Source organism: Mus musculus, chromosome 12 (assembly GCF_000001635.26).
Source record: "Mus musculus strain C57BL/6J chromosome 12, GRCm38.p6 C57BL/6J".
Classification (NCBI taxonomy): Eukaryota; Metazoa; Chordata; class Mammalia; order Rodentia; family Muridae; genus Mus; species Mus musculus.
Genome location: NC_000078.6, coordinates 92124823 through 92196911, shown reverse-complemented (window position 1 = coordinate 92196911; position 72089 = coordinate 92124823). Strand labels below are relative to the sequence as shown.

General features: G+C 40.1%; 1 pseudogene; it reads left to right on the top strand.

Annotated features, from left to right (window-relative positions):
• Nucleotides 1-14404: 14404 nt before the first annotated feature.
• Gm40598 lies at nt 14405-36076 on the top strand (annotated as a pseudogene).
• Nucleotides 36077-72089: the final 36013 nt, after the last annotated feature.

Sequence of the window (72089 nt, the reverse complement as noted above, 5' to 3'; positions counted from 1 at the left end):
GAAAAAAAAATCTGTAAAAATCTAAGTCACCTACTTTGCTTAGATGCATAAGGCTTCAAGGTGAAACTGCTCCCCTAAAATATTAAGAAGCAAAATTGTCCAGAAATATACCCACCTCAATATATGAAGCCCACATGAATCTGAAACCATCACAGATGTAAAATAGAAGTCAAAGGAGTCAGATTTTATTGTGATGCCCAAAATTACAAAGAAAATCAAGTGGAGGGAAGAGTTGCTTATCTGGGTTTGTGGTTTGAAGAAGCTCAGTCGATAGGCCTTGATTCTGTGGAGTCTGGGTCTTGGTGAGGGAGAACATCATATCTTTAGGAATACATAGCAGCCACTCAATTCTTGGTGGACAAGAATCAGAGAAAAAGAAAGATAGGCATAATCTTCAAAGGTACACTCACTGATCTACTTATTCCAGCATCCCTAAAATTTCTACCACATCACAGATTTCTAACTATTGTTCCAGCAAGAATAAGAAATCGACTTAGTATTATATCATATTGCTTGGGGCGGGGGGTAAAGCTGCATTATAGTCAAGGCATAACGCTAGTAATTGCAATGGATACAAGAAGAAATATACTGTTCATGGCCTAACAATAATAGACAAATAAATAAATGTACTTGCTAAGCATATCATCCAGGGAGGGAGTTACAAAAAAGAGATTCATCTTTAATCCCTGTCTATTTGAGGAATTTGACAAGTAGCTATTCTACTTGCTTAGGGAGCACAGTGCAAGGCAGAGTGAAGAATAAGAAATGATTCATAATTTACTTCCTTTAATAAATATATTTTCACACATGAACCAAGTCAATTAAAACAAACTTAACTGCAGTCCTCCTCAACAACAAAAGTAGATTTTCTAGTCCTGTTATAAATTTGTGTAAGGTTTACACAATTAAAAATATTTAAATGAGAAAATAAGCAGATGAGAAATTTTCCACAGTCTAAAACCATTTATTTCTGGCCATATTTTAGTTCAGAAATAGGCAGCTTTTTTTTTTTTAATCTTTCACTCCATTCGTGCATCTGTTTGTATGTGCTATCTCATTTCATCCTCAAAATATCTAAAAATAAAAACATTAGTATCTACAGCATAAATATGAAAACCAGCACAACATGAGTTAGTAACCCTAACCCACCTCCTTCCCCTCCCACAAAATCTTTATTGTCCAGACGACAGAGAACCAGTAAGGTTGGGGTGGAATGCCATGTCAGATCACCTTGGGAATCTCAGTTTATTATTCTTTTTAGGACTCATGCTGAATAGAGGTTAGACTTAACTGTTCTCTTCACCCTTGGAATTGCCCAGTCTTCTTTTCTTTGTCTTGTTGTTTTCTGTTAGTGTTAGGCAGCCATCTCCCTCCAAATCACATCCCCAGCTTTTTTTTTTTTTTCTTTTTGCTTTACATTTTTTCAGGATAAACTCTCACTATGTTTCCCAGGATGACGTTGAACTAAGTCTGTAACCCAAGCAAATCTTGAATTCTAGATGTTCCTGCCTCATCCTCCCGAGTCACTACTGTAATTTCAAGTCTGTACTCCTATGCCTGGCTTAGACTTCACTTCTCGCCATAGAACATTATTGATAAGTATTGATAGTCTCTAGTTCACAGGGATTCAGTTCGGCATTGTACTTTATTTTACGTAGCAGTAGAAAAGTCCATATGTATAATCAGCATCCAAACGCTGACACCATTGCATACACTAGCAAGATTTTATTGAAAGGACCCAGATATAGCTGTCTCTTGTGAGACTATGCCGGGGCCTAGCAAACACAGAAGTGGATGCTCACAGTCAGCTATTGAATGGATCACAGGGCTCCCAATGGAGGAGCTAGAGAAAGTACCTAAGGAGCTAAAGGGAACTGCAACCCTATAGGTGGAACAACATTATGAACTAACCAGTACCCCGGAGCTCTTGACTCTAGCTGCATATGTATCAAAAGATGGCCTAGTCAGCCATCACTGGAAAGAGAGGCCCATTGGACACGCAAACTTTATATGCCCCAGTACAGGGGAATGCCAAGGCCAAAAAGGGGGAGTGGGTCGGTAGGGGAGTGGGGGTGGGTGGGTATGGGGTACTTTTGGTATAGCATTGGAAATGTAAATGAGCTAAATACCTAATAAAAAATGGAAAAGAAAAAAAATAAAAAATAAAATTAAAAAATTTAAAAAATTAAAAAAAAGAAAAATCCATATGTGTTCTGTGAAAACCATAATTAGTATTTGAAATTTAAATTTCTTCCTACGGTAGCAATAGCCAATTGTTGTATCGAAGTTTGAAACATTCTTTTCTACAAGGTATCACCTTTAGCCAGAAGGCAAACAACTCAAAATAGCTTCAGAAAGTCCTTGAAACTGACAAAGTTCACTAGCTCCCTCCCAGTGTAAGCAATAAAGGGTACTGAAAGCTCCTCTCAGACAAGTCAAGTTGCAAAAACACTCTGAGACCAGTCCAGCAGCCTGGAAGAAACGGTAATCTGTCCAGCTGCCTGGAAAAGGTTTAGACCAACTGAGTTACTTACAAACGACGCTCTCCAAACTGTTGTGCTGCCTGTAATCTATGCAGTGCACTAGAAATTCCCAGCCTTTGTGGGCTGTCACCATGCTGGAGTGATCTTTGTGTCTTTGAGTCATTTCTACTCCTGTAAATAATTCCTCACACATACCCCTAGAAGCAATCCCATTAAAACCTACTGGTTCAGCAGCATGGATTGTGGTGTTACCCATGCTTTTGGTCTGGCCTGGGATCCCTACATGGGAGGAGTAGACATGTCTGTTGTGTCTTTACAGGAAGTCTTGTCACATGCCAGCAATATAATAATGTCTCGTGATATGGGTCAGTAATGAGCACAATGCTGAAGAAAGGAAAACCTGCAGTACTCTACAGAGTGTATTATTACTAAGAAATGATGTCCAGTAGGGGAGGGTATAAAATGCATCTTTCTCTTTACAGTATTTCTATCTATGATTGATTTATCAAGATAAATCATTACAGCGTAAGTCGAGGAGCACCTTTGTAGTAAACAATTGCTTCCCAACAAAAAGTCACAGGCCTTTGAAGACACAAAGCTTACGTCATAGTATTAGAGAGTAAAAGGAAGGCAATTTACCTGCCCACCCCTAATCCACAAAAGACAAACCTTTGTTGTCACTGAGAATATGATCTTGATGCATGGTTGAAACTGAGTATGAACATCACCAGAGTCTGGAAGTTTTAAAACAAATGTCAGGTCCCTGAATTAAATTGGTGCTCTAAGTTTATAGATATTCTTAATGAATATTACTCATTTTACCCCTGAGTTTTAAGTTCTTTTGAAACTTTGTTTCAATCCACATGAAAGAATAAACGTCGGTATTTAAATGATCATTTAAGTCATAAACCTTGAGAAATGGTTATCAGAGGCAGCTAATGACCTAACTCCTCAGCTAATGGAGGTTAACAGTCTAATAAACCATTTGTGAACTGCAGCAATTGACTGATTGCAAGAGAATTATAGCTATTGTAACTCGGTTTTATGAGTGATGGGGCAAGAAAGATCCAGTTGGATGGGGACAGAGTGAACAAGCACACCAAGAGGTGACTGTGAGGAATATGATTGTCAGGAAAAGGTCCTGTCACAAGGAATGAGATAGAGAGGGGAGCCGCCATGACGCACATGCATAGTAACTAAAACCATGGGAAATGTTAGTCCAGTGATAAAAGTAGAAATTCACATAAACAGAGCATACCTAAAGCAGTCAAATGATGAAAACTTAGAGACACTCAGACTGAACACAGAACTTTTGGTTTCACAAAGAACCATCTTTCCAAATGCAACTAAAATACTTCTCACAAAAAAAAAAAAAAGAAAGAAAGAAAATATGTGGATCTTGAGGTTGAAAATTGGAATCATGTATCTCATACAATTAGTGAGGGTTTTAAAAATAAGCACACTTTTAAAGCAAGCGTGTAGGCATTATCTTTCTAATTTGGGATGTCAAGAACATGCAGTTTCAGTTCGGATTATATTTAATGATTGCAAAGAACAAACAGTCAAATGGCTTAAGTAAGATAAATTTCCATTTCTCACTTGTATAAAATAGTCTTTGCTGGTGGGTGACTTCTGCAATATGAAACCAACAACGATTGATGCAGGTTCCTACTCAAACCATTCCAACAACTCTTGGATGTGGATATTTTTTCCCCTAGAGGATGACTCTAAGAGCTTCACCTCTATAAACTGGCCTAGGTAGGATGAGAAAGAAGCAAAGAAATCCATGAGTCTCCACAGTGAAGAATTCAACTTACAAAGAAATGTTTGGTCTTTGTCTTCAGCTACAGGGAGGATGTCCCTCAGTCTCTGGAGTCCTCTATGTGATAGGTCTGTCTTTGAGTGGAAGCTACAGCCACTTGTGGTAGTTTGAGTGAGAATAACACCCATATGCTTGAAAGCTTGGTCCACAGTTGGTGGAAATGTTTGGGAAGGATTGGGAGGCATGTGTGTGGCCTTGTTCAAAGAGATGCCTGACTCGGGGTGGGCTTTGAGATTTCAAAACTCCACATCACGCCAGTTAGCTCTCTCTGCTTCATGGTTGTCTCTCTGTTCTGTGTTATCTTCCTGCTAATCCCTCTGCTATTGTTCCAGCTCCAAATCTGTATTTTCTTGCCTGCTGCCACACTCCCCATCATGATGGTCATGGGCTCACCCTCATAAAATATAAGCTCCAGGTAAACTCTTCTATAAGTTTCCTGGGTCATGGTTTCTTAGCATGGCCACAGAATAGTAACTAAGACATTAATGAAAGAGCTAACGATGTAATTCAAGGTGAAGACCACAGGATGTGTCAGCTATGATTTCCATGTGAAATAAGGCTATAGGTATTAGCTCAAATTACAAGAGAGACTGGAAACTACTGGTCAGTCACTTGGCAAATACATGATGAGGCTCCAGTAAAAATTCTAGACAGCTGATGTGCCAGGGTTGGGGGACATGGTGCAGACCTCCCTCCCAGAAGAGAAGGGGAGGGGCAATAGGAGGAGAGATTGTGTGAGGAGAGACATGGAGGCAGAGGTAGCAATAGGGATATAAAATGGATAAATTAATTAATGGAGAAAAAAATTCTAAACAAGGTTCAAGTGACCCTCCCTAGTGGCTAGCACTCCATGTGACTATCACATATCAAAACCAGACTGTGTTGACGTGGCCCACAGCTTTATGGGAAGTGACTATACAGAAGTTGCGTGCATGTGGATCCCCTGTACCTCTCACCTGATCTACTGTGAGAGCAACCGCGTAACCCTACAAGTTTTATGAATCCTTCTCATCAATCATAAAATTCCACTTTTAGGAAACTAACTTCACGTTAGACCAACAAAAGTACAGACTCCAAACTACAACTTGCTAAAACTTCTACGTTTTCCCTTTACAGGGATATTTCTCGAAGTAACGTACCACCTTATGCTTACCTTGTCAGCCATAACTTAGTCAAATGATGTGACTACTTACAAAAGAGATTACTAACTCACTAAAACATAGACTTTGGGCTGGGTATGTTGCTTCTCTTAGTAAACTTAAAGTCCAGTGGTTTGGGAAGAAAATAGGGATTTCCACACTGTGACACATCCACTTCCTCAAGGAGGCTGAAAAAATTCATTCTTAAAAGTTTACATACTAGATGGACAAAACTACAAATTTGAATTTATTGTTTTAGAAAAAGTCAAAATGTTTCCATATAATGAAAAGTTCTTATCATCTATTATCACTTTTCCATCTGAATTATTTTGCAGTTCTCAAGCATGAAGACTTGATTTTTTGGCACCGTGACAAATTATTCCTGGTCATTTGTAGAGGGGGAAAAGGTAACAGACACACGAAATGTGGTATGTTTGCTGTGATGGTATTAACATTTTATAGGGAAGAACACTATAGGGATGCCAGGGCCAATGTTTGCTTTATATATTTGAAACCCTATGGGCGTTTTTAGGTTTCTACCCAGGCTCCAAGTGACTCCTTCCCTGAAGGTCAAGGTGGATGCTTTCATCCAGGTAGTTCCTTCCCATTACCTTGCTCCTCTGCACTGATAACCCTGGAATTCCCTTTGCTTCCCAAGGAAAGAAAGTCTGAATCCCAGACAAATTGCATCTATAAACCCTTCCACAGCCACATTTGTCCTTTCTGTCTCCTTTCTGTCACCTATTTTATTTCTGCCTTGTAAATTTAAAGCATGCGGTTGCTCTATTTCAAACTAACTTCCTTTACAGTCCAGAAGCGGTCTTTCCAAATTCTACAATGACTTCTGTCAACACCCATCTTTTAGGAGGGTCACCTCTATAAGACTCATTGATGGTTTGGCTTTAAACCTACCCCTGGGTCTCTTCATCAGTGTGTGCGACACAGATGTCCCCTGCAGCAGCATTCTCTAAATTACTATACAGCAATCAATTTGTGGTACAAATGGATTTCCCCCCCAAACTCACAAACAAGAAATAACAAGCTGGTTATATAAGCCCTCAAGATACTGGGTGTAAGTCACCCACCCCCTTACTCTAAGAAAGCCTTTACATTTCAGAAGAGGGGTGTTGTGGCTCTTAGTGAAAGGGAGAAGTGGCCAAGGATAGGCACACAGCAACCATGAGACATTCTTATCTCTCTAATTGTTTTAGCCACCAGTTCATGCATTGCAGCCCTGACCAGCCTTTTTCCAGGTCTATTCTCATTAAGACAATTGCTTTCTTCCAGCCATATCCTGGTCCAAAGTGTTGAAAAGATTTTTCAGAGTGGAAAGATTTTTTTTCTTACTTTGGCCTCTTGCTGAGGTTCTGAAATGATGTCTGTTCTGTCTACAGAGATGATCTCTGCAGTCTCTCCTGAAGCAAGCTAAGCAACAAGAATTCTGGGGCCTTGCAGCTCCTGTGGCCACCGCCTGACAGTAAATGCAAGTCTTATGTGTTCAAACCTAGAAAGACTGTTTTGCATAAACAGTGTTCCCTCTAAGCAGTATTATTGATTAAAATTGTCACACTTTTTGTGGAGCACTGGAAAAGAGCCCTGCAACCCTTCCACTCACCTCATTGGCCAGAGAGTAGCCAAATGCAAATACTGGTCTGCTCAGGAGCTTGGACCCTCTGCCTCTCCTAAGGAGGAGTGCAGAAATGTCAGGTTCATCTCAGAAACCTGTGTCTGCTATAAATTGTTCCATCCCTTCTACCTCGAAAAGTTTTTCCTTGTCTGTGGCAGGCTTCAGTGGTGCCAGGCAGGGGTGAGTGCATCCTTTCTACAGTCCTCCATGGCTTCACTTTCGGAACCTTTGCAATGTAAAACACTAAAAGGCTTCACTGGTTTTCTGCCATCAAAATCCTTTTTCTGGGTGGTGGGTTTTACAGAGGCATAGCAATACATACCACAGCCTCAGGATCACTTGGGAACTTGTTAAACTGTAAAAATTTCAGGCCCTACTACAGATCTTACTGACTCAAAGCTATTAAGATAATTAAGCTGGACTATACTGAAACAAGCTTAGCATCTGGAGCCAGAGAAGTACTTTGTGCCTCTGTTACCTTGGCTCTCAAGTAGGAGTATTGTTAGTATTTGCTTGAAACTGAGGGTTTTTAGTGGTAACATGCATGATCATCTAAAGTTCCTAGAATAGAGCCTGTACCAAGCACTCTAAACATAGGTACAATGTTCATTACAATATCTTCTAACTAAAACTCAAGTTGTGAAAGCTGGGGGCAACAGGGAATGTCAGTGAAGAGACAGCAGTTACTATTTCAAAGATGCTAATCCTCAAAGATGGAGAAACAGGAAACTGTTTCTATCAACTCTTTTAAGCTCATTTCATAGTCCACAGTTTGAAGGAGCTGTTTCTTACATTTTACTTCAAATTAAGGATTGTGAAGAAGCCTGTAAAACAGATTTCCTAAAATAAATGGATCAGTATTTGTATGTGATCTAATTTTGCTATACTGTCAAACACTGCCTGGCCCTCCCCCAAGGGCTGACCTTAGCACTTATATGCTGATTTATGTATTGAAATGCTGTGTTAAAGAAGCCCAAGGCTGGCTGATAAGTTGGAGTTTTAAAATCCTACTTCTTCCCCCATCAGAAACGTTTGAAGTGTGTTATTGTAGATGGGCTGAGTTTAGGATTAAGGAAATGACCTGTGGAAAGAAAATTGCTCACTCGGTCACAGAAGGTAAATTTAATTCTTCAAAAATGCCAGTGCCCATTTAGTAATTTAGGTAATTTACAAAACACAGGCTATTTACACTATTTTTCAGAAATCACTCTCCCAAACCTGATGCAGCGGTGGACCTCTGAAGAGAAGGTCGGGCACAGATTTGAAAATTAATGTCTTCCACAAATGCAGAAGCTATCGTGTTATAAGTGGCAGTCATCCATGTTTTATTTAAAAGAAGGTGTTATGTTGACACAAAATTCTCTTTGAATTTTCCCCATAAAGGTCAGCATCACTGCTAAAAACTGAGCATAGTTGATACTATCTAGTAAGATTTCTCTATGATACTTTTAAGAAAAAATGAAGGTGGCTTGAAGCAAGGGGAAAGATGTTTACTGGAGATTAGTTGCATCTTCCAAGTCTTCAACTGTTTGCTTCATTTGAGTTTTCTTACAACATAGATTAGTATAGATTAGTCTGCTGTCGAGAATTATATTGAAACAGAAAAAAAGTTGGGGAAATAAGTGTTCTCCCCCTATTTGAGTACCTGAAAACATAGTTTATTTTGTTGATGTTTTGATTATCATGTTAATGATTTTTGTATCATGAAAACACACAGCACTGAGATTAAAATAGGACGAATAAAACAAAAACATTATTAAATAGGAATCACACTAATGAGTTATCTCAGCAAATTCTTTCATTTTATGCCCAGGATACATAGGGTCGTGCTGGTAGCAAACTTGGTGAGTTTCAATACTTTGTTATGGTTTGCATATGATATATTCCTCAAGAAGATTTCCTGTATGTGAGTCTTGGTCTTCAGCTGATGGATCATGAGACTGCTAACTTGATCAATGTATTACTGTCACTGAAGTTCATAGCTACATGGCATCTTAGGAAGTGAGGCCTAGTGGAAGGAAGTTGGTCACTGGTGGTGAGCTTTTAAAGGGTCTGATGATGAGATAATGAGTTCTGTCCTATTTTGCTCTCCCAATGTGTTGCGTAGACATCTATGATGGGACCAAATGACCATGGGCTGAAGCCATGAGCCAAAATAAATCCTCCCTTAAATTGTTCACAGTAAATTAGGATTGAAGAACATGGAGATTTGCTGTGACTAAAGCTGACCATGTGCTGTGGACCCCACTGTCAACAGAGTCAAGGTTGATTTTCATCCCAGGTCCACAGGCTGTGTCACACCTCTTCTTCTCACCCTCTCAATGATCCTGACGGAGGTCCTATCATTACATCTTTATAAATAAAAGGAAGGAAAGCAGAGATTAGTGCATTGCCCAAAGCCAAACAGGATAAATGGGAAAAAATTAAGATGCACACAAACTCTTTGACTCCAAGGTCTATGTGCCTCTGTTTATTCTTTGGCAAGGGGATCACACGACTAGGCATTTCTTTCAGAAGATTAATCTGGCTGTGCACAGAGCATGCGTTACCATTTCCTGGTCCCTAGCCCAGGTGGGTATGCTTCACAGCTCCTTTTGCTTATTTAGAGATTTGTGAGAGAGTAGCTTCATGTTTCTTATACTTAAAGGCTCTTTGCACACTTATTTTTTCCTCTGCTTTTTCAGAAATTTAATTCCTGAGCTGTGATTTGACCATTTCCCCCCTCTCTCAGGCTCTCCCAATTACTTCTCCATTTTCTCTTACTGGAGCTAATTTCTCTTTCAGTGACCCATGAAGGCTTTTCTAAGGCCTTTGGCAAAGATACTGTCTTCTCAACATCCAGGCTAATGGCCCAAGTAAACACAGAGAGCTTAGAGGGACAGAAGGAATGTGCTGGATATAATTACAAACGCTAGTAAACAAACCTTCCTCGCACTTAACTCTGCAATGCATCCCTAAGACTAATTAGTTCTGGGGACCCACTAATAAATTGTAATATTTCTCAAAGAGAAATGGCTTACAATTTAATTTATATTAAGCTGTGACTGGAGTTTACGCTAATTAAATCTCGGCCACAATAACAATTAATCCCTGGAACAATCCAAAAATGTAAATAATGTAATAAAGTAAACAACTCTGCAAGTCACAGGGGAGGCACAGGGGAGGGGCAGGGGTCTGGTGTGCAAACCGCCAACAGGGGAACTGTTTCTGACCCTCTCAGAAAAGAGCATTTGCTTTTTAATAAGCAGAGCTGTGCTCTATTCTACATGTATCTCTCCCAGAGAGTAGATTTCCATTGTAAATACTGAAGGTTGACTCTGGAGGTGTCTTCCATGAACAATGACTTGTCAGGGATCGCAGTAGGAGGAAGATGAACTGTACAACATGGAGGCTCAAGGGAATCTCCAAGGACAGTGGCAGGCCTGAAATTGCATTCAAGGCATTGTACGCTGCCCTCTTTCTTTTGTATGTCAAACAGCTTCTAGTCTTAAACACTCATTCATTTTGCCTTTCTCTTCCATGCACCTCCACCCCGACCCTGGGCAAGAAGGGTCTCTGGGTGGCATCCTTCACTTACAGATGATCTTTGCTCTACAACACGTATTTTTAAAAATAAAAATTGCATTCTTCTGGGTAGAATTTCATGCAGTTATAGAAGTTTAAACAGACTGCTTTGTGGAATCAAATGTACTTCCCAAAAAAGTTATCCATTGTGTCCTGTCTTTGGAATGCTTTATCCAATGAATACTAAAGACTTCACGGGCGTGACTTTTGTGATGCCATAGCTCTTAGATGCACAGTGATCCAGCTATGAAGGGGACAAACAACTATTCACACTCTTCTCTAGCTGCTGTGGGCAATGCTGGAGTCTGCCAGATGCTTCAGTCTCTCTAGGATCCTACACTGTAGCTAGCTTCTGTTGAACACATGTCTACTGTGTGGTATTATAAGAGTAAGATGAGGAGACATTCTTGCCAGTGGCTCTGAATGTGCTTGCTGTTATCTTTGCAATATAATGGAATCAGACCCACTTCTTTCCAGTAGGATTCTGCAAATAACCAATGGGAGTATGAGGAGAAAGGAAAGTGTTGAAGACACAAAATAAGCACTAGACAAGCTCATAATGATTTGCAGTGTCTGGTGGGTATTTTCGCACTGAATAGCTCTGGATTTGACTCTCAACAACTTCTTACAAAGTATTACTGTTTCTGTTTGAAACATAAGTTTTAATTGTTACTAGAGGGTTTCCAATTCAATATCTCACAACTAATTGACAGTCAAACTATGCATTTGGGTCCCAAGTTCACCACGTTTCAACAAAGGCCCGTTTTTCCACTTTTGGATTCATCATTGCGATGAACTACATGTGTTCCCTTCTAAATGTATACACTGAGACTCTATGAAGATTAATTTCAGGAGTCACCTCACTTGAGTTAAAGGATACCCAAATAACTGGAAACATACTACTTCTGGTTACATTTGAGGGCATTTGATCCCAGAGACTAGCAATTGATCCAGTAGCCTAAGGCAAATTTGCCTTCTTACTGCTCTATTGCTGTGAAGAGACAACATTACCAAAGCAAATATTGTAAAAGAAAGCATTTAATTGGAGCTTGTTTACTGTTTTAGAGGGAGTCCATGACTATCATGGTGAAAAACAGACAAGTATGACTCTGAAGCAGTAGTTGAGAACTTTTCATCCTGATCCATAGACAGTAGGAATAGTGTGACTCTGGGCCTGGCATGGACTTTTGATACTTCAAAGCCCATCCACTGCCTGTGACGTACCTCCTCCAACAAGACCACACCTACTGCAATAAGACTACACCCCCTAACCCTTCCCAAATAGTTCCACTACATAGGGACTGAGATTTTAAATACATGTGCCTATGGGGCCATTCTTATTTAAACAACCACACTGCCTTTGCACAATTCACCTGAGCAGCACCCACTCTGCTAATTTAGGTTTAAAAAAAAAAAAAGCATAGGATAAATTGATTTCCTCTTCTAAAACTGGAATGCCCAATTTTCCCTGCCCTTAGATATCAGATCTCCAAGTTTTTCATTCTTCACATTTCTAAATGTTCTCAAGCACCCACAAAGGTCTCTGGACTTTGAGCTGTGACACTAACATCACTGATTCTCTAGACTACACCATCAATATAAGATTTCTCAGATGTCATAAGTCTATTCCCATTTTGAAAAAAAAATGGTTGCCAGCATTCTTGCTGTGCAAGCAAAAAGACCAAAGATCAGTCCCCAGTACCCATGTAGAAGCTGGGTGTGACAATGCACTCCTGTAATCCCAGCATCGAAGAAACAGAGTCAAGGGATCCCTGGGGCTCTCTCATCTGCTATTCTGGCAGAATTAATGAATTTCATGGTCAATGAGAGACTGTCCCAAAAAACATAATATGTAAAGCTATTGAAGAAAACATCTAGAAATCAATGTTTGACCTCTAGAGCATGCACATCTATGTTCATGTACTCACAGAAACATGTACACATTCATACGAACATAAAAAAAAAACTGACATATATCTGTATTGATGTAACTTGTTGATTCTATTTCTCTGGACAACCCTGAGTAATATAAGCCTTAATATTCATTGTAACTAAATTTTCAAACAAGACCATTAAAAAGGGAGTTCTGGGTAAGTCAAGTTGTGAGAGTAAACTCTAAACCCAGCAAGACTGGAGTCCTTATGAGAAACACCAAGAAGATACAGAGAAAAGGCCATATGAGAACAATGGGAAGAAATAAACTTCTTTAAACCGAGATAAAGGCCTCAGAAAAAAAGCATTACTACCAAGCACCTTAATCTTGGACTTCTCAAATTCCAGCACTGTGGAAAAACAAATTTCTGTTGTGTAAGATATTTTGTCTGTAGTGTTTTGTTTTAGTATCGCTAAATAACCAGTGTATCAAGATGTTGGAACATGGTCTAGTTACAATACTCTTACAAGCTAAACAGACTATCTAATTCCCACTTTTCCATCCTTAGCACCCCCGCTCCTCCCTGTCTATTAAATTCTGTGAGGACCAGTTCAATTATGACTCTCAAGAAATTCTTCCATATGATTCCATCACCTCATGAGTAGTCCTTCTTTAGATACCTTCATTTATCCCAATTGACTGAATCTTGAGGACTTTAGGAAACATTCATGAAGTTAATCCTTGGTTTGATTTGGTTTGGATTGGTTTGGTTTGGTTTGGTTTGGTTTGGTTTGGTTTGGTTTGGTTTTTTTTTCAGAAATATCATAAACAACATAGCAAACTTTCTAGAGTTTTGCATTGCCCTAACAGACATTCTCATAGTGTTTAATAGCATTTACTAGGTGTCTACATTGAGTTATGCACTACAGTGAGTACCTTGAATGCTCTAAGCATGATGTATGCTTTAGTTTTGGGGGCTTACCCACTAGAGGTGAAATCTTTTTCCCCATTTTAAAGAGAAAGTTGAACTCGGAGAAAATAAGCAGGCTTCCTAATGTTACTCAGCTGGTGAGAAGAAGGAGCACAGCTGGGCTTGAAAACCCGTTGGTCTGACCCTATGACTGATTCTTCATTCATTGGCTGGGATTGTACTGCATGGCATAGGCACTTGACATTAGTCTTAATAAACTCTGAACCCGGGGTCTTGGGAAAAGTACAAGATTGTACAAGAAAATCTTTTACTTTAAGTGTGGTTCCAATTCCAAACTATGTCTGTGGAGTTGAACGTATCATGTCTCTTTTAAGCATTTAATCACTCCGACAGAGGGTTTTGCTATAACAAGATGGCAGAACGTATGGCGATTTCTCCTGCTCACATTTGGCACCATTAGGTTTTATGGTCTCAACAAGTTCTACATTATGAAATTTTGAATCTGATATTAGTGAACATTATAGTCTCCTCTCATTAGAGCTGAAGCTAGCAACAGCCATGCCAAGACTCTGCAGAATCTATATGATGAGAAAAACATTTGTTAGCATTGACCCATCAATAGAGGCTCTTTCATCAGACTTCAGCTTGTAGACAAGCATTAGGTGTGTCTCACCCAAGGCAGGATTCTTGAGCCTGGTGAATATGTCATAGCCATGCATGCCAGTCAGAGAATATACAGTTATTATATTACCCAAGCATACTATATTGTTATATTTATACTACCCTTTTCAAAGGTATACTAACAATTTAAATGTAGAAGAATGGAAAAAATGGGCTATGTGAAAATACACACACACACACACACACACACACACACACTCACTCACACCTACACATCAACCAGCAGAAAGAATAAAAACAAGTGACCATAGACTCTGCCAACATTGTGAAAATTAGTGTCAGAAATGGGAAATATAAAACTTTACATCATCGTAATTCCTGACAACTATGAGGCTCGAGTGGTTCTTGGAGAGGTAGCAAAAGCAGCCAGATGTAGCGTATATTCGGGGTCAGTTCTAAAATACCCCATTTTCCTTTCTCATATTTCTCATTTCTCCAAAATAATTATACAAACTATACTGCAAAGCCCAGAAGGGAAATTCAGTTTTTTATGAAGAAAACATGAAAAACCTTACGCAAGAAAAATAGTGTCAAAATGTCTTTCTCTTCTGTTTCCCTGGTTGCTCATTTATTTTAATTAAACCTGTCCACTTAGGAGACAAATGATTTCATATCCTAAAAAGCAAACAGAAATTTGCTCTTCCACTACAGTCACTGGTCATCGTTGAATTATTTCTCATGAGTTAAGACGTAAACCCTTCTGCCAAAATCACAAAATTAAAATGCAGCAAACTGAATCGTTCTACAGTGTCTTTCACTCTTGAAATGATCCCCCAACCCCCACCCCATGATAGGAGATTGAACATTGTCTGAGTCCTTTCATTTTATACATGTGCATAAACACATGCAAGTGCATACACATGATGGATGATTGCTATCTCTTAGTCACTAGCTTGTTATTGGTAACTTGTAATATCGAGAAGAACTGACTGTGTGGAGCCTCTGTCTTTCATTAACGTAATCTTTAACACATTGTTTTATATATGTTTATATAAAGTATTCATAAAATATTTCAACTTCCTTAACTGTTTTAGGATTTGAATAAGTAACAAAAGAGAGAAAGAACTATACTCATCAAAACAGTATTGTTTTAAGCAATTCATGTGTGGGTAAACAGCAGGGCCACTAAAAGACAAGGCATTCCAGGCAGAGAGTTTTCTAATTATATTGTTCATATATGATATAGGTTACCATGCTCAATGATACAACTGAGCATATATATATGTGTGTGTGAATCCACTTACAAAGTATGTTTTCTGCATAATTATGGAGAGAAATTATATGTCACATGCAGCACTTTTAGGATATTATTAAAATTTAGCAAAAATGCATAGAAATTTATTAATACACATTATATATACACATATCTTATATATCCACATATATTTGTAAATTTATACACTCTGCTTAGTCTGTATAATGTTACTTGTATGTATGCTTTCAGGGCTGACCATTTTGTTATTGGATAACCTACTGATGCACTTTTCTGTGGGTATCTTTATCTTTAGCAAGCATTTTAAAAAACTCAATGTATCTTGGTATTTGTATAGCAATTCCATTACAGACGAGGAAATAATCATTGCTCCCATTTGTAAGATGAGAAGACTCAGATGGATACATCTTTGCTTATGGTCAGAGCTGTACTGGGTTCCTTTCAGAACTTGTACAGTGATCTTTCTACTGCACCATAAAAATACATTTTACTTTCCTGTCATTGTTAAAGGATGTCTGCTTATTACAAGGTTCATCATGAAGAGAATGTGGACCTCAGTCCTGCAGACGACTAACAACACAAAGGCTGTCATACCTCCAAAAGTCGAAGCCCTTGTGATATCTATAGCCATTATATGGGGCGTTTATATTCTAATCACTGAGTGCATAGCCCATAGAGGGAAATTTAGAAAAGTGTAGAACACAGGCCACATCTCCTCTGCCTTCTTGGTTGTTTTTAATAGGTTTGTTTCACCTTACTAACTTTGTCTTTAGTAACCTAAGTAGTTACAATGGGTTTAGTTTAAGTTGTTGAAAATAGCACCTAAGAAACAGACTATTTCATCAACACAAATGAATATTGCATAAAGTTCAATTTTGGTGCCCATAAGGTTTACTGGAACATCACCATGCTCACTCATTACATAGACTTTCCCACTTTGCTACCTATTTAAGTAGTTAAAACCGACACCACTAAACTTTTCATTATTTGACCTATTACCCAAAGGTCCCTTAGTCCATGTACCTTTTGAGTATACTCTTACACTATATAACTCTTCCTATTTCAAAACTTGAAAATGTCAACTCTGGTTACGGAAGAAGGTGTCCAGGACACCCTCACATGTTATGTATAGTAGTTGTGTACTCAGAAAGTATACTAAGAATCATGGGAATTCTAGGGTGCAATAGTCACACATGTGGTAGTTTTGAAGATTTTAGAACTAGCCAACTTTAGTATAGAGAGAAAACTAGAGAATGAAGGTATAAAGATGTTATTCGACATCACAGTTGCTTGTATTGTATTTCAGTTCATTTACTGTACACTGTCTCTTGGGGAAAAGTCTCCCTTCGTGATGTCTAGCTTGAGTTTTGAGATTCGGCTTGGTAAACACATGCAGGAACTATGTTATTTTGTAATTTTCATTATGGTATTTTGTTTCTGAACTCAGCATTTGGCTTATTTTGCTTCTGTTTATGCAGTGGTTAGCAGAGGCTGGGAAGGATCAAGGTGTGGAAGATAGAGAGATAGTGGTTAAGTAAGAAAGACAACTAGAGGAGAAGAAGAACAGCTTCCAATGCCCTAGAAAGTGGCATTGCCCTATAGGTGACAACAACTAGTTATGTTTCAAAGGAGCTAATGGAAAGGATTCTGGATGCTCCTAAAACGAAACTCTGATTAAGGTAGGAAGGTGACTGTGCCATTATCTCTGATCCAGTATTCCATGTCACTTATGTGTGTAAGAACATCACTATAGCCTACGAAAGTATAATTATTACATCCCAATTATAATGTTTAACACAACAAAGTTTAATAGTCTCTTCCAAAGAGCTTCTACCAAGGCATTCAGAGAAGTAGCATGGAAGTACTTTCCCAAAGTAAAGACATTTCCTAGTTCCTTTAGAGAGAATTTCTTTGGGAACTGAAATTCCCAATTCCCTTTTCCCAAACCTATTAAAACTACAAAACATCCAAGCAAATCCACAGACCACTGGGTCCAATTACCTTTGGACATGGGCCCACTGCAAGTCACGGCACATAAGAAAATTGAAATTTCGGGCCATAGCCTCAAACTTCTGACCCAGGCTGTTAAAGGAGCCGACACACCTGTGAAATATTGAATGGCAAGCTGCCATGTTTGCAGTCGTCAGAAAGTTCAGTGTCATGTAAAAGACTTTTGTCCCTGGTGCTGAGATAATGAGCTTGTTCCTTCCTGATGATTTATGGGAGGCAGATGAGAAACTGGCTGATTGAGGCTTTGCAAGATGAAAGTTTTCCGCTCTTGGCAGGAATACCTATACCCTGGAGAACATGGTCTAACTGTGCCACTTCCATTATTGCTACCAGAAAAAATCAGAATAACAAATTATGCCAGGTGAATATAAATAATACTCACTTCTCTCAACTTGCTTGCTACCTGTGACAAAGCTGGGAAAACACACTGAACTTCTCTACAAAATCAAACTATGCCATTCTGATACAGCCTAATGAGGTTCAGCATCTTGTTTGTGCTGGGCAAACAGCTGGTCCCCTGGTTACTATCAATTACTTTATTCTTTGTCTTATGTGTTCCCTATTAACAATAAGCCTTTTTCTCTTGTCTGCCTAATGTCCTTCAATAAGCAACTAAATTTTGCTAGAATGTAAGAGAATTCTCAGATACTTTTATACAATTAATATTAGTATCATATAGTGTGGATTTTGTTTCATATGACTGTTACATAAATATTTTGTTCAATAGAGGAACCATGAGGCATTAAATTAATTTTTAAGTGTATTAGCACTTCAAGGCCTCAGTGTCCACATGTGGCTGTCAGTTTCCATATTAGAACATATCAACATGGAATGTATCTGTCATTGAAGTCTCTATTGGGCTGTGGTGCTCAATACCTTAACAGACAACAGTAAAATGATCCTTTAATCTTGTTTTCACTATTTATATTCATGTTCATAGTACAAAGCGAGGCTGTTAACTTTTGAAGATAAAGTAATGAACAATAAAAAGAAATTAGGTTTTTACTATATGCCCCTGGCTAGGCATGACTGCTTAGTTGACTCACCTAATTCCATGTAATTCTCCCCTCAATACTGTAAGAAGTGTATCATTCCCATGTCCTCTCTCTTTCTCTCTCTCTCTCTCTCTCTCTCTCTCTCTCTCTCTCTCTCTCTCTCTCTCTCTCTCTCTCTCCCTCTCTCTCTCTCTGTCTCTCTCTGAGGCCCCTAATCAAGAACACATCTTCTGTCATCTCCACTAGTTATTTCTCTATTAAATAGACACTGGCATTTATAGAAAACTTAGGATTGTTATAGAAGTTTCTACCTCCTGTTCTGCCCATGGGAGTCCTATTTTCTTGAGCCTCAATCACTTTTTACTTTCGCAGGACTTTCTACTGACCTTACAGTTGGAATGGCTCTTGCCCCCTTTCCATTTTCCTGTAAGAATTCACAGTGATTCCCAAACTGTCTCCTTCCCAACCTAATACTTAATTACTGTCATTACAAAGTGTCCAGAGATATCTCAATAATCACCACTACTTTCTATAATCCCATTTGGAAAGTAACAGCTTTTATGTGTGTTTTAAAACTCAATACACAGCTCTGAAAACATGCACTTGTCTTATTTGAACACAAAGACATATTGAAAATAATCAAAACGGGCAATATTTTCTTAGAAATACACTGAAACCTTCTTGTAAGATCAATGCAAAGAAAGCTGGGTGGAACCTAGCTGGAATTCTTTAATATTTCTTTAATATTTAATATTCTTTAATATTTTTGTATCCAGGATTGTCATTTGTTCTTCTTTTCTATGGATTGGGCTGGCCTGTCAATCTTTTCACCGATGGCAAACAGTGCTGGGCTACTATAAGCTTAGTCTGTAAGGAAGCTGGCACTTCAAATCCATCCTCCCCTAGAAGTTGCTCATTTCTCCATTTCTCCCCATCTTCAATCTCTGTTAGATCCTCTGGCTTCTGAAACATATTTATCCTTTCCACGGCTTTGGGAAACTGGGTTGTGGGACCAGGGCAGGAATTAAAAATTCTGATAACATGGAAGAGTCTATAGACTCCGTGGAGAGGGAGTTCAGCCTTCCATGTCCTACCAAGAGCCAAGCATATAAAGTGAGATCATCGTAGGTGCTCTCAAAAACTTCAGCCATGCACTCTCTACCACCCACAGACTGAGCCTTAGCCATATAGTAGAGCCCATTCCCATTGTATTCCTGTCTCCAGTATCAAGGCAGAAAGAGGAATGAAAAGGAAAGACTTTTAAATTCCTTGAATGTCTTTCTTACTACTTCATCTATATGCTAACCAATTTTGGAAAATATCAATATCCTATTATGTTTCTGATCTATTCCAGTTGGCTGTAAGTTTTAGATGTCAGGAATCTCTTGTCTATATGTGTTCTAAGCAACTAGAGAAATGACTTGAAAGAGTTTTATTGAGGATCAAGTCTAATCCTGCTCTGCTACTCCCTGGTTATATATATATATATATCCTTGAACTCCCTGGGCCTGTTTTGTTGTATATGAGATGGGGGTGCTAATATAGCATGTATCACCTTATTGAGTACTAATTATTGAATGACAAAATACTGTTTGATAAGCAAATAAAAGTATTTACTATCTGATAATCTTTCCTTAGGCCTACACTGGGTGACTGTTTATATACCTACTCACACCCTAAAGAGTCATTATAAGAATGAGAGCTATTTCAGACATATTTCTCAGGCAGGGGACTCAAACACCAGGATTTGGAGGATAAAATGTTGTGGTGCTAATTGGAGATGTCCCATCCAATTCTCTTTCAGGTACACCCATTTTTAATAACACATAGGTTGTGATGAAAGAGATGTCAGGAAATGGTCCTTGCACATCAGGCTGGAGAGCAATATTCAGAATTAAAGTATTATCCCTGAACTGGGTCCAGAGCCTTGTTTCCAAAAGCCATGGAAAGGGTAGACATGTTTTAGAAGATCTAAAAGAACTTAAGGACATGGAGAAATAGATAAACAGATGCTGAGTCCCCAAGGCTGTACAGATGGCATTTTGCTGTATTAGAGATGGCATCTAGTAAACAGATGGTGGTGGGTAATGTTCATTCCTTTTAGGGGACTTTGTAGATTAGTCTGAGCTGGTCCTGTGGAGAAAAATGTCACTGTCTCCAGTTCAGTGGGTTCTATGGAGTGTGCAACAGGACCTGGGAGATAAAATTGCCAAACTGTGGGTTCAAAGAAAGGCATGAGCAGGAGACTGAAGCTGTTGGAAAATGAGAGCAGCATCATGATGGGATGCAACCAAGTCATCCAAGTTGGTACACATGTTACATTACCCAATGCCTTTTTTAAATTTTGCTTCAGGCTCATTTGTTAAGCAACACAAAGACACAAACCCTATGGAAATGGAATCTCAGTGGCTCTACAAGTCCAGCTATTTTCACATTGGCATACAGAGACCTTTATTATTCATGAATATAGGAAACTTTGGGACCTTGAAGCTGAAAGTGTTTGAATCTGTTCCATTTGAGCTTAGCCTTTAGCAGGGAGGGGTTTTGCCCTTTGGCAATAGGAAATAACCATGTTTGCTGATCATGGTGTTAATGGGCTATGTAGGCAAGATGTTTGAATCTGCAGTTGGCACCCTCTAGGATCTTGGTTTTAATCTCCTTATGATAAGTTCCCTGGTGTCATCTGCCAGGATCTCCAGCAGACCCTTCTTGTGCATATTGGCAAAGTGGACAGCCTTCACAAACTTGAACTCTATTCCCTTGAGAGGTTTATGTGCTTGCAACTGAAGTTCCTTTTCTTCAATTTAATTTGCTTTTCTGTATGGCAATTTTGTCAGCATGAATATCTATGCCTGAGGAAGCCAGAAGAAGGTGTCAGATCCCCTAGAAGTAGAGTTATAGATAATTGTGACCCATCATGTAGGTAGGTATTGAACCCAGGTCTTCTAGAAGAGCAGCCAGTGCTTCTAACAACTGAGCCATCTCTCCTGCCCCTAAAGTTTCTTGATGCCATTTTTTTATATTGGCTGTGAATAATATAATTCTAGGACTTAGTCACATCTGCATCAGAAACAATTCCTAAGAAACTCCTATTGTCAGAGGAAGACTCCATTACCTTCTAGAACAAAGTAGCTAGTCACTCTAAATTAGTTTTCCTGTAAAAAAGAGGACACTGAAATAGCAGGCACCTCCTAAGAACTCAGATACTGTAGAGTAGATTCAAATGAAAAGGTTCAGTCAATCCTAACTCAAGGTTGCTGCATTTAATTACCTATTGCACCTTTCAAGTTTTATTCTTTTATTTATAGTACATTCCATGCCTTTAAAAAGAAAAAAAAACCGTGTGAACATGTGTGCTTTGTGTACAAAGTACATATCGATAATTTTTTTTTCCTTCCTGCTTCTCTGACTCTTCTAGAATGCAAGATTCCAAAAGGCTGGTATATTTATCTATTTTATTTTATTTTATTTTTTAGTGGCCCTACATACTGGGAAAAGTATAAGAGTAGCTGCTACTCAGTGAATATTTTATGAATGGGTAAATAGGTGGAGGAAGAACAGTTGACTGAAAGTACACACTCAGTAGGTGCTCATATTGTATGCTAATTATTGGGGCTTAAATCCTGTCTAGATTGCATTCTCCATTAATGCCGATGATCTCATTCCTTTTGTGCACCATTTATCCCATTTTGTCTTATAAATTCAGTATTTATGTGTCTTATTGCCTTTATGAGAATAAAAGTGGAACAATTAGATTACTAGGTTCACTCATTAAAGACCAAAACTGTGCATTGGTTAAGGGAATTGGCTTCTGCATCAGGCCTCAGATCTGCCATTTCTAGTGTGTCCTTAGGCAAGTTATTGTCACTAGGCTTAATTATCTTCATCAGTTTAGTGGGGATAATAATTGTTCTGTCCCCTCAAAACTGTTTTGAGAATAAAGTGAGATCCTGCTTGCAATATGCTCAGTCCTGTGTCTGACACATAACAAACTGGAAATCAATGTCAGCTTGGATGATTCATAGCTGCCTCCCTCTTGGTATTTTATATTGTGTCCTAGGTAGAGCATCCTGTATAGCAAGGAGTCACTGAATTCATGCATCACATAGTTAGACTGAAAACAGCCGGAAGCTTCACAGGTTTCTCTTTAATTTTCTCAGTTCCTACTCCCTGCTCACCCTCGCTCCAGGTCAGCTGAACTCCAGTTTCTCCTGTGAACTGACCACAGTACCCATCATGTTGTCCCAGCTCAGAGAGGCAAAGCTCTCATTATCCATCTTTCAGGTGGAGCCTGAAGATGACTTTTCAGAGTGAGTCTTTAGCCTGTTAGGGTCAGACCAGGCAACAAAGGGGGAGAGTAGATGCCAAAGATTTGCTTCATATAATGTTTGCCTCCTGACACATGTTTACAGTAAGAGACAATAATTACAACAATATCACCCTGCATAATAAATGGATGTGTCAAGCTTGCCAAGTTGTTTACAAAAGTTAAGCTTAACTTGTGGGTTTTTAGCATGTACCACTGATATATATATATATATACACTAGCATATAATAACTTCTTGGCAAAAATAAAAGGAAAACATTCATTCATTCCTTCATTTATTCATCTGTTAGTCTGACAATCGTTCACTAAGGACTAACCTGAATCTGATGAATAAAACATGGTTTGTGCTTGGCAGGAACTTATAACTACAGAAGTGAAGGTACAGAAATGTCAATGTTGAAGGTAAAAGAGCCTTACCTCAAATCTTCACGTTCATTCTGGAGAGATGAAATGGTAACCACAAAGAAAAAAAATTGGAAAAAATATAGAATTGTATATGTTTCCCTCCCTCAACTAGGTAATTCTTGGGTTTCAATTCTCTCGTCAAAAAACTTTGAAGAGTTGTGTGTATAAAAGAGGGGACATGTTTAATTGTTGCTGTCTTTTATGGAAGAAAATTCAGTATATTATTTTTCCATTATTGCTGTAACAAAGTACTATGATTTTAATATTTTTACTATTTCATAATACCACCTATTCAGTATCTTACAATTAAAAATGGTGGAAAACCATAATGGGTCCTGATGGGTTGAATGAAAGGATTGTGTAGAGCTGTTTCTTTCAGATATTGTGATAGGGCAAGATAGTGCAGTGGTTTCTCCTTCTTCAATTATGACTAAGACCATTTTACGTTTGACCACAATTTTGGCATCCTTGATGGAAAAATCCCATGGAAATTTACACAACTCTATTCTTGGTACCTGAAGTCAAGATGTTCCAACTAATTTTTATTGGCTTCTGTTAAAATGCCTGCTTGTGCAAACCTCGCCTTCCAGCTGCTTATTTTAGCTCCTATTAAACTGCTAGCTTGCATAAAACCTCCCCCTGCACATGCTGAGCACGATGTAGTTTTTTTCCTTTAAAAGCCCCTTGCTCTAAATACTTGGGTCTACATTTGGGTGACAAATACCTGAGGGTAGTCCCAGCTAACTGGAATAAAGACTTTAAATTGGCTACAGACTGTCTGAATAGTCTTGGATACCCCAGAGCAATGCCTCTAGATGTCTGCTTTCTTGTTTCCAAGAATTCCTTGACTTTGCTTCTTTCCATCTCAAAGGTGATAACAGCAAGTAGAAACTTTCTCACATTGTATCTCTCAGGTTCTAATTTGTCTGCTTCCTTCTGCATATGAAGCATCAGTATGAGTATACTGACTTATCCAGTAATGTGGACAAAGCTTTTTAGGTTGAGATCAGAAAACTAGCACCACCAATCTCCTTTACCAGGAAATGTATCCATTTCAAAAATGCTGGGGCCCCTTCCGCTCGACTCGAGACTCGAGCCCCGGGCTACCTTGCCAGCAGAATCTTGCCCAACACCCGCAAGGGTCCACACGGGACTCCCCACGGGATCCTAAGACCTCTGGTGAGTGGATCACAGTGCCTGCCCCAATCCAATCGCGCGGAACTTGAGACTGCGGTACATAGGGAAGCAGGCTACCCGAGCCTGATCTGGGGCACAAGTCCCTTCCGCTCGACTCGAGACTCGAGCCCCGGGCTACCTTGCCAGCAGAGTCTTGCCCAACACCCGCAAGGGTCCACACGGGACTCCCCACGGGACCCTAAGACCTCTGGTGAGTGGATCACAGTGCCTGCCCCAATCCAATCGCGCGGAACTTGAGACTGCGGTACATAGGGAAGCAGGCTACCCGGGCCTGATCTGGGGCACAAGTCCCTTCCGCTCGACTCGTGACTCGAACCCCGGGCTACCTTGCCAGCAGAGTCTTGCCCAACACCCGCAAGGGTCCACACAGGACTCCCCACGGGACCCTAAGACCTCTGGTGAGTGGATCACAGTGCCTGCCCCAATCCAATCGCGCGGAACTCGAGACTGCGGTACATAGGGAAGCAGGCTACCCGGGCCTGATCTGGGGCACAAGTCCCTTCCGCTCGACTCGTGACTCGAGCCCCGGGCTACCTTGCCAGCAGAGTCTTGCCCAACACCCGCAAGGGTCCACACGGGACTCCCCACGGGACCCTAAGACCTCTGGTGAGTGGATCACAGTGCCTGCCCCAATCCAATCGCGCGGAACTTGAGACTGCGGTACATAGGGAAGCAGGCTACCCGGGCCTGATCTGGGGCACAAGTCCCTTCCGCTCGAATCGAGACTCGAGCCCCGGGCTACCTTGACAGCAGAGTCTTGCCCAACACCCGCAAGGGCCCACACGGGACTCCCCACGGGACCCTAAGACCTCTGGTGAGTGGAACACAGCGCCTACCCCAATCCAATCGCGTGGAACTTGAGACTGCGGTACATAGGGAAGCAGGCTACCCGGGCTTGATCTGGGGCACAAACCCCTTCCGCTCGAATCGAGACTCGAGCCCCGGGCTACCTTGACAGCAGAGTCTTGCCCAACACCCGCAAGGGCCCACACGGGACTCCCCACGGGACCCTAAGACCTCTGGTGAGTGGAACACAGCGCCTACCCCAATCCAATCGCGTGGAACTTGAGACTGCGGTACATAGGGAAGCAGGCTACCCGGGCTTGATCTGGGGCACAAACCCCTTCCACTCCACTCGAGCCCCGGCTACCTTGCCAGCTGAGTCGCCTGACACCCGCAAGGGCCCACACAGGATTCCACACGTGATCCTAAGACCTCTAGTGAGTGGAACACAACTTCTGCCAGGAGTCTGGTTCGAACACCAGATATCTGGGTACCTGCCTTGCAAGAAGAGAGCTTGCCTGCAGAGAATACTCTGCCCACTGAAACTAAGGAGAGTGCTACCCTCCAGGTCTGCTCATAGAGGCTAACAGAGTCACCTGAAGAACAAGCTCTTAACAGTGACAACTAAAACAGCTAGCTTCAGAGATTACCAGATGGCGAAAGGCAAACGTAAGAATCCTACTAACAGAAATCAAGACCACTCACCATCATCAGAACGCAGCACTCCCACCCCACCTAGTCCTGGGCACCCCAACACAACCGAAAATCTAGACCCAGATTTAAAAACATTTCTCATGATGATGATAGAGGACATCAAGAAGGACTTTCATAAGTCACTTAAAGATTTACAGGAGAGCACTGCTAAAGAGTTACAGGCTCTTAAAGAAAAGCAGGAAAACACAGCCAAACAGGTGATGGAAATGAACAAAACCATACTAGAACTAAAAGGGGAAGTAGACACAATAAAGAAAACCCAAAGAGAGGCAACGCTGGAGATAGAAACCCTAGGAAAGAGATCTGGAACCATAGATGCGAGCATCAGCAACAGAATACAAGAAATGGAAGAGAGAATCTCAGGTGCAGAAGATTCCATAGAGAACATCGACACAACAAAGAAAATACAAAATGCAAAAGGATCCTAACTCAAAACATCCAGGTAATCCAGGACACAATGAGAAGACCAAACCTACGGATAATAGGAATTGATGAGAATGAAGATTTTCAACTTAAAGGGCCAGCTAATATCTTCAACAAAATAATAGAAGAAAACTTCCCAAACATAAAAAAAGAGATGCCCATGATCATACAAGAAGCATACAGAACTCCAAATAGACTGGACCAGAAAAGAAATTCCTCCCGACACATAATAATCAGAACAACAAATGCACTAAATAAAGATAGAATATTAAAAGCAGTAAGGGAGAAAGGTCAAGTAACATATAAAGGAAGGCCTATCAGAATTACACCAGACTTTTCACCAGAGACTATGAAAGCCAGAAGAGCCTGGACAGATGTTATACAGACACTAAGAGAACACAAATGCCAGCCCAGGCTACTATACCCGGCCAAACTCTCAATTACCATAGATGGAGAAACCAAAGTATTCCACGACAAAACCAAGTTCACACAATATCTTTCCACGAATCCAGCCCTTCAAAGGATAATAACAGAAAAGAAGCAATACAAGGACGGAAATCACGCCCTAGAACAACCAAGAAAGTAATCATTCAACAAACCAAAAAGAAGACAGCCACAAGAACAGAATGCCAACTCTAACAACAAAAATAAAAGGGAGCAACAATTACTTTTCCTTAATATCTCTTAATATCAATGGACTCAATTCCCCAATAAAAAGACATAGACTAACAGACTGGCTACACAAACAGGACCCAACATTCTGCTGCTTACAGGAAACCCATCTCAGGGAAAAAGACAGACACTACCTCAGAGTGAAAGGCTGGAAAACAATTTTCCAAGCAAATGGACTGAAGAAACAAGCTGGAGTAGCCATTTTAATATCGGATAAAATCGACTTCCAACCCAAAGTTATCAAAAAAGACAAGGAGGGACACTTCATACTCATCAAAGGTAAAATCCTCCAAGAGGAACTCTCAATTCTGAATATCTACGCACCAAATGCAAGGGCAGCCACATTCATTAGAGACACTTTAGTAAAGCTCAAAGCATACATTGCACCTCACACAATAATAGTGGGAGACTTCAACACACCACTTTCTTCAAAGGACAGATCGTGGAAACAGAAACTAAACAGGGACACAGTGAAACTAACAGAAGTTATGAAACAAATGGACCTGACAGATATCTACAGAACATTTTATCCTAAAACAAAAGGATATACCTTCTTCTCAGCACCTCACGGGACCTTCTCCAAAATTGACCATATAATTGGTCACAAAACAGGCCTCAATAGATACAAAAATATTGAAATTGTCCCATGTATCCTATCAGACCACCATGGCCTAAGACTGATCTTCAATAACAACATAAATAATGGAAAGCCAACATTCACGTGGAAACTGAATAACACTCTTCTCAATGATACCTTGGTCAAGGAAGGAATAAAGAAAGAAATTAAAGACTTTTTAGAGTTTAATGAAAATGAAGCCACAACGTACCCAAACCTATGGGACACAATGAAAGCATTTCTAAGAGGGAAACTCATAGCGCTGAGTGCCTCCAAGAAGAAACGGGAGACAGCACATACTAGCAGCTTGACAACACATCTAAAAGCCCTAGAAAAAAAGGAAGCAAATTCACCCAAGAGGAGTAGACGGCAGGAAATAATCAAACTCAGGGGTGAAATCAACCAAGTGGAAACAAGAAGAACTATTCAAAGAATTAACCAAACGAGGAGTTGGTTCTTTGAGAAAATCAACAAGATAGATAAACCCTTAGCTAGACTCACTAAAGGGCACAGGGACAAAATCCTAATTAACAAAATCAGAAATGAAAAGGGAGACATAACAACAGATCCTGAAGAAATCCAAAACACCATCAGATCCTTCTACAAAAGGCTATACTCAACAAAACTGGAAAACCTGGACGAAATGGACAAATTTCTGGACAGATACCAGGTACCAAAGTTGAATCAGGATCAAGTTGACCATCTAAACAGTCCCATATCACCTAAAGAAATAGAAGCAGTTATTAATATTCTCCCAACCAAAAAAAGCCCAGGACCAGATGGGTTTAGTGCAGAGTTCTATCAGACCTTCAAAGAAGATCTAATTCCAATTCTGCACAAACTATTTCACAAAATAGAAGTAGAAGGTACTCTACCCAACTCATTTTATGAAGCCACTATTACTCTGATACCTAAACCACAGAAAGATCCAACAAAGATAGAGAACTTCAGACCAATTTCTCTTATGAATATCGATGCAAAAATCCTCAATAAAATTCTCGCTAACCGAATCCAAGAACACATTAAAGCAATCATCCATCCTGACCAAGTAGGTTTTATTCCAGGGATGCAGGGATGGTTTAATATACGAAAATCCATCAATGTAATCCATTATATAAACAAACTCAAAGACAAAAACCACATGATCATCTCGTTAGATGCAGAAAAAGCATTTGACAAGATCCAACACCCATTCATGATAAAAGTTTTGGAAAGATCAGGAATTCAAGGCCCATACCTAAACATGATAAAAGCAATCTACAGCAAACCAGTAGCCAACATCAAAGTAAATGGAGAGAAGCTGGAAGCAATCCCACTAAAATCAGGGACTAGACAAGGCTGCCCACTTTCTCCCTACCTTTTCAACATAGTACTTGAAGTATTAGCCAGAGCAATTCGACAACAAAAGGAGATCAAGGGGATACAAATTGGAAAAGAGGAAGTCAAAATATCACTTTTTGCAGATGATATGATAGTATATATAAGTGACCCTAAAAATTCTACCAGAGAACTCCTAAACCTGATAAACAGCTTCGGTGAAGTAGCTGGATATAAAATAAACTCAAACAAGTCAATGGCCTTTCTCTATACAAAGAATAAACAGGCTGAGAAAGAAATTAGGGAAACAACACCCTTCTCAATAGTCACAAATAATATAAAATATCTTGGCGTGACTCTAACTAAGGAGGTGAAAGATCTGTATGATAAAAACTTCAAATCTCTGAAGAAAGAAATTAAAGAAGATCTCAGAAGATGGAAAGATCTCCCATGCTCATGGATTGGCAGGATCAACATTGTAAAAATGGCTATCTTGCCAAAAGCAATCTACAGATTCAATGCAATCCCCATCAAAATTCCAACTCAATTCTTCAACGAATTGGAAGGAGCAATTTGCAAATTTGTCTGGAATAACAAAAAACCTAGGATAGCAAAAAGTCTTCTCAAGGATAAAAGAACTTCTGGCGGAATCACCATGCCAGACCTAAAGCTTTACTACAGAGCAATTGTGATAAAAACTGCATGGTACTGGTATAGAGACAGACAAGTAGACCAATGGAATAGAATTGAAGATCCAGAAATGAACCCACACACCTATGGTCACTTGATCTTCGACAAGGGAGCTAAAACCATCCAGTGGAAGAAAGACAGCATTTTCAACAATTGGTGCTGGCACAACTGGTTGTTATCGTGTAGAAGAATGCGAATCGATCCATACTTATCTCCTTGTACTAAGGTCAAATCTAAGTGGATCAAGGAACTTCACATAAAACCAGAGACACTGAAACTTATAGAGGAGAAAGTGGGGAAAAGCCTTGAAGATATGGGCACAGGGGAAAAATTCCTGAACAGAACAGCAATGGCTTGTGCTGTAAGATCGAGAATCGACAAATGGGACCTAATGAAACTCCAAAGTTTCTGCAAGGCAAAAGACACCGTCAATAAGACAAAAAGACCACCAACAGATTGGGAAAGGATCTTTACCTATCCTAAATCAGATAGGGGACTAATATCCAACATATATAAAGAACTCAAGAAGGTGGACTTCAGAAAATCAAATAACCCCATTAAAAAATGGGGCTCAGAACTGAACAAAGAATTCTCACCTGAGGAATACCGAATGGCAGAGAAGCACTTGAAAAAATGTTCAACATCCTTAATCATCAGGGAAATGCAAATCAAAACAACCCTGAGATTCCACCTCACACCAGTCAGAATGGCTAAGATCAAAAATTCAGGTGACAGCAGATGCTGGCGAGGATGTGGAGAAAGAGGAACACTCCTCCATTGTTGGTGGGAGTGCAGGCTTGTACAACCACTCTGGAAATCAGTCTGGCGGTTCCTCAGAAAACTGGACATAGTACTACCGGAGGATCCAGCAATACCTCTCCTGGGCATATATCCAGAAGATGCCCCAACAGGTAAGAAGGACACATGCTCCACTATGTTCATAGCAGCCTTATTTATAATAGCCAGAAGCTGGAAAGAACCTAGATGCCCCTCAACAGAGGAATGGATACAGAAAATGTGGTACATCTACACAATGGAGTACTACTCAGCTATTAAAAAGAATGAATTTATGAAATTCCTAGCCAAATGGATGGACCTGGAGGGCATCATCCTGAGTGAGGTAACACATTCACATAGAAACTCACACAATATGTATTCACTGATAAGTGGATATTAGCCCCAAACCTAGGATACCCAAGATATAAGATATAATTTGCTAAACACATGAAACTCAAGGAGAATGAAGACTGAAGTGTGGACACTATGCCCCTCCTTAGATTTGGGAACAAAACACCCATGGAAGGAGTTACAGAGACAAAGTTTGGAGCTGAGATGAAAGGATGGACCATGTAGAGACTGCCATAGCCAGGGATCCACCCCATAATCAGCATCCAAACGCTGACACCATTGCATACACTAGCAAGATTTTATTGAAAGGACGCAGATGTAGCTGTCTCTTGTGAGACTATGCCGGGGCCCAGCAAACACAGAAGTGGATGCTCACAGTCAGCTAATGGATGGATCATAGGGCTCCCAATGGAGGAGCTAGAGAAAGTAGCCAAGGAGCTAAAGGGATCTGCAACCCTATAGGTGGAACAACATTATGAGCTAACCAGTACCCCGGAGCTCTTGACTCTAGCTGCATATATATCAAAAGATGGCCTAGTCGGCCATCACTGGAAAGAGAGGCCCATTGGACTTGCAAACTTTATATGCCCCAGTACAGGGGAATACCAGGGCCAAAAAGGGGGAGTGGGTGGGCAGGGGAGTGGGGGTGGGTGGATATGGGGGACTTTTGGTATAGCATTGGAAATGTAAATGAGTTAAATACCTAATAAAAAATGGAAAAAAAAATGCTGGGGATTCCAATGTAGACATCTTTGAGGCACTGTTATTCTGCCTGTTCCCAGGAAGAAGGCTTACCCTTCACTTTGTCCTTATCATTCTTTCAAGTTCCATAGAGGAAAAGAAACACTTTGAGTATTCCAAATCACTAGATATAGATGATTTTTCCATATGCGGCAAGTTGAATACAGAATTAAGTCTCTGAGCTCAAGTCTTAGTAAATATCTATTATCAATGATGCTCTCTGAGAGAGCCACAGAGAGACAAATATAACTACAACACTACTTAGAATGCTAGAGACTCCATAAGGTTTGTATCTTTCAAATTGATACTCCTCCTTGTCTTTCTTAAGTTCTGGTCTAAATACCCCTTCTCTGTGTCTGTATCTGTGTCTGTCTCTCTCTCTCTCTCTCTCTCTCTCTCTCTCTGTCTCTCTCTCTGTTTCTGTGTGTGCTTGTCTGTCTGTCTGTCTGTCTGTCTGTCTGTCTGCCTGTCTTTGGTCCATGTATGATATGGCCCACAATGAGGAAGACAAAAGACAAACTGGACTATCTCCCTTCAACTTCTACCTTGTTTGAGGCAGGGTCTCTTGTTTTTGGATGTTGATAACTGTGCAGGAAATGTGTCTCTTGTCATCAGACTTTTCATGGGTTCTGGGAACATGGAATCAGTTCCTCATGCATGTGTAGAAAGTACTTTAACAACTTAGGTGTCTCCTCAGGCCCCCTTTTACAGGTCTCTCCATCCTATCTTATATCAGACTTAAAGCCAGGACAACTTTGCAAATTTGAATGTAAAAAAAGTCTCCTTTCTGGCTACATTAGGGCCTTTTAAATGTTAACTTGTGCACAATACCTTGATATCATTGGGTCCTTTTCTTGGCATCCCATGAGCAGTCCTCTAAAAATTGTTGTTGGCTCTATGTTTAAAATAATTCCCAAGTCTGAGTGTTTCGCATCCCTTCCATAATGCCCACCTTCTTCAAACCAGGGACATTATAATAACCACCATCTCCACTGACTGTTTTCAACTCTGAAAGAAAAGTAGTATTCTTTTGAACAAACAAACTGATCAAGATATTTTCACCAAACATTTCTATGGATTCTCATCACACTTAAGATAAAACTCACAGTCTACTGTGTACATTACAAATACCTGTACTGTCTGGTACAAGCACAACACTCAGTCAGACATTAGTTCCTCACTTAAGGCAATTCAAACACATGAATCTCCTGCCCAACTTTTTCTCCAGGCTCTCCATGATCACCTTCTTTACACTGTTCAAAATGTGATTCAAGTGCAAGCTTTTAAGGAAAAGTAGATGTCTAATTGAATATGACTTTTAGATTAAAGATGTACTTCTTTTATATACATGTCCCATGGACATAAAGAGGTCATTGTGTGTTCAAATTTGCTAATTAGAGCAATTCTCTGTAAATGAATTTGTTCAGTGATGTATCTAAGCATTTTCACCTTTTCCACCTTCCTTTTAGATTGCTTTTATTAATATTTGAACATTATTAACTGTTTGTTCATTTTGTTTATTATGTGTCTGCCCAGGAGGATATAAACTCTGTGAGGCAGAGACCTTGCTTGCCTTGGTTTAACCACAATGTAGTGCTGAGACTCCTAGAATGACTTCAAGTATTTATCAAAGAAATAAACAAATGAATAATTAAGTTTCTTTGACCTCTCTGCTGATTATATAGTGACCTCCATCTTTCCCTTAAAGCCAATGTGTGGCTAGCTATCTGGGCTGAAGGGAGAACACTCAGAATTTAATTATTACAGAGTAGAGTATAGTTTAAAAGGGGAAAGAAACAGCAATCAACGTTCCAAAATAGGTTCACATTACATGCGTTTATGCAGATTAGTTCTGGACAAACACTGTAGGGGGTTTAGTGAGTGTCAGACTCTCTGCCCTAAGATGACAAGGTGAAAGGCATTTCTTTCGCATTTGAGAGACTTGAGGAACAGTTAGCATGGGACACCCCAGAAAACCATTTGCATTTAATTATGTGGACACTTAAGGAAGAGCTGGGGTCACTTTTCTAGTTTTAGATTACTGTTCATTTAAATGCACACATTTAAATCAATTCTTCTTCCTGCTTGGATGACAATTACCATATTTGACATTTGTTAGTCCTCAGCAATGCCTGGGACTTGTGAATAATTTAGGAATGTTAGATTGTTCCCTAATCAAGGCAACTGAACAGAAGCAAGAGCTCAATTTGTAGCTTCAGCATCTTTCCACAGAAAAGTGACGGTATTGAAATAAGACCATTTACAAGATGCACTGACTTACCTTGTGCTGAGTGCTCATTTTTTCATATAAAATCTCCCTCTGGTACCCATATCATAATACCTACAAATACTGAATCCATTCATGTTGATAAAGATAAAGAGGAAACTCACCATTCCAACACTTTGAATTTGATGAAGTCTGGTCCATATAGGTTGGGCCTTCATCGCCCATATAAAAGCCTCACACCATGGGATTTAGATTAAAGTTATGGTTACCATTTGCTTAATTATCAAAAATGTATAAGATGACTATTAAGTGCTAAGTATTGTTTCAGATATCAGTAATCTTTCCTTCAAAATAATAACTTGAAAGAAGAGATACAACAAATGTATAAAATTTATTCTCATGAAAACTACACACTAGAATTTTCAAACAGATGAGGTTCAGGGTGTATTACTCTAAAACATAATTACTGTTGTGTGTGTGTGTGTGTGTGTGTGTGTGTGTGTGTGTGTGTGTGTGTGTATACTCTTGATCTTCCTGCCTTTGTCTCCTGAAGTGGGTCAAAATATGTTGTTAGGTAGCTAGTTTAATACTAGAAATTACCTAGGGAGCTGAAGGGGTTTGCACCCCCCAGAGGAGGAATAACAATATGAACTAACCATTATCTACAGAGTTCCCTGAGACTAAACCACCAGCCAAAGAAAACACATGGTGGGACTCATAGCTCTAGCTGCATATGTAGCCAAGAATGGGCTAGTCAGTTATCAATGGTAGGAGAGGTACTTGGTCCTGTGAAGGTTCTATGCCCCAGTATAGAGGAATGCCAGGGCCAGGAAGTGGGAGTGGGTGGGTTGGTGAGCAGGGGAACAGGGAAGGGATAGGGGGTTTTCAGAAGGGAAACTAGGAAAGGGGATGACATTTGAAATGTAAATAAAGAAAATATCTAATAAAAAAATAAAAGTTAAAAAAAAAGTACTAGCAGACTTGGAGATCATTGGGAGGGACCATACACATTCACAGTTAATAATCTGTAAAACCAAATTTGAAAGAGCAGGGCTCTGATTTCTTGTCAACAGAATGGGCTCTGCTTCATGCCTCAGGCTTAGCTAGAGATATCATTAATAGATAAGTGTCTAAAACTTATAAGTTTATTACCAAACAGACTTTCCAGTAAGAACAAGGTCATAACATTGTCCCACTTAATAACAATCAATCGAATTGGGCTTGCCAAAGCTATGGATAGGGAAATACAACTCAGGAATAAATATCTGCTCGAGAGACTTTTGGACTAGAATACAGTCTGATGAAAATACAGATGAGTATATGGTCCCTTTGGCCACTGTCCACTCTTGTCTGCTGAAAGTTCTCCACTTTATAACAAAATCTACCTGACTTCTGTACTCAGTTGTGTGTGTGTCATCTGAATTCTTTAGTGGTGAGCATAAGGATGAAGGAGCAAAGGAGCATTTAAAGCAAAATCTCAGTAACAATGTGAGCATGCCCTTCTTATAGCCAAAAAGAAAGAAGATCACATCTCCAAAGACAAGGGATGCTAAGAGGAACTTGTGTGAGCAAGCATTCAGAAGTTTCCTCCAGTTTATGACCTTCAGTTCATATACTTTGTCCTTTGTTTCTCCATAGTTTTCTTTGTACACTTCATCAAACATAGCATAACACACACACACACACATACACACACAAATACAACAAATAAAAGTCCAACAAAGATTACTACAGAAGAGAAAGGACTTAGCAGGAACAGTAAGGAAACATGAGAGAATAATGGAAAACTGTGAAGTTTTTAGATCTTCATTTCATCATGAAACTTCTGTGTCTTATAAAAACTAATACTAGCTCCTATTCTTGTAAGCAGCCAGAGGTCACCTGCCAAGAAGGTTCGCTACTCTCTTGACCCAGAAAACCCCACAAAATCATGCAAATCAAGAGGTTCAAACCTTCGTGTTCACTTTAAGAACACCTGAGAAACTGCCCAGGCCGTCAAGGTTATGCATATCCGCAAAGCCACCAAGTATCTGAAGGACGTCCCTTTAAAGAAGCAATGTGTGCCATTCCGGCGTTATAATGGTGGAGTCGGTAGATGCGCCCAGGCCAAACAGTGGGGCTGGACACAGGGTCGGTGGCCAAAAAAGAGTGCTGAATTTTTGCTGCATATGCTTAAAAATGCAGAGAGTAATGCTGAACTTAAGGGTTTAGATGTAGATTCTCTAATCATTGAACACATCCAGGTGAACAAGGCACCTAAAATGCGCCGACGAACCTACAGAGCTCATGGCCAGATTAACCCATACATGATCTCCCCCTGCCATAGTGAGATGATCCTCACTGAGAAGGAACAGATCGGTCCAAAGCCAGGAGAGGAGGCTGCACAGAAGAAAAAGATATCCCAGAAGAAACTGAAGAAACAAAAACTCATGGCCCGGGAATCAATTCAGCATAAAATAAATGCAGATAAAGTTAAAAAAAATAATAATACTAAGTAAACTTGCATACATTTCCTCCTCTACAAAGCTAACCTACAGAAAAGCTCAGCAACATGTTTTTAGTGCTTAGGAAAACAAATAAAGTCTAATTTGGCAAGAATCCAGCAATCATGGACTAGAGGATCAAAGAGCAACAAAAGAAGGACATGGGGCAAATATAAGCAGGTCAGGGGAGCCAAGGATTGGATGCAATGATAGAACATAATTATCAGTTAAGGTGAACCACATAACGACTCATAAGCAAGCAGATGAGTAATAAGATCAGACTAGCATCTCAGAAAGTCTGCCCCCAGCATGGGATGAAATCTCCATGATATGCTAAGAATGAAATATGAGAATAATGAGATTTTAAGTTTAAATTCCCACTCCTGTGTATGTTTCATCACACATATGTATGGTGTTTTGAATGAGAATGCCTTCTATAGGCTCATATGTTTGAAGAATACAAGCTTGGGCCCCAGTTGGTAGAACTGTTTGAGAAGGATTAGAGGGTGTGGTTTGTTGGGGAAATTGTATTACTGCGAGGTAGGCTTCGAGGTTTCAAAAGCCCAGATCATTCCCAATGAACTCTAACTCCTCTCTCTCTCTCTCTCTCTCTCTCTCTCTCTCTCTCTCTCTCTCTCTCTGCTTATCTCTCTGCTTATACTTAATGATTGGAGTTTTAACACGTGAGCTTTCAGCTCCATTTTTTAGCACCATGCCTGCTTTCCTACATCCATGCTTCCCACTATGAAGGCCATGAACTCACCATTTAAAACTGTCACTGAGGCCACAAAAAACTCTTTCTTCTATAAGTTACCTTGTTCACAATGTCTTAGCAAAGCAATAGAAAAGTAACTAAGACAATGTGAAATATTAACGTAGCACTACAAGTATATTCTTTATAAATAGGTATACACTGAGGAGGTATTCTAGGTTCTTATTTGGTGCTGTGATAATAGGTTCTTACCAAAGGCAAATTCATGGAGGGAAGCATTTATCCTCTCTTACATTTCTAGGCTACAATCTAACAGTGAGAGAAGTAAGGACAGAATTTCAACATAGGAACCCAAAAACGAAATTATTGAAGAATATTGCTCTCTGGCTTGCTCATAGGCTCCTATTTAGCTAGCTTTCTTATACAGCGGAAGACAACTTGCCTAGGGATGTTAATGATCACAGTGAGCAGAGTTCTCCTACACTAATTAGCCATCAGGACAGTGTCCTATGGGGCATTCTGATCTAGGCAATTCTTCAATTAAGCTTTCCTCTGACCAGGTGATATTAGGTCAGAAAAGATTAACAATAAAAACTAATCAGTGTGACAAGTATGCTTAGTGATGCAAAAATAAGAATATAGAATTAGGATAGGATGGGGAAAGGGACTGAGAATGGGCCAGGCACATGACTTGTTGGTAGGGTGCTTTCCTAGCTTGTATAGAGCTCTGGTTTTGATATCTAGTACTACATAAAGTCAAGCATAGTGGTGCATACATGTAATTCCAGTACATAGAAAGAAAAACAGAAGGATCATGAGTCTAAGGTCATTCTCAGATATATAGAAAGCTCATCCTACTTGTATGAAATCCTTTCTTAGAAGAAAGAAAGAAAGAAAGAAAGAAAGAAAGAAAGAAAGAAAGAAAGAAAGAAAGGGAGGAAGGAAGGAAGGAAGGAAGGAAGGAAGGAAGGAAGGAAGGAAGGAAGGAAGGAAGAAGAAAAGAAAAGGAAGAAAGGAAAGGAAGGAAGATGAAATGAAAAGAAAAGAAAGAAAGAAGTAATGAATGAAAATCTGGTAACCAGCAGTCAAGTAAGTTACAGACTCACCTTTAAGTCCAAAGTAGGCCTCCCAAATGGCAGTGCCAATATATTCTAAATAATAGTCTGGGCTCAGATCAGGCTGGAGTCTGACTGGTAAACAGAGGATTGCTACCTAACCTCAGAAATCTATGACTCATCAGCTCTTCATAAAACTGGAAAGGCTTTCCCTGGCTTTCTGCTGTTCTCTCTGCCCCCATAGAAGCAATGTGATTGCTTGCCTTCCCAGTAAACCTTTCTTTCTACCCTCAGAGTGGTCCTGTTTCCTATTTTCACTGAACCCTCACTTACACCCACAGGAAAAATAAGAGCAATCTGATGTGATACCTTTAAGGGGAAGGAAAGGGGAAATCTGTTCTAATCGTTCAGATTCTAGGACTGAGGATGACAAACTAACAGGGAAAAAGAGGATGCATGTTTAGAGGGTGTCTCAGTCAGGGTTTCTATTCCTGCACAAACATCATGACCAAGAAGCAAGTTGGGGAGGAAAGGTTTTATTCTGCTTACACTTCCATACTGTTGTTCATCACCAAGGAAGTCAGGACTGGAACTCAAGCAGGTCAGGAAGCAGGAGCTGATGCAGAAGCCATGGAGGGATGTTCCTTACTGGCTTGCTTCCCCTGGCTTGCTCAGCCTGCTCTCTTATAGAACCCAAGATAACCAGCCCAGAGATGGCACCACCCACAAGGGGACCTCCCCACTTGATCACTAATTGAGAAAATGCCGTGCAGCTGGATCTCATGCAGGCATTTCCTCAACTGAAGCTCCTTTCTCTGTGATAACTCCAGCTGTGTCAAGTTGACACAAAACTAGCCAGTACAGAGGGCTTTGTAAAAAATAAGAATGATTAGACTTACTTGGGACTATTACATCATTTTTTAAAAGGCCAATAAATTAGTTGAGGAAGGCATGCAAAAAGAAATGGGTTTTGGCATCTGATGGTCATGAAGTGAGATAAAGGTAAACTTATAAGGGGAAATAATGGGATGTCTGATTTACATTGATAAGATTCATTTGTACAGATTCCTCTCTCAGTGCCGTCTTTCTGATTTTGGTGCTAAGGATAGATCTGGTTCAGAACAGGGGAAGGGACATCTCCAGAAAAGAGAAATTAGACACGCTCCTTGTAAACAGACAGGCAGGAAGAGCTCCCTTTCAGTGTTTGTTCTTTTCTGATTGTCTCCCACTCAAAACAACCTTTTTACCAACAGAGTGTATTTTCATGAATTGATCTTTATTCCCAGGTCTCTTCATCTCTTCATCATCCTGAATGATGATACATAAGGTTTCTCATGTAAGCAGAAAGTCATCCATATACCAGAAACCATAATCTGTATCCAGCAAAGAATTAGAACCTTAAGGTCCCACAGAAGCCACTGTTCGTTGATAACATCACAGTCTATATTTCAACACATCTTAACATTTGTCTATAGACAGAATCCAAATTAAGGTCTTAATTTTGTCCTTTCTATTGTCTCCAGGGAGAGATTATTTATATCTTTAATATTCTCTAATGTCTCCCAGAAATGAATTCTAAATATTTCATATATATACCCTTTAATTATTGATAAAATCTACCCAGGCATTTTCTTTAAATCTGATAGTGATCAAATAGAAATCTGAATTGTCACTGTCCACTCCTGTCCCACTCAACACAGAATCTTATTAAAATACTCCACAGAGTGGTGAGCTGACAGTTTATGACATCTGCCAAGTTTTTTTTCCTAAAAAAAAAAAAAAAAAAAAAAAAAAATGTATTGTGAAAACTTCACACTCTTCACCACCATTCTTTCTAAGAGAAGCAAGCCTCAGTAAATTACCTAAGCAGGAAATTAATGAAACAAAACATGAATCAAGCATGGCTTCCTTCAGTACATTGTACAATTTGGAAATTCACTATGGTGTGGTAAGCCTGTATTTGACTGAGCAATTTTACTGTCTTTATAACATCTGCATAATAAAGCCCATGTTGGTTGCTTAGCATAATCAGAACACCATCCATCCTGGAGCTGTTGAACAAAATGTATGTAGGCACACACTGACAACTCTAGGGCCTTGGTGAAGGAGAAATTCACTTTCCTAGCCTTTTCCCACTGTGTGGAGGGCAAGCAGCCAGGGACACAGGTGTGCAACTCATTAAAATCAGAATTAAGCCCAACAGGCTAGCTAGCAGCCACATGAAGAATGTTCTGCAAAGTGAAGGCACTCTAGGGCTTTGACCTTGGGTAGAGACTCAGGAGGTAGAGCTGGGTCCCTTGTTTACTGTTTTCCTTTGTTACTGACTGGGTGAGGAGAGCCACAGAAATGTTGGCTCTAACAACTGCCGTGGCAGACTCAAAAACACAACTGCAAATGTTAATACATTAAAGTCAATATCTGCTAAATACATGTGGAACAGAAAGAACTGGCCTCCGTGGTAAAGGCAGCGATGAAATTAAAGCGAAGGGATAGGCAGAGCCACCTCAAAGTATTCGACTTCAGCATGAGAACGACTCCGTTAACAATTCTTGCAAAGAACCTCTCTGTGAGTAGAAATGGGATATGCAGACCCCTTGGCGCGGCTTCTTATCTTTCTCATACCAAGAGGAGAGTATCTCTTCTCTACATAAAAACCTAAATAAGCAAACACTAATTTCAAATTGTCTGGCCACCATCCTACAAATCACTGTCCCGAAGAGTTTAAGCCCCCTTTCTCTTTGTCCAGCCATCTCTCTCTACCAACGTATTACCTTTTTACAATGCACGACAAGCTTCTAGGCCTCAACACCTACTTGACTTAGAGCACCTTATGTGTGAAATCAAACATAAAATGTGCACGCCCCTTCTCTAGTTAAAATGTCTTTTTTCAGTCTCATATATTTTAACATCAGAATCTAAATAACCCGCCCACTGCAGAAGCCCAATATTCCAAAGGAATATAGCAAAATGTGTCAACCTAACACAATTATTATTTCCTCTCAAGCTGGGAATATATCTCAGTGAATAAAGTACTTTCTATCAAAGCATGAGGACCTCAATTTGGACCCCTAACGCCCACATAAAATTCAGGCATGGTAGCACATAGCTCTAACCTCAGCCCTAGAGCATGAGAGACAGGAGGATACCTGGGGTGGATCTCTGGGACTCACTAGCCAGACAATCTCTGAACAAGCAAGTTCCAGATTCACTGAGAAGCTTTGTCAAAATATGAGGTAGAAAATTAATTGAGACACTCTACTTGAACATGTGGTCTTTCCACCATACACCCACCTGGACCAATACTACTTCAAATACCAGAGAGAGAGAGAGAGAGAGAGAGAGAGAGAGAGAGAGAGGAGAGGAGAGGAGAGGAGAGGAGAGGAGAGGAGAGGAGAGGAGAGGAGAGGAGAGGAGAGGAGAGGAGAGGAGAGGAGAGGAGAGGAGAGGAGAGAGAGACAGACAGGGAGACAGAGAAAGAAGAGAGAATATGAGAATGAATTTATGTCTCAATTACTTTTATGGAAGTTTTTAGGAAGTTTCCCTTAATTTGTCTGTGCTCTTTGAAGCACATTATCACAGTATCTGACAAATTTAAGCGTTTCAAATGGAATAAAATCTTCTCTTGCTAAGATGTTACTTTGCCCCAAATGACAATTGCAAGGGGACTAAACTGTTAAAAAGGACAAAATCATCCTGACTCTAAGATCTACAAGTGCTTCAAGGCTCAGGGGGAAGTGGGCACTTTTCCTTTATAGAGCAATGTCGACATGACTATAAGAAAACAGGTATGGGAAATCAGGCAGAAAAGGTGACTAGGATTAGATGGTAAACCAGACACTGTTTTCCTATGAGGCCAGCACACTCTGGAAGAGAATGCCAAAGACAAGGGTTGTGCAAGTTCAGATGAAAGTAAGCAAAATTCAGTGGCCTAAGAACAGTAGGTAAATGTAACCAACGTTTGGTTAGTAAGCATTTGGTCTTGATTGAGACAGAACAGAATAGCTCACCAATTATTTATGAGATACAGAAAGAGAGTTTGGGGGCTGTGCCAGCCTTGCCATGGATAAACAATGAGGCATCCATGAGTTTGTTTAATCATAAAAGGAAGGGTGGTTCTCCGTACTAAACTCTTTCCAGGAAAAGTGAAGGACAGTTAGATTTTCCTAAAAGTTTTCATGAGTGCACACGGCAGGTAGTATTTAACTGTCAATAAGTATCATTCTGGCAGCAGTAGAGCCATTTGTTTGAAACTAGATCATCTCAGAAAAGCTTAACTTTTAGTGCTGTCTTTCTAGGGTTTGGATGTGGAATTCTGGCTCTTGGGTTACTGGGTATTTGGGGTTTTTTTTATTCATATAACTTTTCTATAGTGCCATTAGAATATGACTTAACTAGGAAAACCCTCAATTTACATACTAAAGTGTAAAAAGTCACTGGCATGGTGAAGAAACCTCTCATTTTTTGCCCCATTAGCAAATACTTTAGCCAATAGACAATGTATAAACTGTTTAGTACTTAGATTTTTATAAAGACAAACTCTACTACCACTACTGAGTTTCCATTACCATTTTTTAAGTTTAAAAGGCTAGTTTAAGCAGGGTGTGTTCCCCATGCCTATAACTCCAGCACTCTGGAAATGGAGGTAAGAGGATCAGGGGTTTAACTCCAGCTACCCTAGCTTCAAAGCAAGTTAGAGGTCAATCTGGGCCACATGAGCCACCATTCATATAAAAATAAACAGACCCAAAAAACCCACTTTCTACAAACAATATTCTTAGAATAAAAATTACAGTATATACAAAAAAAAAAAAGCTTTTAAGCTTTTTGTCAAGAAAAAGCATTCCTTCTTCTGCTGTGGCCATATTTTCATCTGAATTGTTACAAGAGTTATACCAAGGGAGATTTCTTAGCTGTGGGGTGAAAAATACTCGGGTATCTTTAGAAAACTTCTATTAGAAAACACTGGAGGCAAAGGGGCACAGAGAACAACATAAAAAATTAAAGTGATAAAAAATTAATTATACCTTAATCCTTAAAGTACTTTACAACCTATACACATAATGTACTGGGCCGACATAATAAGCAGTATACATTTAGATAATCCATTTTAAAATATTGCTTCTAAGCCATAATCTCCCTCAATTATGGAACAAGAATAAAGCATCATTGAGAATGTCACAAAGGGAGGGTGACCTGGCTGGGTTGCACTTTAAGAAAACTGGCCCCCAAATAAACACTCTGGAAGTGCCCTCCTGCTTCTCCACCTACCCTCTAATTATGTTTCTCATTCTGCTTCCTCCACACACCACCCAGAATTCTTTCAAAGAAATCAAAGCTCTTATTTATTGAGTTACCAGAGTGTTAATCACATATAATGGTTTTAACACAATAGCAGCCAACCTTTAAATGTGTTCCTTTAAATGATTAATGCTTGGCTTCCACTTGGGCTTCTTCTTTTCTGCAATTCTCCTATGATTCCAAGAAGCACCCCCCTTCCTCTGCTCAAATCAGCATCTCTCACTTCAACAAGCTTGTGTTAGGATGATACCGAGGAAGGTACAGCAATGGTACAAAGACTGTGGACTCCAGAAGGGCAACTTGTTAATATCTAGATCCCTTAGATATTACCATCTAACATAGTGTCAGGCCACAGTGGGTGCTCAGGCACTATTTATGAAGTGCAAGGGTGGGAGGATGGAAGAAGGCAGAAATAAAGGAAATCATATTATTCCTCAATAAGAGGAATGAACAGGCTCACTTGCCTCCTTGGAGCATACTGAACATATAGCCAGAGTAAAAGAAAGACTAGAAACTTGGTCAGGAAAGCTCACTTTATTCTTCTCTTTCCCTCCTGCCCTCTCTATAGCTGCCTTTCTAAGTCAAGGGTAGATATATATGGTAGGCGCTATGACACAAGGAAAAGTCTATGCTGGAAGTTTCTTCTGGCAAGCTGGTTTAAGAATTAATTGCTCTCTCAGCCAAGTTCAGGGTCCATTAGTGCAGTGATGCAAGAAAGGCCTCCTTCTCTAAACTTAAGTACTAATGTCCATCATCACAGGCTGGGGAAAGCTAAGGAACGAGGGCAGAAAGGGAGCTGGGATGCAGTGGTTTGTAACTCCAAACACTAGAAACCCCCCAAGGGTCATTGTTTGATTTTATTTCCCATGCAACATAGTTTTCTGAGAGGGTATGGGGTAATCAGTAATTATTTGGAACACAATGGCCACAGTTAATTGTTCTCTTCCAACTGTGTCAAAAACAACAGCAACAAGGGAATTGAGCCTGTAAATGAGCCATGTGTGTCAGGGGGCATAAAATAACAGTACTTAGGAGTTATTTTTTGCAGCATTTGACCGTTTATTAATGCATTATTCCAACCAAAATGTCCTTGGATGATTGGTCTGGTCATTTTGCCAATTTTTTCAAATCTGTTAGCAGCTAAACAAAAGGGTGAGAGCATGCGGTGTCCCAGATTTGTCACTGTGAGTCAGTAAATGAATGAGCTATGCCTGTCAGGCCAACCTAACCTCCACTACCATGGAGAAGCTGCACAGGAGGGAGCTGAGGGTGGCAAGACATCCCCCACACAAGCCTGCAAAGCGAGGAATAATTATTATCCTTTGTTAGCACTCTGTGAATGACTCAAGATAAAACATTCAGTCCTCCCAGGAGCAACACAGTAAAATCATGAGGCTTCTTGTATTTTTCTTGTTGCATAAATTGGGTATTCATACAAAAAAAAGGAGAATATAAAATCATAAGTAGGAATGAATATGTGTCATTACAGATCCTGACTTGTCCAGAAGTATCAAGTGTGCTTGTATATACACACCACCACCACCACCTTGTAATCATGTCGTGTCTGTCTAGCAACCCAGGCTGCAAATTCAAAACATAGATATAACACATGTTTTTCTACTACCCTTTTGTAAAAAAAAAAAAATTCCAATCCTGATATCAGGGCATCAGTAAAGCTATTTCACTTTCTAGCACTTTGTGGCTGAGGACTTTAAATAACTAATTTAAGAAATATGTTCATATAGTAAGCATTAATTTCCTGTTAATATCTTGTACTTTGCTAATTGAAGACCTCTTGCTACTTCTCCAGACAGTATTTTGTCCTGAAATCTCCAAGACTTATCCCATACAGGTTGAAATGGTGAATAACTGGGATGTGTGGCAAGAGGAATAGGTCGGCTGAAAACAAGGAGAAATCTATGCCTCTTAACAAATGTTCAGCCATCTGTGGCTCAAATGGTCCTCTTCCTGTGTGCCATGCTGAATCTTAAAATTTTATTCTAGGAAGGCTGAAGAGGAGAAGGAAGTAAAATTATATATACATATATGTATATATATATACCGAGAAAGCATATTTTACACATCTCCAAGAATAAAAGTGAGCCGATGATGGTGGAAGCATGCCCAAAAAACTTAAATCAAATCTATCTCTACACCATAAGTCATTCCAATAATAAATCTAAGATGCATCACAGCAAGTGAGGGCTGCTTATTAAAAGCTCACATTCCAGATCTGTGCTACTATTATGGGAGCCATTCTTCACACATCTGTATTGGATATTAAATTAGAACTAATCAAATTTAAGATTATCTCTTGATTGCACTAGTACCACTTCAAATGCTCAGTGGCCAGATCTGAGAAGTGGCTGTCAGATTGGGCAGTGCACTTAGGAAACACTTCCTACATCAAAAAATAAAAATTCTGTTAATGTTATTTTAGTAAGTAGGGGTTTTCCTAGTGCTGCTTAGAAATGGGACACTTTGCAAATTATGGAATAAAGAACTTCCTAATCCATGATAAGTTAAATCACATATTAAAATGTTCTAATTTTAGAGACATTCAAAAAGTAAAAAGCAACACACAGAAATAAAAGTTCAAATAACAAATATTTCCTTTTTTAATTTAATTTTATTTGTAATTCATTTTTTACACTCCATATTCCATTCCCTGCGCCCCATCCACCCTCCAACTGCTCCACATCTCACACTGACTCCCCACCCTAACCCGTCTCCAGGTGGATGCCCCTACCTCCCACCCCACCTGACCTATAAACTCCCTGGGGTCCCCAGTCTTGAGGGTTAGGTGCATCATCTCTGAATGAACACAGACCCAGAAGTCCTCGATTGTATGTGTGTTAAGGGCCTCATATTAGCTGGTGTATGCTGCCTGTTTCGTGGTCCAGTGTTTGAAAGATCTCGAGGGTCCAGATTAATTAATACTGCTGGTCCTCCTACAGAATCGCCCTCACCTCAGCTTCTTTCAGCCTTCCCTAATTCAACAGGGAAGCTAACAGGGGTCAGCTGCTTCTGTCCATTGGTTGGGTGCAAATAACTGTATCTGACTCTTTCAGCTGCTTGTTGGGTCTTTCAGAGGGGAGTCATGATAGATCCCTTTATGTGAGTGCTCCATAGCCTCAGTAATAGTGTCAGGCCTTGGGACCTCCCCTTGAGCTGGATCTCAATTTGGACCTATCACTGGACCTTCTTTCCCTCAGGTTCTTCTCCATTTCCATCCCTGTAATTCTTTCAGACAGAAACAATTATGGATGAAACTAGAAAATATCATCCTGAGTGAGGTAACTCAGACCTAAAAGTACATGCATGGTATGCACTCACTAATAAGTGGATATTAGCTAATAATAATAATAATTAATAATAATAATATAAAATAAAAATTAAAACATACAGAATACACAGAATTCAAAAGGCTCAACAAACTGAAGTGCCCAAGTGAGGATGCTTCAGTCCCACTTAGGAGAGAGAAGAAAGCTATTACAAGTGGAGAGGGAGGGAGGGAGGAACTTGGGAGTAAATGTGGATGTGGTTGGGGGCAGGGGGGATATAGAGGAACCTGATTTGATATTGGGTGAGGGAAAAGAACTGAAGCCCTGAGGGCCAGCAGAAAGAATATAAAATTGCAACCTCAGGAAATAGGAGGTTGGGGGGGACCCCCCCATAATGCACCAGAGTCCTGGGAGGTGAGAGACTCCCAGGATTCATAGGGAGGGACCTTTCATGAAATGCCTGAAAGTAGGGAGAGGGAACTTATAGAGCCCACCTCCAGCAGGAAGACAGGATATCAAGTGAGGAATGGGGTTGCCATCCCACAGTCATACCTCTGACCCATAATTGTTTCTGTCTGAAATAACAAATATTTCTTAAAGTCAGAGAATATCCAAATTGATGTATTTCATTTGCACATCCATAGACTAAATGGTAGGTACTTAAAGAAGAGAATATGGGGCTGGAGAGATGGCTTATCCAATAAAGTAATCTCCAGTACCTACACACGCCTGTAATTTGGGCAGTAGTGAGGCAGCGATGAAGATCCTTGGGACTTGAAAAACAGCCAACCTAATAGAATCAATGAGCTACAGGTTCAGTGGGAGATCCTGTCTTAGAACAATGGATGATACTTGGTATAACTTCTACCCTACAACACACATGTACATCAGAGACAGAGACAGAGACAGGGAGAGACAGAGAGTGACAGAGAGACAGAAGCAGAGAGAGAGAGACAGAGAAAACAGATATACACCAGACAGAAAGATAGAGGAGAAGGAGGGAGGAAAAAGAGAAGAGGAGAGGAGAGGAAAGGGGAGAAAAGAGGTGAGGAAAAGAGGGGAAAGGGGAGGAGATAAGAGGGGAGGAAAGGAACGGGGTCAAAAGGGGGAGGGAGAAGACAAGAGAAAACAAGACAACAGAAAAGGAGAGGGGAGAAGAGAGGAGGTAGGAGGAAGGGAAAGGAGAGGATGATGGTTAGAAACTACCATGGGCTCAGTTCAAATAGATTGATTCATTTTTATCACCCTACATAAAACTCAACTCCAAACCAAACAAATAAACAAACAAATAAACCTCAATATAAAACCAGATGCACTGAACCTGATAGAACAAAAAGTAGGCAGAGCCTTGTACTCATTCGCACAGGAAAAGCCTTTCTGAAAAGAGAACATTAGTACTAGCACGAATATCTTCAATTAAGAAATGAGAACTGTCGGGTGTGGTGGCACACGCCTTTAATCCCAGCACCTGGGAGGAAGAGGCAGGAGAATTTCTGAGTTCGAGGTCAGCCTGGTCTACAGAGTGAGTCCCAGGACAGCCAGAGCTACACAGAGAAACCCTGTCTCGAAGAGAAGAAGAAGAAGAAGAAGAAGAAGAAGAAGAAGAAGAAGAAGAAGAAGGAGGAGGAGGAGGAGGAGGAGGAGGAGGAGGAGGAGGAGGAGGAGGAGGAGGAGAAGAAGAAGAAGAAGAAGAAGAAGAAGAAGAAGAAGAAGAAGAAGAAGAAGAAGAAGAAGAAAGAAGAAGGAAGAAGAAGGAAGAAGAAGGAAGAAGAAGGAAGAAGAAGGAAGAAGAAGGAAGAAGAAGGAAGAAGAAGAAGAAGAAGAAGAAGAAGAAGAAGAAGAAGAAGAAGAAGGAAGAAGAAGGAAGAAAGAAGAAGAAAGAAAGAAGAAGAAAGAAAGAAGAAGAAAGAAAGAAGAAGAAAGAAAGAAGAAAGAAGAAGAAAGAAAGAAGAAGAAAGAAAGAAGAAGAAAGAAAGAAGAAGAAAGAAAGAAGAAGAAAGAAAGAAGAAGAAAGAAAGAAGAAGAAAGAAAGAAGAAGAAAGAAAGAAGAAGAAAGAAAGAAGAAGAAAGAAAGAAGAAGAAAGAAAGAAGAAGAAAGAAAGAAGAAAGAAAGAAGAAGAAAGAAGAAAGAAGAAGAAAGAAGAAAGAAGAAAGAAGAAGAAAGAAGAAGGAAGAAGAAGAAGAAGAAGAAGAAGAAGAAGAAGAAGAAGAAGAAGAAGAAGAAGAAGAAGAAGTGAGAACCCATGAAACAGAAAAGCTTCTGCGCTTCTGCTCAGCAAAGGACACCGTGATTCAGACAAAGCAGCAGGCTACAGAACAGGCAAAGATTTTTACCAACTATACATATGATATTGGGTTAATATACAAAATAAAGAAAGAAATCAAACTAACCAGATAGCAAGAAAATAAGTAAACCAATTGTCTTAGTCAGGGTTTCTATTCTTGCACAAACATTATGACCAAGAAGCACTTGGGGAGGAAAGGGTTTATTCAGCTTACACTTCCATACTGCTGTTTATCACCAAAGGAAGTCAGGACTGGAACTCAAGCAGGTCAGAAAGCAGGAGCTGATTCAGAGGCCATGGAGGGAATGTTCTTTACTGGCTTGCCTCACCTGGCTTGCTCAGCCTGCTCTCTTATAGAACCCAAGACTACCAGCCCAGAGATGGTCCCACCCACAGGGAGCCTTTCCCCCTTGATCACTAATTGAGAAAATGCCATACAGTTGGATCTCATGGAGGCATTTCCTCAACTGAAGCTCCTTTCTCTGTGATAACTCCAGCTGTGTCAAGTTGACACAAAACTAGCCAGTACACCAATTAAACACAGAATTCTCAAAAAAGGTAATTCAAATGGCTGAAAAATAAAAAACTTAAAGAACTGTTCAGCATCCTTAGCCACCAGAGACATACAAATCAAAACTACCATGAGATTTCATCTTACATCTGTCAGAATAGCTCAGATCAATAAAACAATTGACAGCTTATGCGGGAGAGGATGTGGAATACAAGGGACACTTATCCACTGCTGTTGGGAGTACAAACTTAGAAAGCCACTATGGAAATCAGTGTGGCAATTCCTCAGGAAGATGGGAATCAATCTACCCCAATATGCAGCTATATCATTCCTTTACATATATACTCAAAAGTCCACTTTATCCTATCACTGAGACATTGACTCAGCCATGCTCATTGCTGATATAGTCATGATGACCAGATATCAAAGATAACCTAAATGGCCCTTGCCAGAAGAATAAAGAAAATGTGGTACATTTACACAATGGGGTATTACTTAGCCATTAAAAAGAAATGAAATCATAAAGTTCTAAGGTAAATAGCTGGAACTAGGAAAAAATCATTGATAATGAGGTAATCTGGACCCAGAAAGACAATTATGATCATTGCTTTGCTCAGCAATCATCGGAGAAGGTTCCCCCTGCAGTAGACAGGAACAAATACAGAGACCCACAGCCAGGTACAGTGCAGAAAGAGTCAGAGACTTAGGAACACTTAGTACTAAATGGGATGTCTCCTTCAAATCCCTCCTGTCAGACTCAGGGAACCTAAGAAGAGGAGAAAGAGTAAAACAGCCAGATGCGATGGAGGACACCAAAAAAACAAGGCCCTCCAAATCAACATGATCAAACCTCAAATGAATTTACAGAAACCAAGGCAGCAAGCACACGGCCTGCATGAGTCAACACCAGGTCCTCTGGGTTTACTGAACCCTAAGGTTTTCAGTTTAGTGTGTTTGTGGGATGTTGGGGTGTGCAAATGAGTAGGACTCTGATTCCTGGATTCTTTCCTTTCTTTTTATTTGGGTTATCCAACTTCAATGGATTGGTTTTTGTTTTAGTTCACAAAGAATAAACCAGCTGAGAAAGAAATTAGGGAAATAACACCCTTCACAATAGTCACAAATACTATAAAATATCTTTGCCAAGCAAGTGAAAGATCTATATTGCAAGAACTCCAAGTCTCTGAAGAAAGAAATGGAAGATCTCAGAAGATGGAAAGATCTCCCATGTTCATGGATCAGTAGAATTAACATAGTAAAAATGGCCATCTTGCCTAAAGTAATCTGCAGATTCAATTCTGTGGAGAATTCAAAACTCAATTCTCCACAGAGATAGAAAGAGAAATTCTCAATTTCATCTGGAATAACAAAAAACCCCAGGATAGCAAAATGATTCTCAACAATAAAAGAACTTCTGGGGGAATCATCATCCTTGACCTCAAGCAATAGTGATTAAAACTGCATGGTATTGGTACAGAGACAGACAAGTAGATCAGTGGAATAGAATTGAAGACCCAGAAATGAACCCACACACCTATGGTCACTTGATCTTTGACGAAGAAGCCAAAACCATCTAATGGAAAAAAAAACACAGCATTTTCAATAAATGGTACTGGTCTAACTGGTGGTCTGCATGTAAAAGAATGCAAGTAGGTCTGTATTTATCACGCTGCACAAAACTCAAGCACATAAAACAACATATACTGAATCTAATAGAAGAGAAAGTAGGAAAGAGCCTTGAACACATTGGCACAAAGGAAAATTTCCTGAACAGAACACCAATGGTTCTGGCTCTAAGATTAACAATTGACAAATAGATCTAATGGAACTAAAAAGCTTATGTAATGCAAAGGACACTGTCAAGAGGACAAAACTGCAACCCACAGATTGAGAAAAGATCTTTACCAACCGTACATCTGGTAAAGGGATAATATCCAAAATACACAAAGAAGTCAGGAAGTTAGAACCCAGAAAACCAAATAACCAATTAAAAATGGGGTATAGAGCTAAACAAAGAATTCTCAACTGAAGAATCTCAAATGGCTGAGAAGCACCTAAAGAAATGTTCAACATCCTTAGTCATCATCAAAATGTAAATCAAAATGACCCTGAGATTCCACCTCACACCCGTAAGAATGGCTAATATCAAAAGCCCAGGTGACAGCAGATGCTAGCAAGGATGTAGAGAAAGAGGAACACTCCTCCATTGCTAGTGGGATTGCAAGCTGGCAAAACCACTTTGGAATCAGTCTGGAGGTTCCTCAGAGATTTGGAAACAGTTCTACCTGAAGACCCAGCTATACCACTCCTGGGCACATACCCAGAAGATGCTCCAACATATAACAAAGACCTGTGCTCCACTATGTTCATAGCAGCCTTATTTATAATAGCCAGAAGCTGGAAACAACCCAGATGTCTCTCAAAGGAAGAATGTATACAGAAAATGTGGTACATTTACACAATGGATTACTATTCAGCTATTAAAAACGATGACTTCAAGAATTTTGTCGGCAAACAGATGGAACTAGAAAATATCATCCAAAGTGAAGTAAGCCAGACCCAAAAGGACATACTTGGTATATACTCACTGATAAGTGGATATTCTGAGCCCAAGAGCTCAGAATACCCAAGGTACAACTCACAGACCATATGAAGCTTAATAAGAAGGAAGGTCAAAGAGTGGATGTTTCAAACCCACTTAGAAGAGGGAACAAAATAATCACAGGAGAAAGAGGAAAGGACCTGGGTGGGAAGGGAGAAAGAGGAAATAAAGAGGTGTTAGGAATAGGTATGGGAAGAGACAGGAAAGAAGTCCAGAGGGTCAGGAGAGTGAATAGAAATAAGTAGCAGTGGGACGTGGTGGTGGTGGGGTGACTTTTGGAACCACTAGAAAGTTCCAGATGCCAGGGATGCAAAGGGCTCCCAGGACTCAGGATCCAGTGGGAATAACATAAAAATAAATAAATAAATAAAAATTTTTAAGCAAGAAAAACATCTATTTTCAACCATAGGAAAATTTAAGAAAGCATAAAAAGCATATAAAATGAGGGCCACTTGGTAAAAGTTATGGAGACCAAATTTCAGCACTTTTAAAAAGGATGATGGGAATTTCCTAATAACTCACTCCTGTCTTAACACAAAATGAGATTCATCAACAGAGCAATCCTCACTCCCAATGGGATGTTCAATCGAAACCATACGTCAGTAGCACTTAGGAAGGGCAACAGCTACAAGGAAGAGATTGGAAGACATGATCTCTACGGATCTGTCCTCTGCTCAAATTCTCTGACTTTGTTTCCTGCCTCCTCTCACCTGCTCTGATATTCCTGGGTGAGTGACTGAGGAGCAAACAGTATACTCAACAGCACTTTGTAAGTCAGACTTTTCACTATCCTTGGCCCCCTCTCTGCCTCCAGGCAAGATATCATGGTGGCTTCCCTGGCAAGGCTGGCAGTAAAGGGGGGCTCATGAGGCACTAGGCTATTTCTACATGACAGATTTGTTTGGCTTTCATGAAAAACAACTTAATTCATTGCAATTTCCCTTCTTTCTTGTATAAAATGAGTCACATTTGCCAACCTTTTTTTAAAAAAATAAAACAAAACATTAAGTATGTAGTTGAAAGCACACAGAAAGCTTAAAGTATAATGTATAATATAACATAGCATACCTTTGTCAATCTGGAATGCTAACTGGTCTATTCAAACAAACAATTGTAGAGTAATTGTTTATAGACATTTAATTAATTATTGAATATCTCCACTTTCTTAAAAATAAAATAACACTGAATTAAGGATTTATCTAAGCAGTCAGTTTTACTAAAAGTCTTTGCAATGCTGTCCCATAAAAAATAATCAGCTACACCCACTATTCTACTCATAAGGCTTATTACTATTTACTATGGAAAGCACAGAAGTTAATAAAGAAGAGATACTCCTATCATGTAGTTTTCTGTCTAATGATAACAAAATGGTGGACAGCACAAAGGTGTATCCATTGAGTTGTATAGACAGATAACTTCATCTAGAGACAAAGGTCTTATCTGGCAATGATAAACACAAAGTCATTGCCATCAAAGAAGGGGCAAAAGAAAGAAGAAAGAAATGATCTGTTCTTTGTCTCAGAAAGTCAGTTGAGGAGATTCTTATGATAAGAATAATATTTAGATAGAAGTGACCCTAAAAAATTCCACCAGAGAACTCCTAAACCTGATAAACAGCTTCAGTGAAGTAGCTGGATATAAAATTAACTCAAACAAGTCAATGGCCTTTCTCTACACAAAGGATAAACAGGCTGAGAAAGAAATTAGGGAAACAACACCCTTCTCAATAGTCACAAATAATATGAAATATCTTGGCGTGACTCTAACTAAGGAAGTGAAAGATCTGTATGATAAAAACTTCAAGTCTCTGAAGAAAGAAATTAAAGATCTCAGAAGATGGAAAGATCTCCCATGCTCATGGATTGGCAGGATCAACATTGTAAAAATGGCTATCTTGCCAAAAGCAATCTACAGATTCAATGCAATCCCCATCAAAATTCCAACTCAATTCTTTAACGAATTAGAAAGGGCAATTGGCATATTCATCTGGAATAACAAAAAACCTAGGATAGCAAAAACTCTTCTCAAGGATAAAAGAACCTCTGGTGGAAACACCATGCCTGATCTAAAGCTGTACTGCAGAGCAATTGTGATAAAAACTGCATGGTACTGGTATAGTGACAGACAAGTAGACCAATTGAATAGAATTGAAGACCCAGAGATGAACCCACACACCTATGGTCACTTGATCTTTGACAAGGGAGCTAAAACCATCCAGTGGAAAAAAGACAGCATTTTCAACAAATGGTGCTGACACAACTGGCGGTTATCATGTAGAAGAATGCGAATTGATCCATTACTATCTCCTTGTACCAAGGTCAAATCTAAGTGGATTAAGGAACTCCACATAAAACCAGAGACACTGAAACTTATAGAGGAGAAAGTAGGGAAAAGCCTCGAAGATATGGGTACAGGGGGAAAATTCCTGAGTATAACAGCAATGGCTTGTGCTGTAAGATCGAGAATTGATAAATGGGACCTCATAAAATTGCAAAGATTCTGCAAGGCAAAAGACACCGTCAATAAGACAAAAAGACGACCAACAGATTGGGAAAGGATCTTTACCTATTCCAAATCAGATAGGGGACTAATATCCAATATATATAAAGAACTCAAGAAGGTGGACACCAGAAAATCAAATAACCCCATTAAAAAATGGGGCTCAGAGCTGAACAAAGAATTCTCACCTAAGGAATACCTAATGGCAGAGAAGTACCTGAAAAAATGTTCAACATCCTTAATCATCAGGGAAATGCAAATCAAAACAACCCTGAGATTCCACCTCACACCAGTCAGAATGGCTAAGATCAAAAATTCAGGTGACAGCAGATGCTGGCGAGGATGTGGAGAAAGAGGAACACTCCTCCATTGTTGGTGGGATTGCAAGCTTGTACAACCACTCTGGAAATCAGTCTGGCGGTTCCTCAGAAAATTGGACATAGTACTACCGGAGGATCCAGCAACACCTCTCCTGGGCATATATCCAGAAGATGTCCCAACCGGTAAGAAGGACACATGCTCCACTATGTTCATAGCAGCCTTATTTATAATAGCCAGAAGCTGGAAAGAACCCAGATGCCCCTCAACAGAGGAAAGGATACAGAAAATGTGGTACATCTACACAATGGAGTACTACTCAGCTATTAAAAAGAATGAATTTATGAAATTCCTAAGCAAATGGATGGACCTGGAGGGCATCATCCTGAGTGAGGTAACCCAATCACAAAGGAACTCGCACAATATGTACTCACTGATAAGTGAATATTAGCCCAGAAACTTAGGATACCCAAGATATAAGATACAATTTGCTAAACGCATGAAACTCAAGAAGAACGAAGACCAAAGTGTGGATACTTTGTCCCTTCTTAGAAATGGGAACAAAACACCCATGGAAGGAGTTACAGAGGCAAAATATGGAGCTGTGACGAAAGGATGGACAATCTAGAGACTGCCATATCCAGGGATCCATCTGATAATCAGCTTCCAAACGCTGACACCATTGCATACACTAGCAAGATTTTGCTGAGAGGACCCAGATATAGCTGTCTCTTGTGAGACTATGCCGGGGCCTAGCAAACACAGAAGTGGATGCTCACAGTCAGCTAGTGGATGGATCACAGGGCTCCCAATGGAGGAGCTAGAGAAAGTACCCAAGGAGCTAAAGGGATCTGCAACCCTATAGGTGGAACAACATTATGAACTAACCAGCACCCCGGAGCTCTTGACTCTAGCTGCATATGTATCAAAAGATGGCCTAGTCGGCCATCACTGGAAAGAGAGGCCCATTGGACACACAAACTTTATATGCCCCAGAACAGGGGATCACCAGGGTCAAAAAAATGGGAATGGGTGGGTAGGGAAGTGGGGGGGAGGGTATGGGGGACTTTTGGGATAGCATTGGAAATGTAATTGAGGAAAATATGTAATAAAAAATATTAAAAATTAAAAAAATAAAATATAAAAAAGAATAATATTTAGGCAAACTTTAACTATCAACAACTTATGCATTATTTAAAGAGTGAATAAGATAAGCTGCTTGGTCTTAGCTAGAGGGAGGCTAAGAGACCTACAAACTACATAAAGATTTAAAAGTATAAGCGAATGGATAAACTGAAAATACTAACGTAGTTCATTTGAGCACATTTAGAAATTAACAAGAAGTGATGAAGTCTATGAATGAAGAAGATGGATTAATGGGTGTCATAAGATTTCATAAACATAAATAACTTGTTGACTGAGGCAAACAAACTAAAGAGAGGATAAGAGTATGCTTATGGAGAGGGAAATACCAAACAACAATTTCCAAACTGACATGAAGCATGTTAATCTAATATAGTGCATCATCTGGGTCCTTAAAGAAAGGTCCAGAGGATTAACACTGGAGCTCACACATAAAATCACAAGTGTGAAAACAGAATTTTAACATGACGCGGTATAAATGGCAGTTAAGTGTGGGCAAAGACAGAAATTTGATCATTAAGAGATTTGGATATTAGTCCCCTATCTGATTTAAGAGGAATGGATACAAAAAATGTGGTACATTTACACATTGGAGTACTACTCAGCTATTAAAAAGAATGAATTTATGAAATTCCTAGGCAAATGGTTGGACCTGGAGGGCATCATCCTGAGTGAGGTAACACAATCACAAAAGAACTCAAATGATATGTACTCACTGATAAGTGGATATTAGCCCAGAAACTTAGTATAGCGAGATATAAGGTACAATTTGCAAAACACATGAAACTGAAGAAGAACGAAGACCAAAGTGTGGACACTTTGCCCCTTTTTAGAATTGGAAACAATCACCCATGGAAGGAGTTACAGAGACAAAGTTTGAAGCTGAGACAAAAGGATAGACCATCTAGAGACTGCCATATCCAGGGATCCATCCCATAATTAGCCTCCAAACGATGACACCATTGCATACACTAGCAAGCATTTGATGCAAGGACCATGATATACCTGTCTCTTGTGAGACCAGGCCGGGGCCTAGCAAACACAGAAGTGGATGCTCACAGTCAGATATTGGATGGATCACAGGGCCCCCAATGGAGGAGCTAGAGAAAGTATCCAAGGAGGTAAAGAGATCTGCAACCCTGTAGCTGCAACATTATGAATTAACCAGTACCCTGGAGCTCTTGTCTCTAGCTGCACACGTATCAAAAGATGGCCTAGTCGGCCATCACTGGAAAGAGAGGCCCATTGGACAGGCAAACTTTATATGCCCCAGTACAGGGGAACGCCAGGGCCAAAAAATGGGAATGGGTGGGTAGGGGAGGGGGTTGGAGGGGGACTTTTGGGATAGCATTGGAAATGTAATTGAGGAAAATACGTAATAAAAAAAAAGAGAGAGATTTGGAGAGAGGAGCAAAGGTTAGATGTATTAATTAGGAGTTTTTACTTGTTTCCATGGGTATGTCAGCATTTGTTTTCTACTAATATTTCAGAAGCTGGCCCTCATTTGGATAGTCACTTCCTAATAGATAATGATTGTTCTAGAAGTGAGCCTATCACATGAAAGCTAATCAACCCAAAGTCTATATTTCCTATAAACCTATTTCAATTAATGCGTATAGTCCAGGCCATCACTAATCTAGAATGTTATGGTCACCTCAGGTGCAGTATCAACAACTAGAATTTGCTGTTGTACCGAAGAAAATGATTCACCAACTTCTGCCTACAGAAACTACAATGGTGATACCTACAAACACTTCCCCTCACTCCAGATTGGTCTATACTACTTCCTGGCATGGCATGACTGCTCCTCGGGAGAGTTGATGGCTGTCATTTCTAAATCCATTGTCTTGATCACCCAAACGTTACCAAAGGATAAAGGGGCTGTAATTTGGACTTGGGGATAACCCTAGTGAAGAATGAAGGAGTTGGCCAGGCATGGTGGCACACGCCTTTAATCCCAGCACTCAGGAGGCAGAGGCAGGCAGATTTCTGAGTTCGAGGCCAGCCTGGTCTACAAAGTGAGTTCCAGGACAGCCAGGGCTATACAGAGAAACCCTGTCTTGAAAAATCAAAAAACAAAAAACAAAAACAAAAACAACAACAACAACAAAAAGAACGAAGGAGTTGAAGATATAAAAGATATTACAAGTAATCAGGCATATGTCTGATATTTCTTTACTATGTGGGGCAACTTATTGTGCACATTAAAGTGCAATGAATAATAATTACATCCACCCCTTAAAACACAAACACGGAGTACAATGAGAAAACAGAGTGTATGGATATCAACATGAGAATAATATGGAATGAGGACATTAAAGACTGAGGCTGCAGCTTCCGGAGAAAACTGAGAAATCTTTGTGAATGAATTGATACTCGGGAAGTAGAAGAACGATCAAACTATATGTTACAAGAAATATATCGAACTCGGCTCTAGTCTCCAAAGTTGAATGGAATGTCACAGGATTGTCAGAAGAAGAAATTAGCAGATACGTATCTGATATTTATTTACTGCAGGGATAGGTAATTTGAATTTTACATTAAACCCTAGAAGATTCAATCTAATGATGTCTGTACATTAAATAAAATGTAACACAGGAGGAGTTTGCCAAGAAAACAGCATTATGAAAGAAAAATTCAAGCATAACTATGTGTGTAGTGAGAATGATCAAACTCGAGTTCTACATGATATGGTGGCAGATGGAGAAAAGGTGGCAGATGCTATTGTTTTAGTAGAATATGATGAACATATAATCATATAGAAAGAGGTGAAGGTGAGGAGTAGTACCTGGGTTTTAACTATCCAAAAGAAGTATTATAGAAAAGGGGGTTCTTAGTGCTGTAAAGAGAGTGTCAAATGAGCACAGACTCAACTCTAAAAGAATTTATGAGTCTATTAGAGCCTCTACGGCTCCAAACAGACTTCGCCGAATGTCATGCCAAGGACAAAAGGGAATATTTGCTGACATCTTTAATTCAACTAAAACCCCAAACTGCTCATTTATAATGTGGCTATAATCTGTGTTTAGGGGGTGACCATAGTTAGTAATGAAAGGAGCTGAACTTGTAGAAAACACAGAAGACATTACCAAGTCACTAGATAGTTATCTGGTGTTTATTTATCATATGGGGGCGATGTGATGTGTAAATTAAAGCTCACCAGAAACTTCACCCAGAATATCAGAGAGATGTATTTAGCTTAGAGGACTTTTTGTTCTTAATTCTTTTCAAGGGAAAAAATAAGGTTCTTATAGATATTAGCTTTCTCTTCTTCTTAGGCAGAGCAAAAAAAAAAGCCAACTACATCATGAGGTAGGAGGGAGGTTGAAGTGTTACGGGAATGCTTGGGGGTTCTTCATTAAGAAGGTGAGAGTTAAACAAATACTCTGAAGCAGGTGAGAGTGGGAGCCTCCTGGGGAGGGGAGACTGGACTTTGTAGGTGCCAGGCACTCTGCTGAATGATCTCACTTGTTACCATTATTAACCACTCAGCAGATGAGGAGCAAGGGCAAACAGAGGGCAATTATCTTTGCCAAGCACAGTCAGTGCGAGCAATAGTCTGGATGTAAAATGAAGTCGTCTTACTGAGGAAACTCAAATGCACGAAAACTCCTGAGCTCTCCACAATCTCCACCTTGAATTTTATCCCCACTCAGTCCTCATACCTGAGAGGAAGAACCCCTGAAGGAGAGTGCCTGGAAATGACAGAGGACGCTTGCAGTGCAGGCAGACTGCTATCGCTATATTAATCGATTGCTTTTATCACTGGCAATGAAAACAAAGTCCTGAGCAACAACCGTAAAGTGAGCCCTACTCACAAGCTGTGACATTTGATGCACTGTGACAATACCTCCATGAATGTGGCTCATGGTGACCCTGGAGCCTAAGGAGATCAGATTGACATAGTGTGTGTGTGTGTGTGTGTGTGTGTGTGTGTGTGTGTGTGTGTACATGAGTGTGAAGGTCAACGATTGATTCAGAGTATCTTCTGAGTCACTCTACATCATACTTTTAGAGACAGGGACTCTCACTGAACCTGGAATTCACCAAGTCAGTTAGGCAGGCTGACCAATGAGCTCAAAGAATACCCCTGCCTCTATCTTCTCCATCCTCTCCAACTAAACCCTATACTACCTCCTATCCCCTCCCCTGAGTGCTGGGGCTGCAGATGCATGCCACCACTCAGAACTCAGGTCCTCCAGCTTTCATTCGCCAGCATTTTGCTGACTGAATCACTTCCCAACCCTTTCATTATAAACATTTAATAGACTCAATTTATTTTTGGTTCTCAAAGACTTCCAAATTTTGATTTTTTAAATACCATCATCCTCCTTGTGAATAAAACTAAAACAAATGATGTAATTAGAAACCCATCATTAAATGGAGAAAATATAAGAAATTATGGAGATTTGCGATGAAAGAATTATCATCCAAGGGGAAGAATTTTATTACAAGCTTTCTCAAAAATGAGGCAGACAGCCCCTTTCAGATGAGCTTGGCTCTGGTCATCTTTCTCTCAGTACAACTGATTCAGCTCAAGGTTGTTATAGAAGGTTACACAATTATCTTTCAACTATCACTAAACCTATTTCCCATGCTGAGATGCCAGAAACACCAGATCATGGTATTCAGATTTGAAAAACAATGTCTCTGAGTGCTTTGACATCTCACACACTTTGACATGAGCATCAGGACAAAGGACATCTTAATTCTCTCTTGGGATTAGTGGAGCATATAGTACCAATTCTTGGCATAGCTATAGTAACCTAGAAGAAAAGTGCAATTAAATTTGGAGTTAGCGGCAAGAAGAGCTCATCCTCTCAATTTCAAGGCAACATGAGGTAGTGACTGACCTTGCTTCTGGGTACAACTGCAAATCCAGGCCTCCATCCAGAGAGCAAAATGAAGAAATATACCACAGAGACTGCCTCTGCAGGCCTGCCAGCTCTGCCTGGAGGCAGGAACATAAAACATAATGAGAAGCTTCATCTGTCTACTCAATTGCAGCAGTTTTGCCAACTTTTGCAAGGTCCACCTATGCTTCAAAAACTCATTTGAGGAGACCCCCAAAACTTCAGGTGAGAGACTCATTGTCATTCAGAGTAAATCTGAGTGCCGGTAGCCTCCTAGATTTCTCACCATAAAGAAAAATTGAAATCAAGACGTAAACAGAAGAAAAGTGCCAATGATTTTCTTCTGGGATAGGGTCACATATCTACAAAGGTGGCCTTGAACTCTGTGTAGCCACAGATGGACTTCAACTCCTGATTTTTGTCTACCTCTCCCTTCTAAGTACTAGGATTTCAGGCTTACACTACCATATCTGGTTTTCTGCGGTGCTGAGGATAAAGCTTCCTTTTATAGACTTAACACAAACATTTTTTATGGAACACAAAATATAAATAACCCCCAAACCCAAGTATATAAAATTTTAAATCACGGGTTTACCCTGAAGATGAAAATCCACTCACAGAGAGGACAGAGAAAAGAAAAAGATTGTGTCTCTAAAGAGTCTACATCACCAACTTGACCCCAGAACGAGTTAGCCAACTGTCTTCTTACACAGCTGCTTTCAAAAATGCACACACACACACAAAAAAAATCTCCAAAAGGTTAACTATGCCTGTCAGCCTAAAGAATTCCTATGTGGCTCAGACTTAGCCTGTGCGCGCATTATCAATGCCTGGGCTTCCTTCACACTTCCTATATCCCTTTAGGTCATAGGATAATATACAAGTGAAATCAAAGCGGATATTAGTCACTGACATACAGTTATTACTCCAGGGTGAGGTGAGGAAAGCACATGGGAAACCGATATCAGAATGTTCCCAGCCTGCTTCAAGGATCTACATTGACTTTTTGTTTTCTTTCTTATAATGGCCACGATATCTGAAACCTGTTTCTCAGAACAAGGTCATCTCATTGTCCCTTGATTACAGCCCTCGCCCAAGAAGCCAGCGTGGCTACCCATTATTTGTAGCATGTTGTGCAGGTGGGAAAAACAGCACAGAGAAGAAAGGGATCACTGGTGACTCGTGAGTAGTGACCAGGCCCTTTACCTTAGAAAATTAATTTCCAGCCCTTTGGGCACTCTTCACATCTTTGGAAAATACTAATATATTGAAATTTTAAAAATCACTTTGCTTTTTTTTCTATGTGTGTGTTAACTGATTTTTCACCTTTACACAATAATAGGATGGGACACTCCCCCCTGCTGTTGTGGTTTTACAAGTGAAGAAAATGAAGTCCAGATGACTAAGTAGTTTTATCAAATGTACAAAAGTTGTGAGGATCAAGGTTCCAACTTTGTCAGTCTGGCACAAAAAAAAAATCATATTTGTAGCCGTTAAACCATTCTCCTCCATAAATCAGACTACTTGGCATGAATATCCCTCCACACATGGATTCTAAACACTGGATAGGGAAAAAGAAAGTTAGAATACGATAATACGGGTGATCATGTAGAAAGGCATTTCTACTAAACATCAAGGATACCAGAATCTTATTGTGAGATATCCTAAGACTACGAAGAACTATAGATGATTGTCTAACAACCATCTGACTTGACCTGATCTACTTGTCAATGTGTCCATTTGTGATAAGTAGATTTTGCCTTAGTTACTATTCTCCTTTTATGGTGAAAGACTATAGCCAAGGTAACTCCTCCTCCTCCTCCTCCTCCTCCTCCTCCTCCTCCTCTTCCTCCTCCTCCTCCTCCTCCTCTTCTTCTTCTTCTTCTTCTTCTTCTTCTTCTTCTTCTTCTTCTTCTTCTTCTCCTTCTCCTTCTCCTTCTCCTTCTCCTTCTCCTTCTCCTTCTCCTTCTCCTTCTCCTTCTCCTTCTCCTTCTCTTCCTCCTCCTCCTCCTCCTCCTCCTCCTCCTCCTCATCCTCCTTGATTTTATTTATTCTTTTCATTAGATATTTTCTTTATTTACATTTCAAATGTTATCCCCCTTCCTGGTTTCCCCTCTGAAAATCCCCTATCCCCTTTCCCCTACCCCTGCTCAACAACCCACCAACTCCCACTTTTTGGCCCTAGCATTCACCTTCACTGGGGCATAGAGCCTTTACAGGACCAAGGGTCTTTCTTCCCACTGATGACCGACCGACAAGGCCATCCTCTGCTACACATGCAGCTGAAGCCATGGGTCCCTCCATGTGTACTCTTTAGTTGGTGGTTTAGTGCCTGGGAGCTCTGAGATACTGGTTGGTTCATATTGTTGTTCCTCCTATGGGGCTACAAACCCCTTCAGATCCTTGGGTCCTTTCTCTAGTTTCTTCACTGGGGACCCTGTCCTCACTCCAATGTTGGCTGAGAGTATCCAGCTCTGTATTTGTCAGGCACAGGAAGAACCTCTCAAGAGATAGCAATATCAGGGTTCTGTCAGCAAGCACTTGTTGGCAATAATTTCTGAGTTTGGTGACTGTATATGGGATGGATACCCAGGTGGGAGAGTCTCTGGATATTCTTTTTCTTGGTCTCTGCTCCATACTTTGTCTCTGTAACTCCTTCCATGGGTATTTTGTTCCCCCTTCTAAGAAGGACTGAAGCATCCACACTTTGGTCTTCTTTCTTCTTGAGCTTCATGTGGTCTGTGTCCTGTATCTTGGGTATTCTGAGCTTCTGGGCTAATATCCACTTATCAGTGAGTGCATGACATATGTGTTCTTTTGTGATTGGGTTACCTCACTCAGGATGATATTTTCTCCTTTTTTTTTCCATTTTTTATTAGGTATTTAGATCATTTACATTTCTAATGCTATACCAAAAGTCCCCCATACCCACCCACCCCCACTCCCCTACCAACCCACTCCCCCTTTTTGGCCCTGGCGTTCCCCTGTACTGGGGCATATAAAGTTTGCGTGTCCAATGGGCCTCTTTTTCCAGTGATGGCCGACTAGGCCATCTTTTGATACATATGCAGCTAGAGTCAAGAGCTCCGGGGTACTGGTTAGTTCATAATGTTGTTCCACCTATAGGGTTGCAGATCCCTTTAGCTCCTTGGGTACTTTCTCTAGCTCCTCCATTGGGAGCCCTGTGATCCATCCATTAGCTGACTGTGAGCATCCACTTATGTGTTTGCTAGGCCCCAGCATAGTCTCACAAGAGACAGCTACATCTGGGTCCTTTCGATAAAATCTTGCTAGTGTATGCAATGGTGTCAGCGTTTGGATGCTGATTATGGGGTGGATCCCTGGATATGGCAGTCTCTACAGGGTCCATTCTTTCATCTCAGCTCCAAACTTTGTCTTTGTAACTCCTTTCATGGGTGTTTTGTTCCCAATTCTAAGGAGGGGCATAGTGTCCACACTTCAGTCTTCATTCTTCTTGAGTTTCATGTGTTTAGCAAATTGTATCTTATATCTTGGGTATCCTAGGTTTTGGGCTAATATCCACTTATCAGTGAGTACATATTGTGTGAGTTCCTTTGTGAATGTGTTACCTCACTCAGGATGATGCCCTCCAGGTCCATCCATTTGGCTAGGAATTTCATAAATTCATTCTTTTTAATAGCTGAGTAGTACTCCATTGTGTAGATGTACCACATTTTCTGTATCCATTCCTCTGTTGAGGGGCATCTGGGTTCTTTCCAGCTTCTGGCTATTATAAATAAGGCTGCTATGAACATAGTGGAGCATGTGTCCTTCTTACCAGTTGGGCCATCTTCTGGATATATGCCCAGGAGAGGTATTGCTGGATCCTCCGGTAGTACTATGTTCAATTTTCTGAGGAACCACCAGACTGATTTCCAGAGTGGTTGTACAAGCTTGCAATCCCACCAACAATGGAGGAGTGTTCCTCTTTCTCCACATCCACGCCAGCATCTGCTGTCACCTGAATTTTTGATCTTAGCCATTCTGACTGGTGTGAGGTGGAATCTCAGGGTTGTTTTGATTTGCATTTCCCTGATGATTAAGGATGTTGAACATTTTTTCAGGTGCTTCTCTGCCATTCGGTATTCCTCAGGTGAGAATTCTTTGTTCAGTTCTGAGCCCCATTTTTTAATGGGGTTATTTGATTTTCTGAAGTCCACCTTCTTGAGTTCTTTATATATGTTGGATATTAGTCCCCTATCTGATTTAGGATAGGTAAAGATCCTTTCCCAATCTGTTGGTGGTCTTTTTGTCTTATTGACGGTGTCTTTTGCCTTGCAGAAACTTTGGAGTTTCATTAGGTCCCATTTGTCAATTCTCGATCTTACAGCACAAGCCATTGCTGTTCTGTTCAGGAATTTTTCCCCTGTGCCCATATCTTCAAGGCTTTTCCCCACTTTCTCCTCTATAAGTTTCAGTGTCTCTGGTTTTAAGTGAAGTTCCTTGATCCACTTAGATTTGACCTTAGTGCAAGGAGATAAGTATGGATTGATTCGCATTCTTCTACACGATAACAACCAGTTGTGCCAGCACCAATTGTTGAAAATGCTGTCTTTCTTCCACTGGATGGTTTTAGCTCCCTTGTCGAAGATCAAGTGACCATAGGTGTGTGGGTTCATTTCTGGGTCTTCAATTCTATTCCATTGGTCTACTTGTCTGTCTCTATACCAGTACCATGCAGTTTTTATCACAATTGCTCTGTAGTAAAGCTTTAGGTCAGGCATGGTGATTCCACCAGAGGTTCTTTTATCCTTGAGAAGAGTTTTTGCTATCCTAGGTTTTTTGTTATTCCAGATGAATTTGCAAATTGCTCCTTCTAATTCGTTGAAGAATTGAGTTGGAATTTTGATGGGGATTGCATTGAATCTGTAGATTGCTTTTGGCAAGATAGCCATTTTTACAATATTGATCCTGCCAATCCATGAGCATGGGAGATCTTTCAATCTTCTGAGATCTTCTTTAATTTCTTTCTTCAGAGATTTGAAGTTTTTATCATACAGATCTTTCACTTCCTTAGTTAGAGTCACGCCAAGATATTTTATATTATTTGTGACTATTGAGAAGGGTGTTGTTTCCCTAATTTCTTTCTCAGCCTGTTTATTCTTTGTATAGAGAAAGGCCATTGACTTGTTTGAGTTAATTTTATATCCAGCTACTTCACTGAAGCTGTTTATCAGGTTTAGGAGTTCTCTGGTAGAATTTTTAGGGTCACTTATATATACTATCATATCATCTGCAAAAAGTGATATTTTGACTTCCTCTTTTCCAATTTGTATCCCCTTGATCTCCTTTTGTTGTCGAATTGCTCTGGCTAATACTTCAAGTACTATGTTGAAAAGGTAGGGAGAGAGTGGGCAGCTTTGTCTAGTCCCTGATTTTAGTGGGATTGCTTCAAGTTTCTCTCCATTTAGTTTGATGTTGGCTACTGGTTTGTTGTATATTGCTTTTACTATGTTTAGCTATGAGCCTTGAATTCCAGATCTTTCCAAATCTTTTATCATGAAGGGGTGTTAAATTTTGTCAAATGCTTTCTCAGCATCTAATGAAATGATAGATCATATGTTTTTTTCTTTGAGTTTGTTTATATAGTGTATTACATTGATGGATTTCTGTAAATTAAACCATCCCTGCATCCCTGGGATGAAGCCTACTTGATCATGATAGATGATTGTTTTGATGTGTTCTTGGATTTGGTTTGTTAGAATTTTATTGAGTAGTTTTACATCGATATTCATAAGGGAAATTGGTCTGAAGTTCTCTATCTTTGTTGGGTCTTTCTGTGGTTTAGGTAAGGATGATATTTTCTAATTCAATGCATTTGCCTAAGAATTTCATGAATTTGTTGTTTTTAAAAGCTGAGTAGTACTCCAATGTGTAAATGTACCACATTTTCTGTATCCATTCCTCTGTTGAGGGATATCTGGGATCTTTCCAGCTTCTGGCTATTATAAATAAGGCTGCTATGAACATAGTGGAGCATGTGTTCTTATTACATGTTGGAGCATCTTCTAGGTATATGCCCAGGAGTAGTATTGTTGGGTCCTCAGGTAGTACTATATCCAGTTTTCTAAGGAACCACCAAACTGATTTCCAGAGTGGTTGTGTCAGTTTACAATCCCACCAGAATTGGAGGACTGTTTCTCTTCCTCCACATCCTCTCCAGCAACTGCTGTCACCTGAATTTTTTGATCTTAGCCATTCTGACTGGTATGAGGTGGAATCTCAGGGTTGTTTTGATTTGAATTTCCCTGATGACTAAGGATGTTGAACATTTTTCAGGTGCTTCTTAGCCATTCCGTATTACTCTGATGAGAATTCTTTATTTAGCCCTGTACCCCATTTTTCATAGGGATATTTGGTTCTCTGTAGTCTAATTTCTTGAGTTCTTTGTATATCTTGGATATTAGCTATCTATAGGATATAGGGTTGGTAAAGATCTTTTCCAGTCTGTTGGTTGCTGTTTTGTCCTATTGTCAGTGTCCTTTGCCTAACAGAAGCTTTGCAATTTTATGAGGTCCCATTTGTCAATTCTTGATCTGTATTACAAGAACTTCAAGTCTCTGAAGAATGAAACCAAAGATTTCAGAAAATGGAAAGATCCCCCATGCTCATGGATTTATAGTATTAATATAGTAAAAATGACCATCTTGCCGAAAGCAATATACAGTATGAATCAATGCAGTACCCATCATGATTCCAACTCAATTCTTCATAGAGTTAGAAAGAATTTGCAAATTCACCTGGAATAACAAAAAGCCTAGGATAGCAAAAACTATTCTCAACAGTAAAAGAACTTCTGGTAAAATCATCCTTGACCTCAAGCTGTGCTACAGAGCAATTGTGGTAAATACTGCATGGTAATGGTACAGTGACAGGCAGGTAGGTCAATGGAATAGAATTGAAGACCCAGAAATGAACCCACACACCTATGGTCCCTTGATCTTTGACAAAAGAGCCAAAACCACCCAGTGGAAAAAAGACAGCATTTTCAAACAAATGGTTCTGGTTAATTGGTGCTTAGCGTGTAGAAGAATACAAATCAATCCGTTCTTATCTCCTTGTACAAAGCTCAAGTCCGAGTGGATCAAGGACCTCCAGATAAAACAGATACACTGCAACTGATAGAGGAGAAAGTAGGGAAGAGCCTTGAACATATGAGCCAGGACCATCATGACAAGAAGCACGGCATCAGGCCTGAAAACATGATGCTGGAACAGTAGCTGAGAGCTCTCATCTCACCCACAGATTTCAGGGAGCAAGAGGGAGAAAGGGGAGGAGGCAGAGAAAGAGAAAGAGAGGGAGGACAGAAAGACAGACAGACAGACAGACTAGACCTGGCATGGGCTTTTGAAACCTCAAAGCCCACCACCAATAGCACACCTCCTCCAACAAGACAAAAGCCAGCATGATTCAGAGGTCAGGCTCACTTTATATAGCAATCCTCACAGAAAAATTACCAAGGCTCCAAAAGAACTATACCAAATCCTCCAGATGGCAATCCCTTTAAATGTCCTAAACACTTAGTCACTAAGTCCTACCAATTAAAGGTACTCCCTCGAACATGGCCAAAGTGAGGACAACCCGAGTATATGAGCCTTTGAGTGACCATAGAACTATTTTAAGTTCTATCCTTAAATTTTTATTTCACTATCCCTGAGCATCTTTTTTTCTTCCCTAAAGGAAACTGAGCTCCATTAAGAACCATCTAACCCACAGTAAATGTCCACTCAGGGTGCCTATTTCTGAGAGCTATAAGGCAGAGTAAAGGCAGTAGCCGAGACTATAAAACAGTTTCATTAAACAGAAGTAGGGAGATGCAGATAGTGAGTTGGGCCAAAAGTCATAAGCCAAAAGTCTCCCTGACAGGTCATCTTATAATGCTTACTAAACCAGTGCACAGGCTAATGGAGGGAAGGAATGGGACTTCAAATTATCATTCAGTGAATTGAAACACACACAGAGAGAGACAGAGAGAGAGAGAGACAGAGAGACAGAGAGACAGAGAGAGAGAGACAGAGACAGAGACAGAGAGAGTGAGAGAGAGAGATCAAGAAACGTGTAAGGCTTTTACTATCTGTTCCTGTTTCTCTATGTTCCAAGTCAGGGTTTTACTTTCAACCTTACCTAAACTGTAGTCCTGCTGTTGTTTTGAACTCTGACAAAATGGATCTTCTCAGCCTTACTCCCAACTTCTGTTTTTGCTCCTTCTCTACTACAGCAGATATCAAGGTCTGCTGTCCTTCCTAACCCCGGGGGACAATTAACTATTCTTCTCACCGTGCTACCAGGACATCTACTATAAACCACTTATGGACAGGATAAGAGGATGACATCAGGACCCTGAAACAATTCAGAGAAGAGGGTTTCTAAAAAGATCCAGAGCATTTGTAGACAGAGAGGAACTGAGCTCCAGCCAACGTCTTGCATAAGGGAAGAAAATAACCAATAGGAAAAGTTGACAGCAGCTTAGGAGCTCAGAAAGAAGGAAGCGTTAGCCTCAGCGTGGAAAAAGTGCAAGTATTATAGCCAGCCTGGGTATGAATACTCACATGGGACAAAACCTGTTTGAGAAACTTCGATACTTATTGACTACCCACAACCATGCCAACACAATGGGACTTTACTACCTTAATTATAGAAATAAGGAGATAAATAATAGAGTTGAGGAAAAAATATATTTTCCTGCCTTTGGGATGTAAAAATGCAAAGTATGATATCTTAAATCAGGTTGTTTAAAATCCTTCTATGAAAGTGCTTCATGTACTTGACTTGAAATGCCCAGTTTAGTTGCAGAAAATGAAAACATAAATGCACCTTTTTATGAAGATAAATACATTGTAGATGCCGTTATATATAACCCAAGGGTAGGAAAGACATAACAGAGAAGCATAGACTCTTAAACACTGTGCTTACTCACTTGCTAGATGGGTCCAAAAAAAAAAAAAAATCAGTGATTTGCCCCTATAGATCTATGAATATTTTTCAAGTGAGTATTTTTAAGTCGGGGAGGCAGGCTATTTGGAAATTTCTTTAAAGCATGTGTCCTAAGCACATGATATATCTTAAAGAGTAAAACCACACAATTTCACAGAAAGGAAAATTCCGACCTTAGCCATCTGTGATGTCCCAGTGGATACGGGCACAGAGTGTCTGAACGGGCTGCTGAAATGCAATGGGGAACGTACAGCAGCCAGCGAGGCATGTAATGTGAGAGGAGGAACAGAGCATGGTTGGGTTATAAAAGGCAGCCTTAAATGTTTGCTGATGGGACCGCAATAGCTGGAGGCTTATCCATAATACACTCCATACACATAAAAGAGAAGGAAAGACACGGGCATACTGAGGATGAGCACTGCTAAAATATGAGGTAAAGAGGAAAAGGAGACAGAGGCGAAACAGTCCAAAATAGAAAGAAAAACGAAAAGGCAGTGGTAAGACCCACTTGAGAGCACTCAGATGGCAAATCCGAGCATTTGTATGGCTCTAAAGGAGCCAAATGAAACTATCAACGGGGAATGTTCTCATCTGCCAACACAAAGCCCAACAATGGGAAGAGAGGCACGGCTGCCTAAAACAGGTGCCCTAGCGATCCCTTGGCCCACGTTCCTCAGTGAACTCAGTCCTGATATTTATCATAGAGGTCTTCAGTCCTGGAGGCTGGCTGATGGGCATATCTGACCATTCTGTGAGATGTAAAATCCAGAGATGAGGAAAAGAGTGAGTAATGGTATCCAGCAGGATATTGAAGTCAGAAGAATGGAGAACTTTAAATCCTTGCCTCTTCCTCCATAGGTTCAGGTCCCCATCTTGTCACCTGCCCCCCCCCAGGGGTTAGTTCCTTCATTAGGGATTCAAGAGGCTTAGTAATAACTTCTCACTGTCCAAAAAGTCCAGCGAGGTGGGGAAGTGGCAGAATCAACCATTAAATCCCTGTGGAAACAGACAACATGGAAGATTGAGTAACCCCAGGAGTCCCACTTGAAAACTGAGGCTCATAAGAGGATTTTAAGATTAAGAAAAAGCAATGGTGTTAGACCTGATCTTGACAAATATGACAGTACAAAAATGGAAGCAGTTCGAAAAGTAGACTCGCTACAAAATCCCCAATGCCAGTCCAGGCTTCGGATGAATCCTTAATCTTCTGGGAAATCCACCCCAGCAGGCAAACATAAAACAACTGAGTTTCCTTCCCATTTGAAGTATATACTAAGGGATGAGGAAAATCATAGGATGTAATAGGAAACTTTTACTCCAAGCAACACCAACATATGTAGCTGGCATGGGTGAACTGGAAGTACATCCCAGAGATGTTGAAGGAAGACCAAGAATGTTTATATAGCGTGGAGGAATGAAGAGCCACAATTGGAATCCATGCACCTGGCCATTTATCCTCCTTGAAGCAAGGACTCAAGATTCCTAACCTAGAGGGTCTCTCCTCTCCCTCTCTCTTCCCTCCCCATCTCCCTCCCCTCCTCCTCTTCCTCTTCTCCCCCTCCCTTTCTCTCCTCCCTCCCTGCCCCCCTCGAGTTGCTGTGATAAAATACCCTGACAAAAGCAACACAAGGGGAAAAGTGTTTATTCCAATTCACAACTTATGGGTAGAGTTCACCATGGCAGGAAAGTCAAGGCAGGATGAGTTTGAGTTAGTCAGTCCTGTAACACCCACAATCAGGAAGCAGAGAGCAGTGTATACCCTTACTCAGCTAGCTTTCTTTCTTTGTACAGTGCAGGACCAAAGCCCAAAGACTGGTGCTGCCTACTTAAGTGCGAATCTTCTTACCTCAATCAAGTTCTCCAATGTAATTAAATCCTCATAAGCATGCCCAGAGGTTATGTAATATCTTGTAGATGTGCCTGGAGTTTTATCATCTAGCTGGTTTCTGATCCTGTCAACTTAACAATTAACACTAATTAATCAGCAGCAGACTGTGCAGGTTAGCTTGGCTCAGATGATGGCTTCAGGTTTACAGACCCCATTAAAATAAACAAACAAACAAACAAACAAACAAATAAATAAATAAATAAATAAATAAATAAAAGCAGGCGATTCAACAAAACTAATTTCATGGACATAATAATCCCATAATCAGGAATTAGTCCAGAAGGACAATGAATGAATGGTGGATACTGTGAAACAAGCAAAAGTAAACATTCCCCTCATTTTAAGAAAGGAATCTTGCTCTACAGATTTCAGTGCTGTTTTTGCTACTAAGACATCAAGAGAGAATAATGACAAACCACTTTTTAATTTGTCAATTGGACCATAGGTACCTAGATAGTTGGTTGAGTGTTACTATGGGTGTATCTACAGAGTGTCTGGAGATGAGATTAACATTTGAATCCATACACTGATAGAGCAGATTGATGTCTGTCATGGGGTTATGTCTCTACTAGTCAATGTGACTCAGTGAAACGGGAAGTCTGACCCTCCTACAAGTAAGAGGTAA